The sequence below is a fragment of the Echiichthys vipera genome (genome assembly GCF_963691815.1).
Source record: "Echiichthys vipera genome assembly, chromosome: 1".
Classification (NCBI taxonomy): domain Eukaryota; kingdom Metazoa; phylum Chordata; class Actinopteri; order Perciformes; family Trachinidae; genus Echiichthys; species Echiichthys vipera.
Window position 1 is genome coordinate 6,805,481 of NC_139826.1, and position 71,445 is coordinate 6,876,925.

At 42.1% G+C, this 71,445-nt stretch overlaps 4 protein-coding genes across 8 annotated transcripts; 2 read left to right on the forward strand and 2 right to left on the reverse strand.

The window, feature by feature from the left end:
* The first annotated feature begins 10,193 nt into the window (after positions 1–10,193).
* LOC310945050 (AP-2 complex subunit alpha-2) lies at positions 10,194–43,389 on the forward strand. Of its 2 annotated transcripts, XM_083910991.1 has the most exons (23): positions 10,194–10,368; positions 12,825–12,893; positions 14,402–14,544; positions 14,693–14,886; positions 17,047–17,176; positions 18,396–18,497; positions 18,592–18,700; positions 20,611–20,761; positions 21,117–21,285; positions 21,913–22,050; positions 22,134–22,316; positions 24,882–24,979; positions 25,431–25,662; positions 26,329–26,496; positions 26,784–26,873; positions 31,749–31,882; positions 33,269–33,351; positions 33,556–33,644; positions 33,802–33,926; positions 34,015–34,131; positions 36,723–36,792; positions 38,935–39,069; positions 39,285–43,389. In XM_083910991.1, exons 1-23 carry the CDS (start codon positions 10,302–10,304, stop codon positions 39,360–39,362), a joined length of 2,874 nt encoding a protein of 957 aa, XP_083767117.1. In that variant the 5' UTR covers positions 10,194–10,301; the 3' UTR covers positions 39,363–43,389. The 2 variants fall into 2 exon arrangements, with proteins under 2 accessions (XP_083767117.1, XP_083767118.1); XM_083910992.1 differs by lacking the exon at positions 26,784–26,873.
* Positions 43,390–49,216: 5,827 nt separating this feature from the next.
* Positions 49,217–52,894, reverse strand: LOC310950890 (protein C19orf12 homolog). 4 transcript variants are annotated; one of them, XM_083918917.1, is made up of 4 exons: positions 52,740–52,894; positions 52,277–52,370; positions 51,230–51,404; positions 49,217–50,178 (listed from the first exon to the last, which is right to left on the reverse strand). In XM_083918917.1, exons 3-4 carry the CDS (start codon positions 51,387–51,389, stop codon positions 49,913–49,915), a joined length of 426 nt encoding a protein of 141 aa, XP_083775043.1. In that variant the 5' UTR covers positions 51,390–51,404; positions 52,277–52,370; positions 52,740–52,894; the 3' UTR covers positions 49,217–49,912. The 4 variants fall into 4 exon arrangements, with proteins under 4 accessions (XP_083775043.1, XP_083775042.1, XP_083775044.1 ...); XM_083918916.1 differs by having other exon boundaries at positions 52,277–52,367; positions 52,740–52,891; XM_083918918.1 differs by lacking the exon at positions 52,277–52,370.
* Positions 52,895–53,015: 121 nt separating this feature from the next.
* On the forward strand, positions 53,016–58,769 carry LOC310958805 (tumor protein p53-inducible nuclear protein 2). The gene is made up of 4 exons (XM_083929924.1): positions 53,016–53,138; positions 54,345–54,488; positions 55,624–55,774; positions 57,721–58,769. Exons 2-4 carry the CDS (start codon positions 54,365–54,367, stop codon positions 57,947–57,949), a joined length of 504 nt encoding a protein of 167 aa, XP_083786050.1. The 5' UTR covers positions 53,016–53,138; positions 54,345–54,364; the 3' UTR covers positions 57,950–58,769.
* A 41-nt stretch (positions 58,770–58,810) lies between these two features.
* Positions 58,811–70,404, reverse strand: LOC310952503 (uncharacterized protein F13E9.13, mitochondrial; the record flags this gene model as incomplete). Its single annotated transcript, XM_083921121.1, has 6 exons — positions 58,811–59,230; positions 64,680–64,807; positions 66,756–66,906; positions 67,784–67,964; positions 68,055–68,137; positions 70,332–70,404. 6 exons carry the CDS (start codon positions 70,402–70,404, stop codon positions 59,040–59,042), a joined length of 807 nt encoding a protein of 268 aa, XP_083777247.1. The 3' UTR covers positions 58,811–59,039.
* Between the last annotated feature and the right edge of the window lie 1,041 nt (positions 70,405–71,445).

A 71,445-nucleotide genomic window follows, 5' to 3' on the forward strand; every position in this document is an offset into this window, starting at 1 on the left:
AAAAAGGTGTAGTTTTGTGTTCGCTATTATCCAAGTTTGTGATTTTAACTCTTTAAAATAGTTTAAAGAGCGCTGCTTCGGGTTGACTGCCTCCGTTATTCTTTTCCTGACTGACAAAGAGCACATCCTTATTTTGCTCCATCTCGGATGTCAGGATCTGTGTGTCGGAAAAGTTTCTTTTTGTACCAGTGTTTCTTCTCTCCGTGTTTGACCTCAGTGGGCGAGGCCTCCGAACCAGGAATATTTAGGGGCGTAACATGTTAATGACAATTGAATTCAGCCGCCGCATTTATCAAGGCCCGCTCATTTGTACGCGGAGATTGGTCAGATACGAATGTTTCATAAATCACACATGGGTCCTTTCCTACGACCAATTCTGCGCTCAGATCTGCGCCCCTTTTCACGCAAGATTGATAAATAAGGCCTGGAATTTTTGCGGGGAACGGTGTTTGGAAGCGTATTTTCTTTTCCTTCCAAACTTTCTTTCCTGCTATTTGCCGCTCTAATGTCTTCCTTCATTTCTTAGAGTGTCTGAATTTACATGACGGAAACCTCGCAGTTCACACAGTGGCCCTCATTTATCAATCATGCGTGAAAAAGGGCGCAGATCGAGCGCAGATCTGAGCGCAGATCTGAGCGCAGAATTAAGCATGTAACGCTTACATTTGAAAATGATTACAAAACTGAGCATTACGTTCTAACATTATGTTCTAACATGCACCAGCTTCACTAATTGAACACTAGTTTGTGTGTGTCTTACACTAACATTAACATTAACATGCTAGGTCTGATAAAACATTGACCACAAGACTCTGCTATTACAATAAAATATTCACAAACACAGCTTGGGTTTTAGTTATTAATTCACTACGAAAATATAAATGATATTCTTTGTGTATATATATATATATATATATTTAGTTACAGTGCATATAGAAAGTGATGATACCCTTTTGAGAAGGTCACTTTTTACAGCCTGAAATGATAATACATAAAAATATATATTCGTATTTTCCAGTGTGATTTACACATTTTGCCTTACAAGTTTCAAGTGAATTTTTTTTTTTTTTCAAAATTTCTGAAAATCTGAAAAATGAAAAACTAGAATAGCAGGGTTTTAAAAGTGACGAGTCCCCAGATGTAATACTTTGTGGAGGCACCTTTTTCTTTAATTACAGCCATCAGTCTGTTTGGATCTGTCTCTACCAGCTTTGTGCACCTAGAGTGGGAAATATTTCCTGCAGAACTGTTGGAGTTCAGTCAGATTCTGTGGTGAGCGCTGATGGACTGCACTCTTCAAGTCCATCCACAGATGTTCTGTAGGATTCAGGTCAGGGCTCTGACTGGGCCTCTCTAGGACATTCACCTTCCTGTCCTTTAGCCAGTGGGTTGTTTTTATGGAGGTGTGTTTTGGGTCGTTGTCATGCTGGAAGGTGAACCACCTGCCCATTTTCAAGTGTCTAACAGAGGGACAAGGGTTTTCCTTGGGACTTGGCAGCATCAATTTTCCCTTCAATCCTGAGCAACTGCCCAGTCCCTGCTGAAGAGAAACAAGCCCACAACATAATTCTGCTGCCACCATGCCTCACTTTAGGGGTGGGGTGTTTTGGGTGGTGTCCTGTGTTTGGTTTCTGCCATAGAGTTTGGAGTTCAGCCCAATAATTATCATATAACCTTTTGCCACATGGCATCAGAATCTTCAATATGTTTTTTTATGAGACTCATTTTTTCAGAGGAGGCTTCTTTCTGTAGAACTTGTGAAATTGTTGTCACATGCACAGATCAACCAACCTCTGCCATTAAGACTTGTAACTCCTTCAAGGTCACCATGGGCCTCTTAGTAGCTTCCCTGATCAATCTTTTCCTGGATCAGTCTCCAGTTTGGAGGGTGGCCCGATCTAGGCCAGGTCTTGGTGGATCAATATGCCTTCACCTCTGGACAATACTCTGAACGGTCCTCAGAGGGATAGTTAAAGCCTTTGAAATCTGTTTAGATCCTTCTCCTCACTTGTGCCTATCCACAACTTTATCCTGGAGCTCTTTTGAATTATTTTTGTTACCATGCACTACTAGGAGATGATTCCTCAAGGAACAGCTGATTTTATTCTGAAGTCAAATTAAAGGAACAGCTGATTTTATTCTGAAGTAATCAAAGTCACCACAGTTGATGTCCGGTGGAGGACAGTTAACTTGGTGTGTGATCTGGAAGGTGATTGGTTATACCTGAGAATATTTATAAAGGTTATTCTAAAGGGACACATCACTTTTCCAACCCTGCTATTCTAGTTTAAATTTTTTATTCAATTTCAGAAATTTTGAAAAAAGAAAATTTACTTGAAAATGTTTTTTTTCATGTGTATTATCATTTCAGGCTGCAAAACAAAAAAAAGTGACTATTTCAAAAGAGTATCATGACTTTCTATAGACACTGTATACAAAGAATATAAAAAGCTATGATACGAAATTGAACATGCAGCAGAACCGGGTCATGAAGGATGTGTCAGAGGCCAAACAGTGGACCGGCTGTCCAACAGGGCGGCACTGGGTGCTGATACAGTTACCTTGGCAACAGGATGTTCAGCTTAATTCAATTCAATTCAATTCAATTCCATTCAAAGTGCCAAATCATAACAAAAGCTATCTCAAGACACTTTAAATATCGAGTTGGTCAAGACCACATACTGACATATCTATGATATGAGACCCAACAATTCCCCATGAGCAGCAGCAAGTTTTCAATATTAGTAATAATAATAATAATAATAATAATAATAATGATATTTACAACAGTATTTATCCAGAAATCTTGAGTACACGTGGCAACGAAATCCTTCCTTTTAACAGGCAGGAACGTCAAACACAACCAGCTCTATGGAGGACGGAGAGAGAGAGAAAGAGGGAGAGAGAGAGAGAGAGAGAGAGAGAGAGAGAGAGAGACACACACACACACACACACACACACAAAAGCAGCAACAACATTTACATTAACTATAATAACATCTATAGTATTGTGAATATGACTTATATGTTATGGCAGTTAATACAGCAGAATAGTAGAAACAAGCACAGCTAAGGTTATAGATTATAATAGTAGCAGGAAGCGTCATGCAGGACCACAGCAGCAGGCACCACCACGTTCAGCAGAGACCTGCGAGACGACAAAGCACAAACAACTCCGGGGAAGAAGTGAATTAGTAACATGCATTGATGAGATGCATGAATGATACAGACAGAGAGGAGAGAAGCTCAGAGTATCTGGTAAAGTATTATCCCCCGGCAGACTAGGCCTATAGCAGCATAATTAAGCAGATCAAAATCAGCTTAAACAACATTGCTAAGGGCTCGTAAGCCCTAGCTGTAAGTTTTAAGTTTACTTTTAAATAAGGGGACAGTGTCTGCCTTCTGAACAACACATGGGAGTTGGTTCCACAGGAGAGGAGCTTGGTAGCTGAAGCTCTGCCTCCCATTCTACTTTTGGAGACTCTAGGAACGACAAGTAGCCCTGCATTCTCAGAGCCCAGCGATCGGTGAGGCCTCTGTGTACTTACCTTACCTGTATTTTTGTCTGGACGGGTGTAAATCTATCAATCACGTGCTGTCCTTCCCCGATTCATCACGCCCCTAACATGACCCTTTACCAGAATAGAGCACGTCTTGGATATCTGTGCTTTTTTCAACCAGGGATTTATCAACAACCAATTATAGACGTTTCTGACCTTGTTGTCTATGCTAACAGTTGTGTAGTTAAATTCTGCATTTAATAATACTACTACTGCATAGATGCACTGGGGACAAACTAGTATTCAAGTGATATGCTTTGATTCCCTTATCCTGCCGTGTTACCATTCTTACCCTGGGATGCACATATCCGGTCCACCTGAATGGTCGGTGATATGCATTTTCATTTTTATCTTCCTTTAAAGTCATAATCTGAAAGAATTGAGATACGTTTTTTCCAGCAGCCTCTCTGGCAGTAAGATGTAACTGCAGGCGAGCCTGTCATTTCAGAGCCTCCATCTTGTCAGGTTCATGGTCACTATGTGTGCTGACTTTTTTTTTTTGGTCTTTTGTAAACTTCATTGAAACACATTCACCTCTCTACTTCTGGTCCGTCCCCTATATGTTACCCCCTTAAATCCATACACACACACACATGTTTCTATTATACTTCTACCCTTACTACAAGCCTGACTCAGAAGTTGGAAGTTCCTGATTTACAATTACAAGTGAAGGCAGCATGTCACCACAGACACAGACCATTGTTTTAACTCACACTGTCATAGATAGGAACTTAAAGGACAATTAAATAGATGAAAAGCATGTATAACTTTAAAAACAAAATGTACAATAAAGTCAGTATAGTTGCAGTAACGGCACTTTTAGAATGCAGAAATTTAGTGGAGCTCAAGGATTAAACTTTGAAATAAAAAGGACGTGTTTGCACTCCTGCCATATGTGTCAACACCGTTCGTGAGTGTTTGTGCCATTCTTTCACCACACCAACGGACATTGGTAAAGCTTTGCAAAACAGAGTGGTGTTGTTCAAATTTCAACCAACTCAAACTGAGTATGAATAAAGGAACCGACTGGCAAATTAAAAAATGTGGTCATTTTATTATAACAACGATAACAGTTGGAATGATAATGTTGTCCTAGCTTAGGAAAAAAGAGGGGATATGGGACATCCCAGCTATGGGACACATTTATGTTCCGGTGGAGGATGTGTTTGACTGCAGTTCCTTTGCTGCTCCAACCAGCTAAACCTCCTTTGGCCGAAGCATATTCAATGGAAGGGACGGGTCCAATACCAGGATGAGATCTGGGTCCAGATCATACGAGTCCTGAAGGGAAATCTTCACCACCTCAAAATGTTCTCCCAATGACACCACATTGACACATATATCTACTCAGCAAATCGTTTTAACAGGATAGTTACGCCACACCTACCAAATTTGTATCACACTTTTATGTAGCCCTACTCCCATATAAACTGAGTCATAAACACACACACCTTTCTACCCACTTAAAAGAAACCTTAACCCTCCTGTTCCCCTCAAATTTTACTAACATTGTTTATCCTTGGGATCACTTTGAACACCAGCAATTTAAACATGCAGAAAATGATCATAATCAAAGTTGTTACACAAGTTATTATGCCAGGTATTCTATGTGTAGTTGTTGACTACCTAAACAGCATTGTAAAATACACACAGCACCCCAATCACCTTCTTATACACCTAGCATACCTATACCGTGACTTTGGAAATATACAGAATAAAATAAAACATCTTACGGACTGATCTAAAATTGGATCGATTGATATTTGTTTGTGTGTTTTAAAGTAATTATATTATTTGCAAGTACTTTTTTGTGTTATTTACAATATTTGGAATGAAAGCAATTTCCATGATCAAAAACAGTAGCATGTATGCAATTTGACCTCATTAAAATGATCAAATTGACAAAAACTATGTGTACAGGTCAATGGAAAAATATAATCATGTCAATTTTAGGTTTTCCCAGTTGTCTCCATAAAATTAGGAAAAGTCATTAAATACAAAGCAAAAAACTATAGTATTTAGAGAGGTTAAACATTGAATGGGGTCAAATTGACCCCAAGGATAACAGCAGGGTTAAGGCCAAGGGCCTGCCTTTACTCCAGGGCCCTGGACACATGCTCACTTATACCATGCAGCTATCCATCTATGATGAGTAAGTGCAATTACAGCAAGAGACAGGAAGTCTCCATCTGGTTCTTTAATTCTGTCTGAAACAGTCTCTAGGATGCTCCATATGAGACCTGGCATATTTAAACACATTTGCAGCCGGATCTGACCTGAAATCACTGATGCAGGTTTGTTCACGAGTAACAAGTTATCTGCAGTCAGGAGGCAAACCTGACCTTGGTGCAGCTCTGCTCCTTTGAGAAGCTTAATGACGACCAATCTTAGAGTGTTATCCATCTGCTCTCTGTTTATACAATTAGAGAGCCAGGGCCTTTGTGCAGCATTGATTGTAGCAGGTCCAATGCGCTCTTCTGCCGTATGGTCTCAGTACGGGGTCATTCTGCACACATGTTCACTGTTGTTGCTTTATTTCATTATGCTGCGCTGAAACATTTTGAAGTAATTCACATGCATGATAGATGTAGCAGTAAATAATTTTTTTCTGAATAAGGCTGATAGGGAGATACCAGGAGACAGCAGTGAAGAATAAAATCATCCATCAATAAAATACAAGTATTTGCTGCTAGAAAGGGTTTGTGTTGAATGGTCTGAAAACAGTCTGCATACAGTGTGTGTGTGTGTGTGTGTGTGTGTGTGTGTGTGTGTGTGTGTGTGTGTGTGTGTGTGCGCGCCAAGCCCCCACCACAGAGACTTCCTGGTTGATCCAATAAGGAAGTGCCAAAAACTGCAGTTCTCTGAGTGTTCTCAAGTTTCATAACAGAGCAGTTTCTCATTGACCCCCATGTTAAACAGGCCGTTTTCACAGCATCATTAAACCTGTTTAAGGCCTGGTACAAAAAAACATTCTAGTCTGTATGTTTAGGTCATATCTCCATGACAACACTGAGGGGGATGGATTTTTTTGTACCAGGCTAGTTTTTATTTTATTGGAGTTTAAAGTTTATGAATAATTAGTGGCGTGGCCTCTTACGTGACAGCTAGCCTCTGGCCCTCACTTCTTCACAGAGGCTAGATGTCAGGATTAGCATTAGCACGCTAACTCCATCATCTCGTCCTGGACTGCGGTCATTCATGTGGTGGTGGTTCCATAAGTGACAAGACAGTTTGCTCCTCCATCGACTGAACCAACAGATGTTAGAGACGCATGTTATTGCCAAAGTTTTTCATTGACATGATTTTCTACCCAGCGAAAATGGATTGCATGGGTGATGGAGAGGACCAGAGAAGTATTGACCATCATATTGAAGTGATGAATTGGAAGTGCCAGAAGATGAGGCCCATTGTGAATGTAGTTTGTCAACACCTGCATAAAATAGAGAGAACTACACAAGTCAAGTCCTCAGAGAATTCTCATGTCTTGCTAATTCAGTTGGGGTGAGTTGTTTTTTAATATAAGTAGTCATTTCTTTTGAAAAAAAGCAACTCGGAGTATAGTAATATACACTTTGTAATCCTTATATATTATATTAAATACGCTATGAAAGGACTCTTGTTCTGATTGATTAAGTGCTGTGTAAAATGACATTGTACCAGATTTATGAGCTGTGTTTGATTTCTTTTTCTTTCTTTTTTTTCCCAGTCTGTATCTGCAGTTTGCTTTTATTTGTTGATGTTCATTTGTCCCTTTTTTTAAGCCTCACTTCTGTGACAGGCTTTAAATAAAGCAACCATAGATGCAGTGCCTTTTCCTGGCAAAAAGATGAATACCATCATAAAGCAATCAGAATATGATAAAGAAAAGAACACAAGGCAGCTCCGCGTAAGAGCACGCATGCAAAAGAAATCCATAATATATATATATACATTTTTTAAAAAGGAGCACTAAAGACAAAATGTTGATGATATCAGGTGTTTATGTTCGCGTCGTATGGCAACTGATGGCTAATATTCTGAACTAATTGTTATGTTCTATTTATATTTGTCTATTTCAGCTACTCAAAGAAGCATCAGCCCTGTTGAAGACACATGGATACGTGGATAACACGTTGTTACATGGATAACATTGTTGTTATATATATATATATATATATATATATATTCTGATTCTGATGCCTGATTCTCCCTCTGGGGGATCTAAATGAAGGATGCTTAGAAAATGATGTGTAAACATTAACCCTTGTAGTGTGCAGCTGTAAACCTTGAATGTGTTGTTTCAGGATCCAGTGAGCCCAACAGCCACTATCACCCTGAGCTGCAGGTACAGGAAGCCACTGACTGACGGCACTTCAGTGACTGTCCAGATGGACGGACACAAAATGCTAATGGCCAATGGAGAGGTGGACGTTTCATTTCATTGGGAGTGTCACACTTGAAGATAAATGCCTCCCAAAAGTGGGAATGTTTAATTCAGCTGACTTGGGTTGGCAACAGAATATCTGATAAACTCAATACCACATCCACAGCCAGAGTACCAACAGCCAGCAGAGGGTGGCAAATGCACTTCATGTCCCTTCTGTCACTTTAGATTTGGACGTTTTGTATTCCCTGAGTGATACTAAAAGATTCTTAGTAGAGCACTTTCAGGGCCAGCATTCATTGTTTAATGTCCGACATTTGTCACGTTACTTGTTCGTCTCTTTTCTTGATGGTTTGTTCACTTTGCATGTATGGATTTGTATGCACTTGTTCAGGTAGTAGGTAAGTCCCCTAAAGCACGGGGCACGGTACAGGCAGACAGTGGCAGTGCACCCTAAGAGACCTGCACAGAACCACCACTGTCTCTACAAGCAGCTTCCTTTGACCTCACACACCCTTTAGTGTGTTTCTCTGTTTATAACAAACTAACAAGCACGTTGTTTGAGTTACCTCCAGTGACATCTAACCATAATAATAATAATTATGATAAACTTTATTTATGTAGCACAAGGTCACAAGGCACTTGCTGGCTGGTCTGCACGCTTTTAAATAAGTCTGCAACTAATAATTATTATATTTGATATTTGATATTTTTTTCAATTAGTTGTTTGGTCTATAAAATGTCAGAAAATGTCGAAAAATCTCAATCGATGTTTCCGCAAAGCCCGTGACGACATTCTCAAATGTCTTCAACTCAACAACTCAAGTAAATTCAGTTTCCTGTCATAGAGGAGGAAAGAAAGCAGGAAATATTCACATTGAAGAATCTGGAACCAGAGACGATTTTCTTTAAAATGACTCAAATGAAGTCACAGCCTACTCATCAAAAATCTCCTGCCTCCCGTTAAGTAAATTCAAAGCAAAAGACAATAATGAAATACAATAAAATATATGAATAAAATACAAACATAAAACCAGGGATATCTCAGATTTAACATGTACCCTACATGGGTTATGGCCACACAGGAAAAATGTATTACAGTCCTGACTTTAATCTCAGAACTCTGACTTTATTCTCACAGTTATAATATTAGTATTAATTATATTAACACATCATTTTTCATGTGTGGCCCTAATCTTCTTCGGTACCTCAGGTTTCAACTCTATCTATGGGGAAAAAGAAACTGCACGACTCACAGTATTTGAAAAATCTACTGTAAATGTCTAAATCAAATAAATGTTCTGAATCATACTGAACAACATGGCATTCTCTTCTATTGCCATTAACATTAAAGATTAAATATGGAGAATGAGCAGAACACCACCATCTAGTGTCTCAAGATCGTAGTCGCAACAACAAAAAATAACTCCAGGAGACGGGTTGCCAGGTTGGTCAGACCCGGCCCAGTATCCTACAGGTGACCGGAGTCTGTTTGAGCCGGTTTGAACCCATCCCCTCCAGCAAATCACACCATAAAAACAAGTATTAGAGGAGTTTGAATGACAGTTACTGTTAGCCGTTAGCTTTAGCCGTTCCAGCTAAGTAAAGATGAAAGTGATGTTAGTGATCAAGGAGCAGCGTAGCCATGTGGGCGTGCGTTTGAATGGCGTTTCTCTCCTTTCTCTCAGTCCATGGAGTGAATGCTCGGCCTATATTGACTCTGGTTGTTGCCCGTCTCCGCTCACTCAGCTGCTGGGACAAATAACGCCCCCTTCACTGAGGCTCCGAAGCAGCTGCAGGATTGGCAAACTCCATTTCACCCAGTGCCAGCCTACAGTAGCTGCACCCAACAACAGACAACCCTGGCAACCAGCAACACCCAATGCTATTGTCTGCTACAATGAAAACAGAACGGGACAGAAAGGCATTATCAAACCTGTCAGTTTTTTTTAATCTTTTAAATTCAGAATATATTTTTTTATGGAAAAGCAATACTTTCATTCTGTACCCCTCAAAACGCCCCTTGGGTTTTTTTTTTCAAATATAGCTTTTAATAAATATTCTACATATTCAACCTTTAACTATGTAGCTAGTAATAGTATATATTAATAAACAATATATTATATAATATAAGAATATGTAGTATTCTTCTCATCCAGGGTGTTGTTAAACTCCATATGTATGGGACGCAGCCCTAAGAGTAAGTGAACGCAGCCGCAGCTCGTCTGGTTCCTGCCGCCGTCACATCTCGGGGATCCCTGTATGGTACGGGCAGCAGCTGCTAGCTGGTTAGCAAACTTTGAAACAAAGTTACTCTTTATAGTCAGGCTTTTTGAAATACAGAAGAAACGTTGTCGCGTAAACAGGAAGTGAGGAGAATGCCTGCGGTCTCTAAAGGGGACGGGATGCGTGGCCTGGCCGTGTTCATCTCAGACATCAGGAACTGTGAGTTTGTTTATCACGTTCACACACTCTTACGGCTCGGGCTAGGGACACGCTAGCTGCTGTAACGTTCGTTAGCTGTCTGGCGGGTGTTGCCAGAACATGTCAGGCTTCCCCCTTGCCCTTCACACACACTTGTAGTAACTTAAAAGTATCAAAGTCGCTTTAGACCATTCAGCTGGCTAGTTTACACGAGCTCATTAACGTTAGCCGCTAGCTTCCAGCTGCTAACGTGACGTCTAAGGGCGTGGACCCAACGGCTCACTGGGGACAAACTGACACCTTTATTCATCTGTAGCTAAGTCAAACTTTCTAGTTTTCGCGTTTCCTGACAGAAACCTAGTGAATTATCCCTTAGCAACATTTAAACATTTTACGTTCATGTACGTTTGTGCGAGGAATATCCCAGGTCACGAATATAAACCATGAACAGCTGTGTTGTTGCCATGGTTTCTGGGCTAAAGTGTTCCGCCCAGCCAGATGATGAGGAGCTGGCTGTCAGTTTCACAGGCTGACCCCGCATCCACTGCCGTTCAAGTGTTTTTCTAGAGGGCGGAACCGTTGAAAAGAAGTTGCTAACATTTCCAAAGTATTTCCAAGCACTGTTAACCCACAGACTTGGTGTAGGAACCGTATGGAAGCTCAATGCACCCAAAGGAGGGAGTTTTGAGTTGACTGTCGCATCCAGTACTTGTGATTAATAATGCTGTAATTAAGAAAAAGCATTATTATTTTATTATCATTATAACATCATTACCTGACAGTTGTGGAAAAATGATTAAAGGTGTATCTATGAACGTCATCACCACCTGAGAGAATAGGATGATGGATAGAAGTTACGAGATAGAGGTTACATTGGCTTTGATTTCTTCCTTGGTTTGAGGATTCAGAAGATGTTGATGCCACTGACCAATATGAATGACATGTTTACCGTATGTCAACCTTGCTTAGGCCATAGCTTCGTTTTCATTAGGCTGGAATTCTCCGAATGAGGCCGGTCTATCTCTCGGAAACGCCCATAATTTGCATATGAGTCGCTCAAGCAGCCGTTTTTTTTACCCTGTGGGAGAGCAGGGCCACCCGGGTTCAGAAGGTCAGTTTTGTTGTCAAACATACAATACGTCACTGTTACCAGACAGTACAGAGGCAAAATGTCAGAAAGGAAATGTGATAGTGGAGCAGGAAAAAGAAAAGCACAGCGGCTGAAAGAACAACGGGACCAAGATCTATTGAAGAAAATTCCTAAAATGACAGTATTTTTCAAAGTTGCAAACTCTTCCTCTGTTAGTAGGTTTTTTTCTTCTGATAAAGCAGGATTAATAATGTGGGGGGCCCAAACAAACAGTAGCCTAGGGGCCCCTGACCACCTTTATCCCCCACTGCCGATCACGCCGCTGCCGATCACGCCGCTGCCGATCACGCCGCTGCCGATCACGCCGCTGCCGATCACGCCGCTGCCGATCACGCCACTGCCGATCACGCCACTGCCGATCACGCCACTGCCGATCACGCCACTGCCGATCACGCCACTGCCGATGGTCTCGTCAGGCCCCAGTCCCAGCTCATTTCACAGTCGTTTCAGTTTCCAGCAGAAGTTTTGCTCTTCGGTGTGTTCTGTCAGCACCTGTCAGCAAGTTCACCCGGGGCCCAAACTCTTTCAATAGCTGTTTTATTCCAGTGCAGTGGCTACAGTGTAGCGTCACCAGAGGTGTTCATGAATACTCAATGCTGACTCAGCATCTGTGTGGAAGAGGTCGGTGCATGAAGAACATTCTTTGGATCTGCTCACCACAGTCTGTTTCCTCAACACCGAGTTGTTAAGTTCTTCTTTTTTTTAAAATCCTTTTCCTGAAAGGGCCCCACTGAAGCTACAGCCCACAACCTCAGTTCTTACGCCGACATACATAATCGGAGATCCTTTACTTGTTATTATGAGATGTTATTTTCATACTTACTCCATAGTTCTGAACTTTTTATGAGATAAAAATCTTCAATCTACTGATCATATAATTGCAAGATGCAGATGTCGTAATCACAGGAAAAGCAGTGTTTTTTTTCTTTCTAACTGAGATGTGCGTTGGGGCAAACTGCGTGATGCTTTCATGTCAACATGGACCAGAGTCTGTAATGAATGTTTTTGACACGTTTTTGAATCCATGAGACGGAGAATTCAGGCTGTTCTGGGGGAAAGAGGGGGTCCTACCCAGTACAATTAGGGTGTACCCAATGAAGTGGCAGAGTGAAGCTAATATGTTTCTGTATCATGGAGCTCCACAGTCCATCGTACATACCACTTACACATTCTTTCATTATGGTGAACACAGCAAGTGGAGTTCCTTCCACTCAGCAGGTTAAAAAGGAGCAAAGCAGTGTGTAAACATGGAGAAACGAGTATGTATTATTCATTCAAAGTTACCACAGCACTATGTAACATGCAACATATCTTGATCTGTTTGCAGGTAAAAGCAAAGAGGCAGAGATTAAGAGGATAAATAAAGAGCTGGCCAATATTCGTTCCAAATTTAAAGGTAGGTGAACAATCCTGAAAAATCGTACTAAACATCAGTGTGTGAGACATGGAGTGCCACAGGGCGACAGGTTCTTATTCCCCCCAGACTGATTCGTAGCACCTGGTTTGTATTTTGATGGGAATCAAATCCTTTACCCTGTATGACACAAGTGTGCCTGCTGCTGTTGAATCCGCTTTGCTAACTCATCTGGAGACTGTCTCAGCGCTGCCACTTTTCTGTTTTCTTTATAGTTTTTTTGTATTCCCGTCGCTGTGTCTTCACAGTTAAATGTTCACACACCTCACTGTGAATATGTTTGTGTGGTGTTGTCTCTCCTGCCACCTGTTCAGCGCAGCCTATAATTAGTTTGCTCCGGAATGAAGCTGCCTCCTCTGCCCAGCATTCTGGTCCATGTTCATTCTAACGTATTCTCTATGTCCGCTCCCTCCCCAGCCTAATGCCAAGGTTTGACCAAATATCGTTAATCCCATGTGCCTTTTGAAAATATTATGAAAGTTCTAAAAATGGTCAGCCCCAGCCATACCAAATCCAACACCAGAAAGGTTTGGGGGGGGGGCGGAGGTTTCAGATATTATTCTACAATCCATCAAGCACATAGTTTCAAGCACACTGAGCCTTTTACTGTTTGTTTGTGCGTTGTGCCGCAGGGCAAGAGTTAAGTAGAGCTTCTGTTATGCTTTTGTTATGCTTCTGCATAACTGAAGTTTGGAGTGTAGTACAGGGGTCCGATATTATTACAAAGTGTGACTGCCTCCACAGCTAATGTAGTCTCTGACGAGATGCATCCTGGGCATATTTCAAAACAACAGAACTAAGAATAACAGGCTGACAAAACACAACCATAGTCCGGTCCTTCCAGGAATTCACAAACGTGATCACAAGAATAAAAACGCATGTCAATTTAATAACAATTTAATCATTTAAAATTTTTATATTTGTTTTGTCTATTTGCCTGGAAGAATGATAACCCAATTTACCAATCCCTAATCATTTTCCACATATGAAGCAATCCTATTTTAAACCTTCTTTTATTAGCCAAAGTAAAATACGGAGTACGGAGCTTTTTGAAACACTAGAATCACATCAGTAACTTTACAAACCTTATTAGGGGGAAGAAAAGAGGCACGTTCAACTTTCCGGCTCGCTACCTGGCTAACAGCTAAAGACATAGACGCCGCCTTTAAACAGTGGCTGGTACAACATTCTGTACTGCTGTGATGCACTACAATTTTATAACTGAACTATGATCAAGACGCACACTGTTTATCTTTGACTACTTCATGTGTGCAAATCACAGGTGCCTAAAGTAGGCGTTCAAATTTGAGTCTTACTGCCTTTTCCTCCATTACCCTCTGATTTGTAAAAATGGTAGGGTATAAAGGACTGAATATCCAGTGTGCCCAGACCATTGAAATTCCTGTGTTTGTGACTTCATGTAGACATTCAAACCCATATATGCGTGTGTGGGTGTGGATGTGTGTGTGTCTTTGCACGTGTGTGGATAGGAGACAAGGCTCTAGACGGCTACAGTAAAAAAAAGTATGTCTGCAAGCTGCTCTTTATCTTTCTTCTGGGCCATGATATCGACTTTGGACACATGGAGGCTGTCAACCTGCTCAGCTCCAACAAGTACACGGAGAAACAAATTGTAAGTCTGTCCTCATGTTCATCCAGTGTCTAAAGTTGTCATGTATGAAGGGGTGGGGACTAAGGGGTAGACAAATCACTTCCATATATTTATTCTCCATTATATGGTGGAATTGCACTAAAAACATCTTTCTCATGTCCCCTTTCAGGGTTACTTGTTCATCTCAGTGCTGGTGAACTCTAACAGTGATCTGATCCGTCTAATAAACAACGGTATTAAGAATGACCTCGCCAGCCGCAACCCGACCTTCATGAACTTGGCCCTGCACTGCATTGCGAATGTGGGCAGCAGAGAAATGGCTGAAGCTTTTGCTTCTCAAATTCCCAGCATCTTGGTGGCAGGGTTTGTACATAAACACCAATGCATATTTAAACTGCTAATTACACACCGGACCATTCAAATATTAAGCTTTTACTGAAGTTATAGTTGTTAAGATTCCATTATTTCAGACCTGATTTCTGCGGTCAGCATTTTTCCTGCAATAGCTATGGACTGTATTTAGATTATGTCATTTTTTTCCCTGCAATAGCTATAGACTGTATTTAGATTCTGTATTTTTTTTTCTTGCAATAGCTATAGACTGTATTTAGATTATGTCATTTTTTTCCTGCAATAACTAAAGACTGTATTTAGATTATGTATTTTTTTCCCTGCAATAGCTATAGACTGTATTTAGATTGTAATTTTTTTTCCTGCAATAGCTATAGACTGTATTAAGATTATGTATTTTTTTCCCTGCAATAGCTATAGACTGTATTTAGATTCTGTATTTTTTTTTCCTGCAATAGCTATAGACTGTATTTAGATTGTATTTTTTTTCCTGCAATAACTAAAGACTGTATTTAGATTATGTATTTTTTTTTCTTGCAATAGCTATAGACTGTATTTAGATTATGTCATTTTTTTTCTTGCAATAACTATAGACTGTATTTAGATTATGTCATTTTTTTTCCTGCAATAGCTAAAGACTGTATTTAGATTATGTATTTTTTTTCTTGCAATAACTATAGACTGTATTTAGATTATGTCATTTTTTTCCTGCAATAGCTATAGACTGTATTTAGATTATGTCATTTTTTTCTTGCAATAGCTATAGACTGTATTAAGATTCTGTATTTTTTTTTCCTGCAATAGCTATAGACTGTATTTAGATTCTGTATTTTTTTTCCTGCAATAGCTAAAGACTGTATTTAGATTATGTCATTTTTTTTCTTGCAATAACTATAGACTGTATTTAGATTATGTCATTTTTTTTTCCTGCAATAGCTATAGACTGTATTTAGATTATGTCATTTTTTTTTCCTGCAATAGCTATAGACTGTATTTAGATTATGTCATTTTTTTCCTGCAATAGCTATAGACTGTATTTAGATTATGTCATTTTTTTCTTGCAATAGCTATAGACTGTATTAAGATTCTGTATTTTTTTTTCCTGCAATAGCTATAGACTGTATTTAGATTCTGTATTTTTTTTTCCTGCAATAGCTAAAGACTGTATTTAGATTATGTCATTTTTTTTCTTGCAATAGCTATAGACTGTATTTAGATTATGTCATTTTTTTTCTTGCAATAACTATAGACTGTATTAAGATTATGTATTTTTTTCCCTGCAATAGCTATAGACTGTATTTAGATTATGTCATTTTTTTCCCTGCAATAGCTATAGACTGTATTTAGATTATGTATTTTTTTTCCTGCAATAGCTATAGACTGTATTTAGATTCTGTAATTGCATCTTATATACTGATGGGATTTTCATTGTAAGTGGTGCAATCTCCCATTCCTGCACAGAATTTAAGGGCGCACTCACACTGTCCATCTGTACCGCGCCCAAGCACGCTTCACGGCTAAAGTCTAGTTGGTTTGACCAGTGTGAGTACAACTGTACCGCGCCCAGGCACGGCTGCTGCACGGTTGAGATAGGTGAACTTCAGTAAAGCACGGATGCACATGTACGGGCACGAGCGCACACACGTGTAGGACCACGAGTGCGATCATTGACGGCGGACCTGATGTCTGTGTAATCAGGACAGATAATGACTGGGACTAGAAAATAACTGTTCCATTTCAATAGACACCAATGTAAATTTGTCGGGGTCTGAGGTCCCATGGGGTCTATTGGAAGCCGTTTTACAGGGGAGGGACTTACCAGCCCTATTGTCATATCAGAGCAGGGTATTCATGAATCCTTAAAAAGTCTTGAAGTAGATTTTTTAAATGTAAGGCCATAAAATGTCTTACAAAGTCATATTTATGAAAGGTCACAGGATATAACGTACATATTTAAATCTAAATCAGTTGTCTGGTCCTAGTCTGTTTTTTTTTCTCCCTCACTATCGTATCTTACTGTATATTTGGCCCAGTAGTTGATACGATTAACATTACAGAACCTTTTAAGGATTCTAACTTTTAAGTGGAATTGTGCCAGTGAACATTTGGACTGTATATTATGTATGTATTGGCTTATGATGACTGAAGTTGTTTTGTCTTTGCCTCCATCAGGGACACAATGGACAGCGTGAAACAGAGTGCAGCACTATGTCTGCTGCGGCTCAACAGGACGTCTCCTGACCTGGTGCCCATGGGGGAATGGACAGCACGAGTGGTCCATCTGCTTAATGATCAGCACCTGGTAAGACTGTATTCCGTGTAATCCCTGTTCCATACTGTATTACATGCTGAGTCTAAGCAAGTTATGTATGTGTAGTGTGTTCACTCCGGGTGTAACAATACACAGACCGTTCGGTTAATACCCAGGTTTAGGAGTCATGGTTCGGTGTGAGGTCGGTACGGCAAAAAAAAAAGAAATGCATTAGGATACCTTTCTAAGCACTTATTTTGAACAGACAGCCACAATCCTCTTGCTGGGAACTGAGGTAACATTTTGCCCACTGGTCATTTTGGTAAACTATTTAAATGATAAAATAACTAACTATTCAAACTCTTCTGTAATGCACTGTACAAATACTGAACTATTTCCCAAAAGGAAACAGGTCTCAGGCTATAAAACTGAAATGCATCCCGTAGACTATGAAATTACAAATACAAAATGTATGTTGCTTTTTCGTCGTTCGGGTGATGGTCGCATCTAGGCCTATTTTAATCTCTCAATACGCGCTTCTTACAGCGTAAAGGTAAACGTGCACTGGACCCAGACCTTGCACTGTGATGCTTTGGCACGAATACACAAACAGTTACAGTCCTAGTGTTCACACAAGGGAACTGACAAAGTAAAGTATACTCAAAGCAGGCCGTATGCACACTAAATATGGCCACATTTTGAGCCTGCTGTTGATGCACACTATTGTCCCACAATGTAATGCACAAAGGAGATGGGAGTTGCTCACAGCTGGAAAAATGTTGCATCTCTTGTATCATTTTTTGTTAGTTTTGATAATGGTAAAGTGTGGATTTTTTGGTATACTGAGTGCTAAACCAGTATGCTATGATGATTAGTATGTAGTACATCAGAATTAGTATGGAATATGGATTTGAGATGCATCGTCTGTTTTGTTATGCCAGCTCACTGGCATAACCTAATCTAAAAAAAAGCACTTATTGTTGCACTCTGTAGATCGGCTTATTTGAAGCTACCACACTAGCTCTTCTGGTTTGTACCATAATTGTTGAATGCACTTGGAAATCGCTTTGGCCAAAACCGTCAGCTCAATGATATTCCCATGAACCTGAAACATATTTCCCCAGGATGATGAAACAGGATGACATAATCTAAATACAGTCTATAGCTATTGCAAGAAAAAAAAATACATAATCTAAATACAGTCTATAGCTATTGCAAGAAAAAAAATGGTGTGTAATTTTTGTATAAAGATGTGTCTGCCTGTTGTCAGGGAGTGGTCACAGCAGCCGCCAGCCTTATTACCACTCTAGCCCAGAAGAGTCCCGAGGACTTCAAAACATCCATCTCACTGGCTGTGGCCAGGCTCAGTAGGGTGGGTGTCTTTCAGTAACTTCATCTCACTGAGGTCAAAGGTCAAATCTGATATCCCCCTGTACTGATGTGTTCTCTTGTTCTTGCTTGTCCAGATTGTGACTTCGGCCTCCATCGACCTACAGGACTACACATACTACTTTGTTGCTGCACCATGGTTGTCTGTCAAATTGCTGCGCCTGCTACAGTGCTACCCTCCACCCGGTACGGTACAGTACAGTCTGGTGTTTTCTGATCCCGAGAAGCATAATTCCAGATGCTACTATTACTAAATCATTTCCCCCTCGTTCTCACCACTACCTGGTGCGTTACTACCAGGTGCTGGTAAAATGTGTGAGGCACGATCAGTTCGGCTCTTTTTCTAGGATGATCTTCAAAGAATGGTTGAATAGTTCCCAGTGAATATTGAATAGTATTTCTCCTTAAAATGCCCATCCCTACTGATAACATTTCTCCTGAACCTACAATTAAAGGTATTATTCAACATTTTGGGAATTGTATTTTATTTTTTATTTCTGAGAGTGAGATGAAAAGATCAATATCAATCGAGGAATCTAGGAATTGATGACCCCTGATTATCCCTAGTTAGAGTCACTATTTAACCACTTCCTCCAGTCTTTATGTTAAGCTAGGCTTAACACATTTTGACTTCTCCTTTGTATTTAACACAGACATTAGTTTGATAATGATCTTCTCTTCTTAAGCCCAGTTCAAACCAAAGATTTATGACAAGACGGGTTGAAGCTACGTGCAATGGGCAGGTCTGCGACGTTCTGAAACCTGCCAGTTCACACCAGTAAGGCAAGGCGAGACAGTGTATCATCTCCATAGCAACACCTCTCCGTACTTCCATTCTAACCTCCGACTTTTCAGGCTTTTTTTCGTAGCTGAATATAATTTGTAGCATTCTAAAACATAAATGAGGACAGAGACACTGAGATACTCGCTACAGCTGCATTTCTAGTTGTGATGAAACCGAGAGATTACAGTTTTATTTCCCTGATTCACTGCTTTGTTCTGGATCATGGCGCTCCCTCTCCTTATTTATTGTATTGCTGGCTTTGACCCTCTCTCTCTCTCCTGTCTCTCTCTCTCTCTCTCTCTCACATACGCTCATTGAGCCTCTGTCCAAAACTGCCTTTTCAACCAGCTGACAGTCTCTGAGGGCGTGATCACACTGTCCTTTTGGCCGCGGCCAAAACCGTTTTTTCAGCTAAAGCCTAGTACCTTTAAGCTATGTGAGTGCACCCGCTCCGCGCTCAACTGCGGCCAGCGGACCGTCCACAGCCCGCTTGAAAGAGGTGGGCTTTAGCGGAGCCGTTTGCACATGTACGAGCACGAGCGTGCGCACGTGTACGAGCACGAGCCCTACGGCAGTAGCGTTATGTCCGCCTGTTCGGACATGTAAATAGAAGGACGGACCATGCGCGGACATTTAACAACAACAACAACAATGGTGGTGAAAGGTTCACGTTGGTGTGGTGCGGAGGTGGAGTGTTTACTGCAGATTTGGTCGGATGAAAATATTCAAAAACAGTCGGACAAGACGCACAAAAACTCCGAGGTCTATGGAAAGATTTGTAAACAAAGCCACACACACGCGATCAATGCGTGTGACGTGTTACGGCTTGATGGCGTATGGACAGCAAGAAGCATTGGCCGAGGCCCAGGCAGTGTGAGTACAAACGGGGCTGGGGCGCGGGGGGAGAGGGAGGGGGGACAAGTACCCTAAAGTCCGGGTCGTGGTCCGGGAGGACAGTTTGAGCAGACCCTAAGTGACTTGTCCAGCAGACTTTGCTAAGACTTAGCAAATTCTGCTGACCTCCTTAGTCACAATGTCGCTTCTACATGCTGTGTCCTAATACATGATATATGGAACTATACCATTTATCGCGGTTTGATCAGCGTTTTGTGACATGTATATTCCACATGTTAGTATCGCGCTGAAGGTATATTTTTGATATATTATGCAGCCCTAGTCGGCTCAATTACTCTGGGACTTCCACTATGGACCCAAGCCAAACACCGTTCATCTGAACACAGTGCCCACAATGACACAGGTGTGGATTAAAATCTACAAAATATCTCTTTAAACATGTCTTTTTTTTTTGCAGAGGATGCAGCGCTGCGAAGTCGTCTCACAGAGTGTCTGGAGACCATCCTCAACAAAGCCCAGGAGCCACCCAAGTCCAAGAAGGTCCAGCACTCCAATGCAAAGAATGCCGTTCTCTTTGAAGCCATTTCCCTCATCATCCACCATGACAGGTTGGTCATATTCACTGTGCCGAGCTTTCTGCTGGTCAGTGAATTCCTGGAATATCATGGAATCGCAAAGGTGTGTTCTAGATGAGAATAAACAGTTTGGTCACTGCAAAAGGATTTGTTTCCAGCATGTTGTATTATATGATTGTTGTCAGTCTATCTATTGGCACTGGACTGTAACACTGCTTTAAACACCAAGAACAGAATATTTAGCTCATCGTTAAACTTCACATCAATGTCAATAAACCCAGCTGTCAATAGTTCACATTCCTGGGCTGTAGCATCTGTGAGTTTTTGAATGTTTAAATGTGTGTTGGCATTTGGACACTGAAGCTCGTTGTTGTATCTCGTCCCTCAGTGAGCCCACCCTGTTGGTACGAGCCTGCAACCAGCTAGGCCAGTTTCTGCAGCACAGGGAAACTAATCTCCGTTATTTGGCTCTGGAGAGCATGTGCACACTGGCCAGCTCCGAGTTTTCTCACGAGGCAGTAAAGACGCATATAGATACTGTGATCAACGCTCTAAAGGTTAGTCCTTCATCATGTGTCCCTATCCCTATATTTCTTGTTAGTGTGGATACATCAGATTTTTTTGCAGTTTTTACTGCCAGAATGTTTCATCTGTGGCTGCAGCCACATAAAAGTCTACTATACTGGGCTTCATCATCGTTTTTTTTATTTGACAGCACAGAGATCTGGGGCTATAGCCCCGAAAGCCCAGGTCTAATGATACACCTGTTCCATTGTATTAATTATTTTCCCAGATTGCTCTGCCGTAACAGTTTCACATTAAATCAATTGTTCCATATAAAGTTGTGATACATTTATCGATTTTTGTGATAATTCACAATCAACAATGTGGTTGTATGTGACACTAATGATCCAAAAGGTTTTTCAAGCTATTTTTGTGAACATGCTCTTCTGACCTTACGGCAAAATTGATCTCCACACCTACTCCATACAGATGTATTATTGGTACCATAAATCTATATCTCAATGGAAATGTTTGTGTGTCCATGGCACCATCAGCTCACCCTTATTCCATACAAGATTCTATTAATTTCCGTTAACGGCATAATACACCCCAATTTGCTATAGCTGATAAAACCTGCCAGAAACATTTGTCATATAATCTGTTGATTGTTTTCTAAACAGACGGAACGCGATGTGAGTGTTCGCCAGCGGGCTGTGGATCTGCTCTATGCAATGTGTGACCGCAGCAACGCCAAGCAGATTGTGGCAGAGATGCTAAGCTACCTGGAGAACGCCGACTACTCGATCAGAGAGGAGATAGTGGGTCATCAGTACATGTCTGTTCGCTGTTTAGTTCCTCTGTGTGCATCTCTCACCCTCAGCCAGTGGCTTTTCTTCCTCAGGTGCTCAAGGTGGCCATCCTGGCAGAAAAATATGCTGTGGACTATACCTGGTACGTGGATACTATTCTCAACCTCATCCGCATGGCCGGGGACTATGTCAGTGAGGAGGTGTGGTATCGTGTCATCCAGATCGTCATAAACCGAGATGAAGTCCAAGGCTATGCAGCCAAGACCGTCTTTGAGGTGGGCATGATTATTTACACCATCACAAACCAGCATGACTGCCAGTGTGCACCCACAGCATCTGCCTCTTTAATGTTACAAGGCCACTTTTCTCACCAAACTTGTTCATGTGGGCACCAAGAGGGTTAAATGTGGGTTAATTGGGAATTGGCTTCAATAGGTTACATTCAGGGTTCACCTGCCAACCTACCAAATGCAGGTAAAAATTCATTTTGGCGGGTGTTAATAATAACTCACTAGCCAGTTTGGCCGGTGATGTAGAATTATACAAGGCTCTGTTCTCGGTCATTTATCCCTGTTGCGGTACTTCAATAAATTTACCATGAGCGCTGTGCCGTAATGCTATGATGGCGTTTCATACGTCCATTGGCTGTGCGCAGTTTACAGTGAAACCAGCGTGAGAAACCATGACAACGAATAGCGCGTCCAACAGAAAACACAAGTAACAAGAAAAACAAACGGAGCCGAAGCAGAAAAATAGACTGAAAGAGGAGGGAGTTGGCTAACGTTAGTGAAGTAAAGTCAAATGTTCAGATTAAACTAAATGACTAAAGAGGAGGGAGTTAGCTAACGTTAGTAAAGTCAAAAGTTCAGATTAAACTAAATGACTAAAGAGGAGGGAGTTAGCTAACGTTAGTAAAGTAAAGTAAAGTCAAAAGTTCAGATTAAACTAAATGACTTAAGAGGAGGGAGTTAGCTAACGTTAGTAAAGTCAAAAGTTCAGATTAAACTAAATGACTAAAGAGGAGGGAGTTAGCTAATGTTAGTAAAGTAAAGTCAAAAGTTCAGATTAAACTAAATGACTAAAGAGGAGGGAGTTAGCTAATGTTAGTAAAGTAAAGTCAAAAGTTCAGATTAAACTAAATGACTAAAGAGGAGGGAGTTAGCTAACGTTAGTAAAGTCAAAAGTTCAGATTAAACTAAATGACTAAAGAGGAGGGAGTTAGCTAATGTTAGTAAAGTAAAGTCAAAAGTTCAGATTAAACTAAATGACTTAAGAGGAGGGAGTTAGCTAACGTTAGTAAAGTAAAGTAAAGTCAAAAGTTCAGATTAAACTAAATGACTAAAGAGGAGGGAGTTAGCTAACGTTAGTAAAGTAAAGTAAAGTCAAAAGTTCAGATTAAACTAAATGACTAAAGAGGAGGGAGTTAGCTAACGTTAGTAAAGTCAAAAGTTCAGATTAAACTAAATGACTAAAGAGGAGGGAGTTAGCTAATGTTAGTAAAGTAAAGTCAAAAGTTCAGATTAAACTAAATGACTAAAGAGGAGGGAGTTAGCTAATGTTAGTAAAGTAAAGTCAAAAGTTCAGATTAAACTAAATGACTAAAGAGGAGGGAGTTAGCTAACGTTAGTAAAGTCAAAAGTTCAGATTAAACTAAATGACTAAAGAGGAGGGAGTTAGCTAATGTTAGTAAAGTAAAGTCAAAAGTTCAGATTAAACTAAATGACTTAAGAGGAGGGAGTTAGCTAACGTTAGTAAAGTAAAGTAAAGTCAAAAGTTCAGATTAAACTAAATGACTAAAGAGGAGGGAGTTAGCTAACGTTAGTAAAGTAAAGTCAAAAGTTCAGATTAAACTAAATGACTAAAGAGGAGGGAGTTAGCTAACGTTAGTAAAGTCAAAAGTTCAGATTAAACTAAATGACTAAAGAGGAGGGAGTTAGCTAACGTTTGTAAAGTCAAAAGTTCAGATTAAACTAAATGACTAAAGAGGAGGGAGTTAGCTAACGTTAGTAAAGTAAAGTTAAAGTTCAGATTAAACTAAATGACTAAAGAGGAGGGAGTTAGCTAACGTTAGTAAAGTAAAGTTAAAGTTCATATTAAACTAAATGACTAAAGAGGAGGGAGTAAGCTAATATTAGTCAAGTAAAGTAAAAAGTTCAGATTAACTAAATAACTAAAGAGGAGGTAGTTAGCTAACGTTAGTAAAGTAAAGTTAAAGTTCAGATTAAACTAAATGACTAAAGAGGAGGGAGTAAGCTAATGTAAGTCAAGTAAAGTCAAAAGTTCAGATTAACTAAATGACTAAAGAGGAGGGAGTTAGCTAATGTTAGTCAAGTAAAGTCAAAAGTTCAGATTAAACAAAATGACTAAAGAGGAGGGAGTTAGCTAACGTTAGTAAAGTAAAGTCAAAAGTTCAGATTAAACTAAATGACTAAAGAGGAGGGAGTTAGCTAATGTTAGTCAAGTAAAGTCAAAAGTTCAGATTAAACTAAATGCGGCGGTGGTTGGGACAGACTTCTGGGGGACGAGAAGAGGAAAGAGGCAGGGAAAGAGGATAGAGGGAAGAGGACAAAGAAACTGAGAAAAGAAAATCTAATGCCAAATGACTGTTAAATTATCAAATGCATTCAGTGGCACTCATAATTTTCACCGGAAAAAAATTGTCTAGTAGCAATTCTGATTGGCTGGTAACTTTAGAAAGTTACCAGTTTGAATGTGTGTTTGAATGGGTTAATGTGACAAGACTTGGCGGGCTTGTGACCTCCGATTCCATTCCATATCAGTATATTTATAGCAGTGTTTATACCTAACCCAATGTTGTCTTGCTATGTGAACACTTATAGGCACTGCAGGCACCCGCCTGCCACGAGAACCTGGTTAAGGTGGGGGGTTACATCCTGGGAGAGTTCGGCAACCTAATTGCTGGTGACTCACGCTCCAGGTATGAACAGCATCCACATACTGTAGTGCAATCCACTGTTTTGGATGTTTTTTTTATCATTATTCAGTCATGCAGTTGGTTTTGGTTTTATTTTGACAGGTTTCTGTTGCTCACAGCATTGAAAATTACATTTTAAAATTAATTTAAAAGTGTCCCTGTTACTCTCAGATCTAAATGTCAAAGTTTTCACCAGGACTATTTCTTCTGTAGAGGTAGTTTTAATGAAGCCAACACTATCTGCATGGTTAGACAAAAGCAGGCTTAAGTGAGAAAATATGTCTTTTTGTAATTTGTGTGTACCAAACGTTTAAACAAACGCTGCTGACACCAATGTGTTGTCTTAAAACTGAACACGGTGCAGTGTTTACTATAATAACAAAAACAAGAAGATAAGTCTAGAGCCGGCGTGATGTTTGGAGAGTTAACTGTTTTGCTTTGTCTTCTCCTTCAGCCCTCTGGTCCAGTTCAACCTTCTCCACTCCAAGTTCCACCTGTGCTCTGTGCCAACTCGGGCACTGTTGCTATCGGCCTACATCAAGTTCATTAACTTGTTTCCAGAAGTCAAAGCCACCATCCAAGACGTCCTGCGCTCAGACAGCCAGCTCCGCAATGCTGACGTGGAGCTTCAGCAGAGAGCCATCGAGTACCTGAGGCTCAGCTGCATCGCCAGCACTGACATATTGGTTAGTGACAAAAATACTGATGGCACCTTACAGTCTATCACTCAGGCTTTCAAAGCTCTGCAGGTGTGTGTATTACCACAAACTTTTTGGTGATCTTGTCACCGGACAGTTTTGGGATTATTTCAAAATGTTTTTTGTTAATATAATGGTGTAGAACTAAAGTCTAACTTCTAACGTGCTACCTGAATATCTTTTTATCCATTTACTTTAACTTTGTCTCTAGTTTAGCTAAACCATCACTGATACCTTTGAATACCCTTGGCCCTACTCGGATACTCTCATCTCCTTTCTGTGACACCTGCCGCTGCTGGTCATCCAAATTAACACCAATGCTGTCAACACATCAGGGACTGCACTTCCCTCCTTCACAAGAACATGACATGCTTCAACCTTAATTTCCACCTGATATAGACTACCGGCCGAGTATCGCCCTAGCGTTCTTACTGCTTTCAACCAAGTCACTTTCTTATACGAATAAGACATGTAAATGTCCACGTAAATATATGAAATTTCACACATAGATTCTTGGATGTGTATAAATGAACTCTACATGCCCTTCCGTACTAATTGCACAGAAAAGCACAGCGAACAGAAGCATGTCACACTGAATGGTGTCAGAGTTGGGACACAGAGAAAGCATGTCTCACTCTCTCTGTCCCTTCACAGGCCACAGTCTTAGAAGAGATGCCTCCTTTCCCAGAGAGAGAGTCGTCAATCCTGGCGAAGCTGAAGAGGAAGAAGGGCCCAGGCAACCTGCCAGACATCGACGATGCCCGGTGGAACGTCAACGGCAGCACCGAGCATGCTGTCGAGAATGCTGAAGGCACAAACAAGGTAACTCCACATACAATTCTGGCCAGTACAGCTTGGATTTCTTGATTAGTAAAGAAATGTCCCCATTTTCTGCAATGTGTTCGACCATAGCAGTCATCTCTATTCCCTAAAACAAGCCACAGGTCATTTTGTGCATGTTGTTTGCATATTGTCCTTTACTGCTTTACCTTTATTTCCTTCTGTTTTGAGCTTTTCCTTGATCTTCTACTTGTCTTCTCTCCTTCCTTCCCCGTCTTCACCCCTCTATCCTTCTTCTCCTCTCTCGTTTCCTTTTCTTTCTCCATCAGTCTTCTCCTTCACTGATTGCAGACCTCCTCCCTACCAACAGACCTCGCCCTGCCTCCTATAGTCCCACCATACTCTCTGCTGGGATCATGGTATACTGATAGCTAGAAACAACGCGTATGGTTAATTACATAGCTAATAATTATTACCATCTATAGAAGGCTGTGAATGTTCTCATTCGTCCAGGTCATCGTTATCCTCAAAGCAATTTCAGTCAAAAACAACTGGACTGGTTGTTTGTCTAGGAAGACGTTTCACCTCTCATCCAAGAGGCTTCATCAGTTCATGTACGCATTTGACCAGGCTGGGACTGGTCCAACTAACTGGTGTGGAGATCCAGGTATTTAACCTCTCACAAGGCCGATGATGTCACTGACACCCTTTGTGCTCCAAGTGCCCACGCCCGTCGTTAGAGTGACAGTCGTTGGTGGGCAGTTGGTTTCGACTTCGTTAGTGCTCTATTGAGTCTGAACGACAGTCGTTGGGGTCACCCGGGCCATGTGTGAACAGTTGTCCTTTGAGGTTAGATTGTTGAATCTCCTGGGAAGGGATGAAAGGGCGGCATTGTAAATTGGAGATAAGTGGTGTCTCAGACCCCCTCCTCTGTTTAGCGATGGTTTCTCCACTTTTACATAGATGGCTTCTTTTACTCCTCTTTCAAACCATCTGTCCTCTCTGTCCAAGATTTGGACATTGCTGTCATCAAAGGAGTGGGCTTTCTCCTTGAGGTGTAAGTGGACAGCCGAGTCCAGGCCTGAGGAGTTAGCTCTCCTGTGTTGGGCCATGCGTTTATGCAGTGGTTGTTTTGTTTCTCCAATGTAAAGATCTTTGCATTCCTCGTTGCATTGGACAGCATAAACCAGGTTGCTTTTGTGGTGGTGTGGTGTTCTGTCCTTCGGATGTACTAGTCTCTGTCTGAGTGTGTTACCGGGTTTGAAATACACAGGGATGCAGTGTTTGTTGAAAATCCTCCTGAGTTTCTCCGATACCCCAGCCACATATGGGATGACTATGTTGTTTCTCCTGTTATCTTTTTCTTTCTCAACCACTTTGGTTTTCTTTCTGGAGGCAGCTGCCGTTTTAACAAAGGTCCAGCTGGGGTAGCCACAAGTTGTGAGGGCGCCTCTCAGGTGCTTGCGTTCTTCCCCTTGAGCCTGTGAGCTAGTGGGTACGTTATCAGCTCTATGTTGCAGTGTTCTGATAACGCCAAGCTTGTGTTCCAAAGGGTGGTGAGAGTCGAAAAGTAGATATTGATCCGTGTGAGTGGGTTTTCTGTATACCCCTATGTGGAGGCTCCTGTCATTCTCCATATGGACGTCACAGTCCAAGAAGGGCAAGCTGTTGTCCTTAACTTCCTCTCTGGTGAACTTGATGTTTCTGTCCACTGAGTTGATATGTTCAGTAAAAGTTTGCACCTCTTTGGATTTGATCTTAACCCATGTGTCGTCCACATATCTGAACCAATGGCTTGGGGTTACTCCTTTAAAGGAGTTCAACGCCTTGCCCTCTACCTCCTCCATGTACAGATTTGCCACAATAGGGGATACTGGTGAACCCATGGCACAGCCGTGTTTCTGTCTGTAAAAAATGCCATTAAACTGGAAATATGTGGTATTCAGGCACAAATCCAGAAGTTGGCAAATGTGGTCTGGTTTGAGATTTGTTCGGTTTTGTAAGGAAATGTCCTGTGTGAGCCGCTCTCTTACCGTGGCCAAGGCCTCCATGGTTGGAATACAGGTGAACAAGGAAGTCACATCGTAGGACACCATGGTTTCATCTGGATCCATTTTTAGGTCTCGGACTTTGTTCACAAAGTCCATGGAGTTTTGGATGTGGCGTGGGGTGTTTCCCACCAGTGGTGCCAGAATATTGGCAACATGCTTGGCAATGTTATAAGTGACCGAGTTTATGCTGCTGCCAATGGGCCTGAGCGGGGCCCCTTCTTTATGGATTTTTGGGAGTCCATATAAGCAGGGGGTTGAGTCCTGGGGGTAAAGCCTGTAATACTGTGGTTTGCTAATGACTCCTTCTTTTTGTAGTTGCTGTAGACATTCTATCACCTTCTTTTTGTAACCGCTGGTAGGGTCTCGTTTCAGAGTTTCATAAGTGTTAGAGTCGCTGAGTAATGCAGAGATCTTTGCCTGATAATCAGTTGTATTGATAACAACTGTGCATCTACCCTTGTCTGCTGGAAGGATAGTGATGCTGTGGTCTTTGCTCAGTGCCGTTACTGCTTTTCTCTCCTCAATGGTGAGGTTGGATGGGGGGACCTTAGCCTGGGACAACGCTGCTGACACTTTCAACCTTAGCTGTTTAGCCTCGGTTCCATTAAGGTTGTTTTTCTTTATAGCTGATTCCGTAGCCGTAATCAACTCCACAACGGGTACCTCTTTTGGTGTCATGGCAAAGTTCAAGCCCTTGGCTAAGACCTCCTTCTCTGGGTGGGAAAGATCTCTGTCCGACAAATTCTTAACCCATCTGTTTCGTGTTTCTTCCTTTGCTGGAAAGTCATTTTTTTGCCTCCAAGTGAGTATTTCTGTGTTTTTGCCAGTGTCCCGGGATTGCAAATTGTGAAATTTCTTGGTTTGTCTCTCTTTGCTCTTGTTGTGCTGAGATAGTTGGGCTTTCTGGGTGAAATCGTCCATATGGAGAATGACAGGAGCCTCCACATAGGGGTATACAGAAAACCCACTCACACGGATCAATATCTACTTTTCGACTCTCACCACCCTTTGGAACACAAGCTTGGCGTTATCAGAACACTGCAACATAGAGCTGATAACGTACCCACTAGCTCACAGGCTCAAGGGGAAGAACGCAAGCACCTGAGAGGCGCCCTCACAACTTGTGGCTACCCCAGCTGGACCTTTGTTAAAACGGCAGCTGCCTCCAGAAAGAAAACCAAAGTGGTTGAGAAAGAAAAAGATAACAGGAGAAACAACATAGTCATCCCATATGTGGCTGGGGTATCGGAGAAACTCAGGAGGATTTTCAACAAACACTGCATCCCTGTGTATTTCAAACCCGGTAACACACTCAGACAGAGACTAGTACATCCGAAGGACAGAACACCACACCACCACAAAAGCAACCTGGTTTATGCTGTCCAATGCAACGAGGAATGCAAAGATCTTTACATTGGAGAAACAAAACAACCACTGCATAAACGCATGGCCCAACACAGGAGAGCTAACTCCTCAGGCCTGGACTCGGCTGTCCACTTACACCTCAAGGAGAAAGCCCACTCCTTTGATGACAGCAATGTCCAAATCTTGGACAGAGAGGACAGATGGTTTGAAAGAGGAGTAAAAGAAGCCATCTATGTAAAAGTGGAGAAACCATCGCTAAACAGAGGAGGGGGTCTGAGACACCACTTATCTCCAATTTACAATGCCGCCCTTTCATCCCTTCCCAGGAGATTCAACAATCTAACCTCAAAGGACAACTGTTCACACATGGCCCGGGTGACCCCAACGACTGTCGTTCAGACTCAATAGAGCACCAACGAAGTCGAAACCAACTGCCCACCAACGACTGTCACTCTAACGACGGGCGTGGGCACTTGAAGCACAAAGGGTGTCAGTGACATCATCGGCCTTGTGAGAGGTTAAATACCTGGATCTCCACACCAGTTAGTTGGACCAGTCCCAGCCTGGTCAAATGCGTACATGAACTGATGAAGCCTCTTGGATGAGAGGTGAAACGTCTTCCTAGACAAACAACCAGTCCAGTTGTTTTTGACTGAAATTGCTTTGAGGACATCTATAGAAGCTACTTTAGTCTCTTAGAAATCCTTTACTATATTAAATGGTCTTGTGTTCGCTCCACCTGAACTGTGCTTTCTACATTAACCAGCACTGAAGAGGTTTGGCTTCTGTGATCAAGACGTTGAAGGGCAGCTTTGATCACTGTAATGTTATGAATTCAGCAGATCTCATGCTGATGATAGTCATCAATTAGTTTTTACAAAAAGGTAATGATCAAATTAAATTGAAGCACTACTGTAATTGATATGCAGTATATGCTAGTGAGCACCAGGCCTGTCACAGTCATGAATTTTAGCTCTTGATTAATTGTCAATAGTTGCGATTAACAATCTAATTGTCTATTTCTGTTCATTGCAATGGCTGCCAGTCGATGCACTTGTTGGCAAAGCAGTGTCAGTTGATCTTTAAATAATTTGCTGAAACAATAGCCCCTTTCAGACTGCCTGTGCAATGCTGGGCTGTTGCGCTTTTATTACACACTGTGTGTCTGTGTGAAAGGCACAGAGATGGAATGAGGATGAACACACAATAGCTCTAGTGACATTATACTTCATATTTCTTCATACCAAGGGTGAATTTAAAGGAGACCTATCTTTTTTTCAGGTTCATACATGTATTTCGTGTTTCTATTATAACATCATTTTTTTTTCATACTGCTCATGGCTGCTGCACCTGTATTCACTCTCTGTCTGAGACCCTCTGTTGCAGCGCCTATCTCTTTATGACCCCTCCCGAAAAGCCCAGTTAGCTCTGATTGGTCAGAACTTCCTGGTCTCCGTTTTGCTATTCTGTTCTGTCTCCAGACTACTGCAGAGGACTGATGGCAACTGAGTATATAGTGGGATTTTCTACCATCAAAACTCACAAATAACGCTTTATAAAGCAAACGCAACACAACCAGACATGTTGCAGCAGGACTGTGATATTAAAACAGGGAGAAATAAACAACACAAGCTGAAATATGTTAGCTTGGTCTGTCATTAGCATGTAGCTACATGTAGTAAAGAGCTGCACGTTCTACCAGAGCTGTCGGTCGCTGTACTTTAGGAAGGATTATATCTTTTGAGATTGTATTTAACCTGGCATTGTGACTTCATGTTCAATTCGTATTTGTGTATAAATGAAAAACGATACACTTCTGTTCCAATCTTGATGTTCTTCGTATGTTACAGTAGATGTTTGCTGATGTTTCTCTCCCAGAGTTCCACCCACCCCTTCACAGACCTGCTGAATCTAAACTCCAGCCCTTCAGCAGGAGCCAGTCTGCTTGTTGACGTCTTGTCAGACAACTCCAACCTTGCACCCATAGATGTGTCTGAGGAAAACTTTTCCAGGTGGGACCATACTGTGAGCTTGGCTGATTAACATAACAGAAGTGCACCGCAGGGCAGGGGTGTCAAACTCATTTTAGTTCATGGACCACATATAGCCCAATTTGATCTCAAGTGGGCCAGAACCATAAAACCAGTGCAAAATAATCATTGGCAGCACCTCCAAGTTTGTCTCTTTCTTTTGGTGTAAAGAAGTTCAAGTAGCCTACATTCTGAAAGTATCCACAATGAATGAACAATCTATTTACAATACATGATGAACAAATAAATGAGTTGTTAATCCGATAATTGTTTTTTAAGTAATTATTTAAGGAAAAGGAGTCCAAATTCTCTGCTTTTAGCTTCTTCAATGTGAATATTTTCTGGTTTCTTTCCTCCTCTGTGACAGGAAACGAGACATTTGTCGACGTTATCTTGGGATTTGGGAAACACTGATCCAATTTCTCACCATTTTATAGATCAAATGACTTATTGATTAATCAAGAAGTAAAAAAAAGTGCAGTGAAAATATCGTTAGTTGCAGCTGTACCCTTTGTCCACATTTCCCTTTTACAATGACATTTTACATCAGTCTGACAGTGCTGTCACAAAGCCAGTTAGTAAGCGTGGGGGATCTATAATGGTGCGTCCAGGGACATGCTACTTTTATTAGGACAGTGTGACCCCAGGTGAAAAAAAAGGAATATTCAAACATTTTAATTAATGACAATTTTCGGCTGGGGAACCAAATGCTCGCCGGTTCAAGTCCACCGTACACCTAGGCACTGCCTTGAGCAAGGGACAGAACCCCCAACTGTTCTGGGCACATCATCATGGGGCAGCCCCCTTGCTCTGTAAGTCCTGTATGTTACAGGATAACAGGGTGAAAAAAATATTAAGTCCCCTCGCAGGACTAATAAAGGAATACTTCCTTTCTTCCATATTGGACCCTTTTGTGGACTGGTTCTGACCCTAGGGCTGGTTGATGGACACCCCACATACCATTACACATTAAAGGGGCAATTTAGTATTTCACTTTCAGAAAGTTTGGTGACACAGGAGATGGATGAAAATAAAAAGCTCAGAATGGATGCTGACTCTGTTCTCCATTATGGGTCAAACTCCCAAACACTGGATCTTGCATTTCCCACAATGGAACCGGAATCTTGTCTTTTTTTGAGACCCAACCTGCCTGGTAAACACTTCTCTGCCCCGGTTTGTAATCTAGGCTGTATATAATCTACATGTAGTCTGAACTTTCTGAGTATGAACTCCCTTTTTAACCTTTTCCACATCTCGCTCAAATGTTGAGAAAATATTCTTCTAGCGTTACACTTCTACTGGCACAAACCGAACAGATATCTGATTATGTTCATTGTGAATGTGTAATCGTGTGCTTTTAAATTCCAGGTTTGTTTGTAAGAACAACGGTGTTATCTATGAGAACCAGCTGTTGCAGATTGGACTGAAGTCTGAGTACAGGCAGAACCTGGGTGAGCAGCTTTACCACACTGTTTGTCTCCAGTGTGCCTGAGGTCTGCATCTCTTACTTTTGGGAAATCTCAGCAGATTTTAAGGATACTTCTGACAGCTAGTGTTGCAGATAAAAAGAATAAGATGCAGGATGGGATTCGTATCATTTTAAATATAGAGGACACCGGTCAGATGTGATTAGTTTATTTGATTAACTCCCACAGGTCGCATTTATGTGTTCTACGGCAACAAGACATCCACCCAGTTCCTCAGCTTCTCCTCATCAGTGACCAGTAGTGACACACTCAAGACTCATATCCTTTCATCTGCTTGGTAGCTTCATGCAACAGACGTGATTGTCCCACTCCAGCCCACAGAAAGCACTGTGCTTTCTGAACACACGTAACTCAATCAACAAGTCCTACCGCGGTTCCAGCTGGCATCCGTAGAATCCTTGACTCCTGTCGTCACAGCTGGATGTCCACGCTAAGGCAGTAGATCCCACAGTAGACGGTGGAGCTCAGCTGCAGCAAATCATCAACATCGAGTGTGTGTCAGATTTCACAGATGCACCGGCACTCAACATCCAGTTTAGGTTGGTGTCTGAATGCATTGTTTTAATTTTGTATGTATTCAGTTACTTCTGTGTGCTCATTTCTGACTGTGTGTGTGTGTGTGAACAGATACGGTGGAACTCTCCAGAACATTGCAGTGAAACTCCCTGTGATGCTCAACAAGTTTTTCCAGCCCACAGAGATGATGTCCCAAGACTTCTTCCAACGCTGGAAACAGCTCGGAGTGTAAGGCGCGCTTTACATACTCACTGCACCACTGCCCCATGGATCCTATCAGCACTTTCTCTTTCAGAAAAGGCAGATTTATTTAACTGCTTATTCAAATTTCAAACTACGAAGATCTGAAGGTCACTATTACGGTTAGGCGATGTGTTAAAATTCTCCGCGTTCCACAAGCTCCCATACCTTTTTTTACTCTAATAAATGAATGAAGTCACCTCACAAAATGTCAAGAAATTAAATATTCTGACACACATTATCCTTATTAAACAGAAAAATACAACCTTCTGAATTCATACAGGGCTAAAAGAGATTTGGCTTGTGGTTGTATGAGGTTCTATCCATACTTGGTGTTTTACCTACAGTAGAAGACGGTCAGCACGTCCCCAGTTTGAAGAAATAGCCAGGAGTACCAACATAGGAGCTAAGCAGTGTCCTGCTGTGGACAGGGGCAGCAGGTGAATGTATGTTAGCCACCTAAAATAATTCATTTCAGTTTAAATATACACGATATGTAAAATATTTTCACTGTGTTACCTTGCTGTCAGACAGCTCTCTCCTCCAGTTTCAACAGAAGTTCCCTCTCTCTCTTAGCTGAAAAGTTCCTCTTCTGTATACTCCGGCTCACAAAGGGATCCTATCATCTCCACAGAACTTCATCGTCGCTGTTATGATCACTCAGTTAAATGTTCTTGTATTTGTATATAAACGGAAGAAAGTGACTCAAACAGCTGATCTGCGGTGTAATACAGTGCGCGGCACAAGTTTGTGTTACAGCGTTTTATGTGAAGGAATATGTTTAGAAAATGTCGTCCCAAAGAAAAGCACTGAAAATATTGTAAATCTAGCATGTTCTGCAGCTGATATATATATATTTTTTTTAGTTGGGCCTTTTTTTAGTATATAAGTATGTTTTACTGCCGGTGTAGTGGACTGTGCTGACGGGGGCGTCCACAGCCGCTCCTGTGTCAGTGCTCCTGTCTACTTGTCCAAACTGGGGATGCGTTAGTCTTTCCACTCTTCCAACAATCACCAACTCTGTTTTAGTCCAAATAAAATTTTAATTTACAGAGTAAGATGTGAAAACATGCAGGCTCAATATGCCCTTGCCTCTCCCTGTTGTGCCACCTCTCACACGTTTTTCAGAGGCAAGACGATTAAAGAGCTATTTAAAATGACAAAAACCGCCCTTAAACATCAACCGGCTGATAGCCAATATATTGGTTCAGTTGCCCAACCCTAGTCACTATATATGTTTTATGACTAAAAGGTCTTTAGTTTGTTTATATATATTATTTTATTTATATACTGGACATCAAAACTAAATATTAATACTTGATTTATTACTGTTCTCTAGTTTTAATCACTGTTTTTGTTAAAGTGCCTTTGTTATTTAAAACACATGCTAGGACAGCAGTGGTATAGCCGCAGCGGATATTCTATCAAATTATGAGCAATAAAAAAAACCAATATTTCTGAATAAATCAAGTATTAATAACTTGTTCTCTAATTTTGATCTCCAGCGTACATATAAAGACAATGACCAAATTATTAATTGATTAATCAAAGAAATCCTCCACAGATTTATCCGTAATGAAAATAATTCTAGTTGCTCCTCTTGTTGGGTTCTGTTCTATTTTGAATCTGGTTCCAATTTGATAAAATTCTTGGATTATCTGCGCTCCAAATCTCTTATATAATCTCTTATCTCTCCTCACACTTTTTGTTGACACGACATCACACTGTAGCTGTAGTCTTCTTATTTGTAGGGCCAAATCTGGCCCGCGGTGTAATTATATTTGGCCGCCAAGATCATATCAAGGTTCTATGTGTTTAAAGCACATACACGTCTACTTTTCTGTTGACAAACATGAGCATCCATGCTACCAGTCTCTTTGGACAACTTAATCCACCCCTCCCCAAAAACGACCAAAGAAAAATTGAAAACAGGAGCTTTCAGCAGCGGTGGGAGGCAGATTATCTGTTTATGAAGGTAAAGAGCTGTTTGTCTCGTCTGCAGAGCCACCGTGGCTGTAACCAAAGAATAACACATAAGAAACACCACGACAAGAACAAGGACCGGCACTGAAAAGGTTCAACGTTACACATCTGGAGAGAAGGAAAACATGCACATTTACAGTCATTTTTTTTTCTTTAGTAAATATTGAGTTTTTAAATTTGGCCCACTGTGAATTGGAGTTTGACACCGCTGTTCTAGAAGCTGGTGACAGGGCCAAAGATCATATGTGAGGTGATAGAAGCACCACTCTTTCTGTGAGTGGACTGTGTGCACTGTGGCACTTGTTCACTTGTGAAATAATCCAGTTGAAAGCACATAGATTCCATAATCTTGGTTCTGATTCAGTAAAATGCTTTAAACCCCAGCCTTCATGGGAGCCTGATTGGAAACACAGGGCATTGTAAAGTGTTCTGGACTGTTCTTGGCATTAAGGTCATGTTTAAATAATGATAAAACTTTAACAAAATATCAACAGAATGAGGTTCAGATAGATGATGCATGTTGCATTATTTTGTCCTGTCCTGTTCCTGTCCTCCTGGAGATAAGTCATTATTTTGTCTCTTCTTTGTGTCCTCAGTCCTCAGCAAGAGGTTCAGAAAATTTTCAAAGCCAAACACTCAATGGACACAGACGTTGCCAATGCCAAGGTAAAAAACCAAACAGTCACAGCTTTAAGGGAAACAGGTGAACTGTCTATTAAACAACTTGTTTTCTAGGGCTGAAACTGCTTTTCTGAAAAATTCAAATGGCGTTTTTGATTGTTTTTTGTTGTTTTGAGTCATTTCTAAACTCAGTGGGTAGGAAAACGCAGATTGTCTGATGTATCTGTTTAGTTCCCATAGGAGAACAAGTATGCAGATAGTTTTATTTACTATACTGCGTCTTGTCGACTGTTTTTGAATATTTTCATCGACCAAATCTGCAGTAAACACTCCACCTCCGCATCACACCAACGTGAACCTTTCGCCGCCATTGTTTCAAATGTCCGCGCATGGTCCCTCCTTTTTTCTATGTCCCAACAGGCGCATAGGAAATGACCTCAGACCCGCCGTAGGCCTCGTGCTCGTACCGTGCTCACGCTCGTGCTCGTACATGTGCAAACGTGCTTTACAAAAGCCCACCTCTCCCAAACGGGCCGTGGACGGCAACAGCACTCACACTGGTCAAACTAACTAGACTTTAGCCGTGAAACGTGCTGGGGCACGGTACGGATGGTGTGAGTGCGCCCTAAGAGTTAGTAGGCAATGGTCTTCGTCTGCCAGGATAAAGACTAGGACTGGACCATGTGGCCAATACCTTCTATCCAAACGTATATCTTTTCATCTCTCGATAACCGTTAAGATCATGATAGAGGTTGTTCCCTGGTAACTTAATAAATAAGGAGTCTATAGGAAATAACCCTATGGTAAAGCCTCAAATGAAAAATATTGAGTATTTTCTCGTTTTGGTTGAACTTCACTTCTTAAGTTTAAAATACTAACTCAAAATATTGTGCATCTGATTTTCTGAAAACGTTATGGCTTATTATCAGTCTAGATGACGTAATTGTGTGTCACTTCATCTCGATATATGATTTCATCACAATATGATTCCATTGAGAGAAAATCCCCCATCATATCGAATCATCGGCAGCTCTAATAAAGAATTTGATAAAAAAAAGAAAGAAATTATGTAGAGGCTTGGCTCAGACTGACTTCAATCAACTGATCCGCTGCGTTGACAAATCACATGCAAGCCACCACTCCTGGTAAAGTGCTTTGTGACATGAAGGCAGTATTTCTTTAAACATTCATCCATTTCTCCCTTTTCAGTCTGAATCCTCACTAACTCACTTGTTCTGTAGCTTCCAACCTCATCTGCAGCCGTACAGGCGGATAGGGTTTGCTCAGTGATAGAAACTTGTTCACATCTTTTTCTCTTTCATTTTGGTTTAAAAATAAAAGGAGCAAGTTGGTTAAAGCTACTTTACGCTCACATTACATATGGATACAGACGGAACCTTCTTCCCGTACTCTGCGTTCATTTCAGCCGCATTGTATCACGTTTTCTGAAAATTGGCGAACATAAACGATGGCAGCGCCGGTTACATTGTATCTATTTACATACATTAAGGGAGCATAAATACAGGTTAAATAGTGTTGTAAAGAAGCTTGTCAAGTTCCACTCACCGGCCACTTTATTAGGCACCCCTGGTCCTTAATAAAGTGTGGTCTTCTGCTGCTGTTCCCTCTCTGTAGAAAGTAGGTGGTGTTGTGTGTTCACAGATGCTCTCCTGCATTCCTCTGTTTGAACCAGTGGATATTTGAGTTCCTGTTGCCTTTCTATCAGCTCCAACCAGTCTGGCAATTCTCCTCTGACCTCTGGCTAAAACAAAGCGTTTGCGCCCACAGAACTGCCGCTCACTGGATCTTTTCTCTGTTTGGGACCATTCTCTGTAAACCCTAGAGATGGTTGTGTGTGAAAATCCCAGTAGATCAGCAGTTTGTGTAACACTCAGAGCAGCCCATCTGGCACCAACAACCATGCCACGTTCAAAGTCACTTCAATCACCTTTCTTCCCCGTTCTGATGCTGCTTTGAACTGCAGCACATCCTCTTCACCATGTCTACGTGCCTGAATGCATTGAGCCGCTGCCATGTGATTGGCTGATTAGAAATTTGCGTTAACGAGAAGGTGGACCGGTGCACCTAATAAAGTGGCCGGTGAGTGTATTATGGTGCACGGACACCTGGTCTATGATCTCCGTAAACCTGATTTTCCCCACGTCTCTTGTCTAAACCCTTTGGTAGATCTTAGGTTTTGGCGTTGCTCTGCTGGAGGGGGTCGATCCCAATCCTGCAAACTTTGTTGGAGCTGGAGTCATTCACACTAAAAACACTCAGGTGGGCTGCCTCCTCAGACTGGAGCCCAACTCACAAGCACAGGTAAGGGCGCACACACACACACACACACACACACACACACACACACACACACACACACACACACACACACACACACACACACACACACACACACACACACACACACACACACACACACACACACACACACACACACACACACACACACACACACACACACCCACCCTTGTATTGAACTGCCGTATAGCCTGTGTAACTGTGTGTGTTCTGTTCAGATGTACCGCCTCACCCTCCGGACCAGCAGGGAGTCTGTATCTCAGCGACTGTGTGACCTCCTCTCTGAACAGTTTTAACTACAACAACACAGCACCAGTATTTCTACACCTTTACTCTCCTAGGCTCACTTTAGATAGGAATGGATATTTTGTACAGTGTAAATTCTTTTTTTATTATTTTCCTTACTCCACATGTAAATGAAGTGAAATGTATTTTTGGCACACAGCTTTACTAATATATCCCTGCTTTGAATCTGTCTGGTGTCTCACACTGAGCACCCGGGCCGACATGTTGCACACTGTGTGCTTCTGCGGCTCCAGAGTTCTGAACTCTTTTCAAATAGTGTGTTATTGTCGCTTGGGTACTGCCTTTATCATTCAAACTTGTTGCATAGACCTTTTTCATGGCTGCCGTGTTTTTGTACAGCTCTTGGTCTTTTCTAATGATGAAATGTGTATCTCAGTCCTGCGATGCTGTTTACCAAATTTGGTGTCAATTGAGTCAAAACCCCCAAAAAAGTCTATTGATCTTACCAACAAAGAGTTGGTTCAGAAGCATCAATGAGATTGAGTTAGTTAAATCTCACGTTTACCAATGATCCATTCACTTTTTTGTATGAGACATATTCTTGTTGTGTCACACAGGACTGGAAAGATCTCCTCAACTTCTCACCCAGTTTGCACTTGTTGGGTAAAAAAACTCGACCACATAATAGATCAGATGGATTTAGACACGATCATTTTTACTTCAATGCCAGAATTCTCACTCATTCATTTCATTTCATTCATAGTCATTACCAATTTTGCACGTTTGTCAACTCAGGAGGAAAGGCGAAGCTTTGAATGGCGGTGTTTTTGTTCCGTAGCAGGGAATTTTGAGCTTCATTGTGCAAAATGTTTACACAGAACTCAGGCACTACAATAAAATGACAAACAAAAATCAATATAGAACACTAGGAAGAAAATGGATATCAATTACTGATAGTTATGAAAGGCTTTTTTTTTAAACTCCACACAGCTGTGTCTATGAAATCTTGTTACTTTAAATAGATGACAGTAATATTCTATAAAGCACTGCCACACTGTGACACTATTTTCACCCTAATGCATTTATTCACAGAGCACTGCCACACTGTTAATATTTCTATATTTCAGTACGTTGTTTTTTCTGCTATTATTATCAAATGTACTTTCCTCATAATCCTTGATGGCGTATTTGATGCTTGACATAAAGTCCGGCTCTGTCCAACGGTCAAACTAAATCTTCCTACCACATCTAAAGCAGTGTACTAATGAAGATGGGGTTTTACAGGGGGCTATGCGTGACAGCAAGACTCCAGGAAGTTATTGTGCCCGGCAATAGAAATATTCATAACCCATATAACCCTAAAAACGCCAACATGTCATTTTTACACTGTTGTTTTTCTATGTATTAGATAAACGAGACATAATGTGCTGGTAGGTTTTTTTTTTACTTTTGGACTTAGTTAGGCTAGCTTAATGCTAAGCTAACTAGCTAAGCTAACACATCCGGCTGTAGCTTCATATTTAGAGGACGTTATATTGGTCCTTTTATCTAACTTTCAGCAAGAAAGCAAACAAGGGTATGTACCAAAATGTCCTACTGTTCTTTAAAGAACTTTGGTTCTGAAAGGTCGATGAAAAAATGTAAGAAAAAACATAAAGAATGTAAGAATAGATGTAAATCTTTGGATTGTGCTGAAGGGTTTGGCCGATTCCTGAAAAAGGTACTTTAAGTTGGACCTGGGAAGCTTTAACCATTTATATATTGTGGGGTTTTTGACATTTTCACATCATACTAAGACCAGATCTCAAAGTCATGCAGTGATCCACCCACTCAGGTCCAGGAGCGTTCAAGAACCACTGGGACCGACTATCCCTGTGTCACGCTGTGCCTTATGTCCTCCAGCAGCTTATTTACAAGAAAACAAATGGGATGAAGGTGCAACAGAAGGGTTTTTATTAATGTCAAGGGGTGGAATTCCATATATTTGAACAATAAACAGAACAACATATCGCTGTTAGCTGAGCATTAGCACTGACATTCTGTCAAGCTTTGGTACAGTGCGGTGGACAGGTCACGTGACTGTTGGTGCTCGGAGGAACAAACTGAAGTGGTTGATGGAAAAATGACCCCAAGTAACTGCTTATGTTGCTAAGAATGTGCTGGATGTGTAATCAAGCTACTGTTTGCTAACACATTTGCCTTTGTCGGGGGACTTGGCTTAGAAGGGTCCGGACGAATGGATCCTTTCTAGCCCTAACCTTTGTTGGTTTCTTTGTAAGGTCTTATGTTAATGGTGTTCACAAAAACAGGTATAAAGCAATGCTGTTGTTTTTAACCCTGGTCTTGTTTTCATATTTTTGTCACATTATGGTTTGGTGCACTCTGATGTCACAGCGAACAGACGAATCCAGCGAAGTACCTGAAGTGAACAAGCCGCCGTTGCTGTGGTGGCATCTCCCTCCAGTGAGCACACGATTAGAGCTGTCATTAGAAGTGAACCTTTTCTACAACCTTCACAAACCTTTACCTTGTGAAGAGTACTTGTGATTATTTACCTCCATCACTGGTTAACTCAGCTACTTGACGTTTACATTGTGGTCATTAGGCTGCCCTAGCTAGAGCAACTTACGTTATAAGCTTAGCAGTGTTAGCTTAGCTGACATTTCTTTTTCACTGATTTTTGCTAGGCAGCCGCATGCTGTTTACTGTGAGATTGACGAGAGTGAACCAAAACTGAGCGTGCTGTTGCTGTTGGGAACAAAGTCCCCTCTGTTAATATTCTGGATCCACTTCTGGAGAACATCTGCACGCCCAGGGAATCCATGTATCGACTCCCTAGACATTGTTGTCAAAAGTAATGCTGCATAAAAAGTACAGAAAATTTACACTTAAAATGACAGCTCCCATTCAAGCGTGTGCATACTGGAGGGAGACGCCACCGCAGTAATGGCGGCGCCGCTAGATTGCGAAACACACACGGCTCGCCGGAATCATCTTTACTCAGCTAGACCACAGCTTTACACTAGAGTCCACACAGGGCCACCAAAAAGTCCAATCTCCACCAGTTACCAGCCTCACGGTGTCCGTCGTGAACCTAATTGGAATAATAACTTTTATCATTCAACTTCACTTAAATCTCCAAATAGCTGGACTCACTGGACTCCAACGTAAAGCGTAAAGCGCCGTTCAAGCAGAATATTGCTAACCCACACCAGGTATTTGGGCCTAAACCCGGACATTAAGACCTAGTTTGGGTCCTTGGTACTTTATCCAGTGCTCACTTTCAGTCACTGTGTCTTAACTTTAAAAACTGTCACAATGCTATTGTTTTTCTGTGCCATCGAACACGTACCTGTATGTTGTTGCTATTTAAATGTTATGTCATTTCAACATCGAAAAGTTTTTACAAATAAAAAGAACCTTGTTGCTAGCTCTTCAATGGAAACAAAGAAAGATTACACAATCAGTTTAATAGAACTGTGACCCTTGCGTCCAGCTGACTGCAGGGATCTCCGGTCTAAGCCTTGATGCTCACTGCTTTACCTCGACCTTTCCGTTCAGTGGGTGAATACGGACGTGCGCTTGCAGCGGCAGCAGCAATTTATACAGCAGCAAAGTTAAGTGCCGGACAATTCTCACTCAGCTCACTTTGAGGGACAGTTGCAGGGTTGGATGAGGTCCGTAGTTAGAGTATTACCTACAGTAGATGGTGGGCTCTACTGATGGGATGTTTGCGAACAAAGCGGTTCTTTTGAATGGCTTTTTAGTATGAGCGAAGGGAACCGAGTTACAGTATACTCGAGAGCCGTTCTCCCAATCATTGCGCACAAATGTCACTGCTCTAGATCCGCAGTGCCGAGTTCACGCTTGCTCAAGATCTGCGGCATTCCTCCTGTGGCTGTCACGGCACCAGGCTGCCAGATGCACAGCTGTTACACTGAAAACACACCAAACACACTTTTGATACGTTTTTTTTTCCAACAGGCTTGACGGACATGCCTGATCGATATTTGCAAATAACCCCCGCTTTTAAAAAATGTATTTAAAAAGAGAACCATGAGCCTCTTTTAAATTATTTTGACTGCATGATTTGCTTCTGTTTACGTTTATGTACGTTTAACGTAACTTCTAACTTGTAGGTGCTGGTCCACCACTGCCTCAGTCCGGTTGTTAGATTGTTAGTTTGAATTCCTAACCCCTCAAAACACCACAATAACATTCTACTTTTGAACTGATTTGGATTTTTGAGATTAGGATGCACACTTGCTGCCCTTTTGTTTTGTTTTTTTGAAAAGTAATCAAAAACGCTGACATAGAATTTTAACTTTGTGTCATAATATCCACATTGTCTCATAACATTGGCTCACCATGAGTATTTTTACAATGCAAAACATTGACTTAGGTTTCCTGGCAGTAATGGACCTCCATACGGTAGACCACTGAGTACTTGAATAAAGTCCGTTTAACGGTTTTGCTATAAGGATTCAATCACAGACGTTTTTTAACTAAACAGGCCAAGTGGAAAGTTAAAGGCTCAAGACCTGTCCTGCTTTGCTACAGTGCGGACGCTTTTCTGCTTGCTCTCGCCTTTGCTTGCATTTTTTGCTACTATCTGCTACTATTTGCTTCTCCTCAATAAGAAACAAAGAGCAACAGCTCCTGGATACTTACAAAACCAGTGGGATTATATTTCTTTTAGATAACAGAGGCATTTTTCAATATTTTTACGACTTCCTCAACGCTAGGCAGGGAGGCCTACCATTCAAGATAAGCCTGAGCCTGTGCTACAGTGCTAAAGGTAATCACCAGAAGATGCCTCCCTTCTCTATGGAAGATTACCACAAACTACTGCAGAAGATTTTGCTGCTGGAAACAAAAATTAATTGGTTAGAAGTATTTATAGAAGTGAATGGATATTGTGACAACAATACCACCCTAGCACTGACTGAAAACAGTGGACAGGGGCATGCCAGAACCCAGCAAACTAGCAACGATGAAGCTACGAGGAAACGGGAGGTCCCTGTACAGGGTAATAAATCTACCAGCGATAATCCTCCCTGGAACACACTTGGGGCAAAGCCAAAGAGAAGACCACCTCCCTGCGACAAGGGAGAACGGATAACCGGGAGGACCCAGCGCCCCGATATCTCTGATCTGACCGGTTGGCCTGCGCTACCATCTCTATCCAGGCATAGCGCTTCATCAACTCCCCTGCCACGGAGGACACAGCAGCGGACAGCTGAGAAGAGGAAAAGTACCAAGAAACTTCCCCAGCAAGCAATTGTTCAACTAAAGAACAGGTTTGCTCCACTGTTGTCGGACAATGGATCCCCCTCTGATTGCCTGAATAACCCACCATCACCATGCAGAAGGGTAAGACCTGCTAACTTAAAACCACCGAGAAAGCTAACAAGTGGGCCTGAAAATCTGATTGTGGGTGACTTTTCTGTAAAAGATATGAAAAGCAATAATAACACCAAAGTACTCTGCTTTCCGAAGGATACGGTGTCTGACTTGAAAAAAAGAATCCTGGATATTGTGGCTGCACACCCAAATGTGAAAAATATCATTCTGCACATTGGTTTTAATGACATTGAAAAACAACAATCAAGTGAGCTGAGAGAGCACTTCAATAAACTCTTTGAAACAGTCAGCGCTGTGAATGCTGAGGTGTTTATCAGTGGTCCTCTACCCCCGATCAGGAGAGGAGCTGAGAGATTCAGTCGCCTTGACTCGCTGAATGAGTGGCTCTCCAGCATTTTTCTTGCTCGTTCGATGCATTTTATTGACAATTTTAGCTTTTTCTGGGACCGCAGGCATCTTTTTAAGGCAGACGGACTTTGTCTAAATAAGCTGGGAGTAAAGCTTTTCATGACCAACATGTCTTACTTCCTGCGTCATCTATCTATCAACACTGCCAAGGACAAGAGACAAGAGGAACCAACGGAAAAGACAGACACAACACAGCTTATCATGAACGTCGAAGGAGGACCGCCATTGCAAAAGGAGAGCGCTGACCATGAGAGACACCGGAGCAAAGAGGAGACGTGTCCATCCCCCTCTACCTCCCCTTTCATTTCAAATGGGCGTGAAGATCCCTCCCCCACACCCCCCAAGCCTAAATCCAGGTCTCCATCCTTCTCCCTTCCTCAAGTAAGCCTTTCTCCCCCCTTATCCCCTTTGGAGTTCCGGGAGCTACCCCCACCCACTCCCCGCCCTACTCCTATTTTTACTCCCCTTGACCGACCTCAGCGATCCCCCCCTCAGCGTCATCTCAGTGGCACCTCCCTCCCACCCCCCCCCCCCCCCCCTCCACGAAAGTGTGCTTCACAAACCCTCAGCCCTACTCCGCCCCTCTTACGTAAACCCCCTCTACTCCCTCAACGTCCACCTCCAGTAGTTCATTCCAGCTCTGACGCTGCCCACTCCTCCTCCCCCTCATGGCCACCCCCGCCCCGCCCTGACAGCAGTCCTGAATATTATTGATACAAAAAAGGGTTCAGCAGTAGACCACATTATCAGCTGGGCCCAAGGCTGCCTACGTCAAAGCTTGGCACCTTCTACATTCCTGTTGTGACTACCAAGAGAGAGAACATTGGGAAACGTAGACACCCTGCTAACCTAAACAATCTCATTCCTATCCTCTCCAAATCAAAGTCAACATCGAAGCCTGTCAATAACACCATCAGGATGGGTCTGCTCAATGTTAGGTCTCTGAATAACAAATCATTTTTAGTCAACGATTTTATTACTACTTCCAAACTTGATTTTATGTTTTTAACTGAAACATGGCTGGAGCAATATAACAGTGCAAGCATTCTGATCGAGACAGCGGCCCCCAACTATAACTTTAGTGATGTATGTAGATCTGGGAAAAGGGGGGGAGGGGTTGCTGCTATATTTAAAAACATATTTCAGGGGAAACAGATGTCATTTGGGGATTTTACATCATTCGAATACCTGTGTGCTGTGTTGAAATGCTCTCCCAAAATTCTTCTGTTAATTATTTACAGGCCACCTAAATACTCAGCAAATTTTTTCGATGATTTTACCGAATTATTGTCTAGTATCTCCACTGACTTTGACTGCCTAGTTATAACTGGTGACTTTAATTTTCATATTGACGATTTGAATGACAAGGGTGAAAAGGACCTTTTTTACTATTTTAGATACATTTGAACTGTCTCAACATGTGAAAGAGGCTACTCATTGTAAAGGACACACCCTGGACCTGATTATCACAAAAGGTCTCAATGTTTCTGATGTTCTTGTGACTGATCTTTCATTGTCTGATCACTTCTGTGTTTTCTTTAATATTTCTTTAATTCCAGAGACACAAACAGAATCAAAGAATGCCAAAAAGCGCTACATCAATGAACATGCTTATGTACTCTTCAAAAATGCCATCTCCTCGCTACCACCTCTAAACCCATGCCATGCTGATGATCTTGTAAACAACTTTAATTCCAAAATTGTGAATATCTTAGATGTCATTGCACCGGTTACAGATAAAACGATTTCTGGTAAGTAAAAGGCACCCTGGAGAAAAGCTGCTGTTTTAACAGCCCAGAGAAGAGAGTGCAGGAAGGCTGAACGAATCTGGCGAAATACAAAACTTCATATTCACCATGACATCTATAAAGAGAGGCTCCAGGCCTACAATTTAGTCTTAAAAAGTGCGAGAGAAACATTCTTCTCCAATATCATAAACAGCAACACTAATAAGGCCAAAACCCTATTTGCAACTGTCGACAGACTGACCAACCTCCCAACACAAATACCAGCCGAACTCCATTCCACACAGAAATGCAATGAGTTTGCATTCTTTTATACTGATAAAATTGAAAGCATCAGACGTGCCATCAATATCTCAAACAAAAAAGTTGGATCACCACCCCGTTTAGGCCAAAATAACACAGCAATGATGGCAAACTTTAATGCCATAGACTCTAAAACTCTAGTGGAAACAGTGACGGATCTAAAGCCATCCACCTGCTGTCTTGATGCTTTACCTACCAACTTCTTTAAGAATGTTTTTGACTGCCTATCAACAGACGTATTGCAAATAGTTAATAACTCTATTCAATCGGGCAATTTCCCAAAGGCCTTCAAAACTGCAGTCATTAAACCTCTTCTAAAAAAGCGAAGCCTAGATGGCTCTATTATCAACAACTACAGACCAATTTAAAATCTACCATTCATAAGTAAAATAATTGAGAAAGTTGTACTCCAACAACTAACTCACTTCTTGGCTTCTACTGGCTGCCACAACAACCTCCAGTCAGGATTTAGACCTTTTCATAGCACCAAGACGGCCCTTATTAAAGTTATAAATGACATCCGTCTTAACACAGACTCTGGCAAAACTTCAGTACTAATGCTATTGGACCTCAGTGCTGCATTTGACACTGTAGACCACTCAATACTTTTGGACAGGTTGGAAAACTGGGTGGGGCTCTCAGGCACAGTCCTAAACTGGTTCAAGTCATATCTACAAGATAGGAACTATTTTGTTTCCATTGGCGACTTTGTATCAGAACAAACCAACGTAACGTGTGGAGTCCCCCAAGGTTCGATCTTGGGGCCGACTTTATTTAATATCTATATGCTCCCAATAGGACAAATCATGCAAAATAATAACATTGACCACCATTGCTATGCCGATGACACCCAAATCTATGTAGCGCTATCGCCAAATGACTATCGCCCCATAGATCTTCTGTGCCAGTGCATTGAGCAGGTCAAACACTGGATGTGCCAAAATTTCCTTCAACTAAATGAGGATAAAACTGAGATAATTGTTTTTGGTGCTAAGAAAGAAAGGTTTAAAGTCATCCAACACCTTCAATCACTGTCCCTGAAAACTTCAAATAAAGCCAGAAATCTTGGGGTTATTATGGATTCTGATTTACATTTCGACAGTCAAATCAGATCAGTAACAAAATAGGTCTACTATCACCTCAAAAATGTAACAAGACTTAGAGGGCTCATGTCAGCTCAAGACTTAGAAAAACTTGTCCATGCCTTTATAACCAGTAGGCTAGACTACTGTAATGGTCTCCTTGCAGGTCTTCCCAAAAAAACTGTCAGGCAGCTACAGCTTGTTCAGAACGCTGCTGCTAGAGTTCTAACAAAGACCAAAAAATGTGAGCACATTACACCAATTCTTAAATCATTACACTGGCTTCCTGTACGTCAGAGAATTGATTTCAAAATCCTCCTGCTCACATATAAATCACTTCATGGTCTAGGGCCGAGGTATATCACTGATATGCTCCTACTACATAAGCCTTCTAGATCACTAAGATCCTCTGAGACCAATCTGTTAGTGGTTCGCAGAGTAAACTCAAATCAAGGGAAAGCATCTTTCAGTCATTATGCAACAAACAGCTGGAATAAACTTCCTGAAGATTTGAGACTTTCACCCACTCTGACCACTTTTAAAACTAGACTGAAAACTTTTATGTTCACCTTAGCTTTCTGCTAAATCTTCGCACTTTTAACGTCCGCACTGTTTTGATTATTGTCTATGTTTTTATTCTCTTTGTCTTCCTGTAATGCATTTGAATTCATGACATGTTGTGCTGTGAAGCACTTTGAGTCTGCCTTGTGTATGAAAAGTGCTATACAAATAAAGCTGCCTTGCCTTGCCAAGAACAACATGTTGTGGAAGTGATAAAAGTAATGTGTAACATGATAACCTACATACTATTTTTTTGAGCTTTGATTCAGTTGAATGCTCAAAAAAAACAACTATTAGTTGAAGTTTTGAGCGAGATTATTTTGTTATGTAAAAAACTGTTAAAGAAGTGACACTGTTGCTGTAATTCTTACCTATAGATGTGCATATTTTTATACAGGTCTTTGAACTTTAAACAAGCAAATAATCAGTCAAATTTGCACAAAAGCTCCCAAAGTTTATTTCATTTGAAATTCCTAAGCAGAACCACCCCGATGCAGAGATTGCATGTTTTTTCCAGAAAAAAAAGACTCCAGGCACATTATCTTAACTTTAATCAGAGGAAAATTGACATTGACAGCGTCGTAAAAAACATGATAAGTGCTGACATTACCGTCCTTTCATTATTTAGTAGCACAGATGGCTTTCTATAGTGATTTCTTTGGCAGTGGTGGATGAACTACTCAGATCTTTTACTCAAGTAAAAGCACTGAATGATTGACATCAAAATGTACTTAATGAACCAAAAGTAAAAGTATTAATCATACAGAAGAACCCTTTTCAGAATCATATCACTGCAAACTTTGTTTTCATAATCTGCCAAATAAATGTACTGGAGTAAGACCTGGAATATGTGTATCTGAATTGCTGTAGAGTAGAAGTATAGCATAGCATTAAATTGAAAAACTCAAGTAAAGTACGTCAAAGGTATGTCAAGTATGTCAAAAGTGGACTTTAGTAGAGTCCTTGAGTAAATGTATTCCACCTCTGTTGTTGGGATGGACCCTCTGAAAAAAGGAAGAATGAAAGTGAAACATCCATGATTCAGTTTTTCCAATTAGGTACAAAAATACGTGGTGAGGGTCTCTGAGTGGGCTCGGCAGGCCTGACCGTCCCGAGAAGTCCGTGTGTAGCCACAACTCAGTTTCCATAGCGCACGTCTGCTTTGAGTTCCTTTGTGATGTAGTTAAGCAGCGCAGCAGTGACCTGCTGCTGGAGGGTGGCGTTGCCCATCACAAGGGCGACGAGCTGGGCCGCGTCCATCCAGTCCAGGTTGTCCAGGACGGCCACAACATCATTATAGAGTTTCTGTCGCTGGGCAGGAGGCAACTCCAGCAGGATCTGAGGCAGAGGCCTGAACTGACCGCTGGTCAGCCAGCTGCCCAAGAGGCCGCCCACTGCTCCACCTGGTGGAGACACAGAGGGGCTGGATAAGCAGGATCTAGGAGCTGCACTGGTGTCACATGATCCCTCATTACTACACACACCATCACCCTGCTTCCCAAAATACTTACTACAGCACCAAATGAGGATTAATCCACCGCTGAAAAGAGTCCTTAAAATATGCACTAATTACTTCTGGTTTAGTAATGTTTGCTAAAAACTAGTGTCAAGCTTCAGTTCCTACCTTTCAACAATCAGCTATTCAAAAATAACAGACTGTAAAATGCCATAATAGACCAATCAGAATCGAGAGAAATTTAGGTTGAATTTGTCTTTTAAGAGGTGAGGCTATCCGCCTGTTTAAGCCTGACGCAACACCCTTTCAAAATACGATTTCCGGGTCCAAACACTACGTTGAAACAAAACAGACAATGGCCGAACATGTGAACAATTAGGATCACCTCTTGTCAGTTAGACACCTTTTATATTGATAAGAAACAGGTAAAATGACAATTACGTTACTTAAAAACTCAGATCTGTTCAAACAACGGGGAACACGGCACTGCAGCGATGGCTTGGACCGACTTGGAAAAAATATTTTGAAAGGGTGTTAGGACAGGACTTAACAGCCTGTAGCTGCTATTCTCAGTCATTTAGTAGTGAAAAAAATTCTCCTCCAAAAAACGAATTAGCTTTCGAGGACATTCAAGTTTTCTACCTACCTACCTCCTCGAAAGTTCACGGCCGTGGTGACACCTCTAAACGGACTGTTTTGTCCCGCCGAGACTCAAAAACCAAGAGTTTCAATTTAGATTATTAGGCAAATCCCTTTTTAATCATTTCCCTCCAATCAATAGCCTGGAAGTGAAGGAAATCTTTACTAAAGTAACGAATGAAGGGGTAACGGAAAGCATCAGTCGTGCATTAAATCTGTCCTCTTGAATTAGTCAGGGGTCCCGTCGGGGGCCCAACAAATCTCACCATCCCAAAGCCCCCTGGCAGGGTGGGCTACACCCGGACCCTTCCATCAGTCTACTTCATAAATACAGGGGGTCAGTAGTGTTTCACTCTCACCCACAGCAATCCCCGGAGGTCCGCCGAGCAGCCCCCCAACAAAGGCGGTTCCCCCTGCCACCATCGCTCCTTTGGTGGCGTTCTTCATGGCCACCTTGATCTGATCGTGGGCCGATAGTTCACAGCACAGGCGCATGACGTCGTCTATCCGTGGAGCCATCCCTGCGTGGAGACACTGGCATGGTGGGAAAGAGGACAGTCAACTCAAAATAATGTCTGGAATCCATTTCTTTTTTTAATACTTTATATTGGATCTTCACACATATACTTTATTGCTTTGCTTCAGTACACCTGCCTACGTGCTGTACAGTGTGCACTTGTTTACATTCTGAAAGAGTGTGTTACTGTGGTGCACAGGTGCAAGTTTCTCTTTTGGTGACCCAGCTGCCTTAAAACTGGAATGGTGACAAAGTAGAAAACAAACACATCACAAAGAAAATGGTTTCACTTTTACTTATAAAATGAGCATAAACTTAACGGCCTGAAATAACAAATACATTATTAAATAGCCTCATTTACATCATTGAATATATGAGCCTGCATTTAAAAACTATTTCACCAAAATCCTGTTTGGTAGTGAGTAATTGAATAATTTGACACTGTGGGCTCGCCGAATGACACCGTGGCTACTGCCAACCCGTGAAATACCTGAAGCCTCATTGTTCGCGTTTTTACTGTTTAAATCCTGCATTGTTTCTTTCAAAGGAGCGGTTTTCTGAGTGGAGTTTGGCGTGAGAGGCGCACTGCTGCAGTACTATGGTCTCAACTGTGTAGCATGCCAATAAACTGACTTCATATGAACTAAATAAGTCTATAATGTGTTTTTTCAGAGATAACTTTACAACGATGACACGTTAAATCAACAACGACGTGACTCCGCATTACGTTACCCACGGTTTCTATTTTAATACCGGCCAAAATGAGTGTATGAACTTAAAGCTCTTGGGTTTCACTTCTTCGTCTCTGCTTAAGATGAGACACCAGATAAAAGACAGCTGTCACCAGCCTTCCCTAATATAATATATGTATATAATATAATATAATTACCTCCGGTCCTGTCCTGCACGTGCCTAGTGGTAGTTCTCGCTCTTCGCGTGCATTCGTGTTTTCTCAAACTCTTTCGCTGTAGTCGCACTTCCTGCTTTCCAAAAATGTATCAAAGAGTAAACATACAATCGAGACAAGATGATCCTTTTCAACAAAACAACACTTCTAATACTATCAATCGATGAAACGCGCCATTATATAGCGTAAACAAAACCCTGGCCGCTGACACTGTGTCACATAACATCGCTTTCCACCGTCTCTCCGCTGAAGACTCTACTTTTACACAGTTTGTTTGACAACTCTCTAAATGCTCGTCTTAAAATAGTAACGGCGTGCGCATGCGTACTACAGCTGGGGTGAACTATCTTAAACTGGAGGATGGGTCTCAGATAAAAATATCCAAAGTGAAAAAAGTCCCTTCGCTTATTCATACTCTTACGTATAAAATAAATATTTCATTCACCAGTTTTCAATGGAGAAGGTTTCCCTGTACTTTCTTCTGCCCTTCCGACGCTGCTGCCTCACATTGCTGCCCAATAACTTCTTGTACATAACGTTGTTTGTTCGCTCGGTTACTCTTCCACTCCGCGTTCACGCAAATCTAAATAAAAACGACTGAACAGGACGTATTTTTCCCTCGTCACGTCGACGTAAAGGAGAAGTTTGTGGACATACATGACGCGGTGGCCGCTCCGCCTCGTTGGGCGGGCTCTGATGACGTAGCAGGACACGGGGAGGACTCCTGTCGCCGATAAACAACTCCGAGCTCAAAACAATCTCTGAACAACAACAACATAGCGGGATCCTTTCGGCGCAGCGGACACACCCGAAGACAAGTAGACTTTATCTTGGTCAAATTAAGGTGAGTCGGAATGGTATCTTTATAATATAAGTGACATAAGTGAGCGACAAAAGACTGCTGTGAGCCTTGGGTTCAACTTGCCTTTTGTTCTCCGAGTACAATCCTCTGGACTGTGTGGTGCCTTTTGTTTGTGGTGTATGCGATGGCAGGACTACCTTGGAAAACACGAGCAGCTGTGATTAGAAAAGCAACACTAAATGTTTTTGTGGATATCAGGTCATAATAGGCCTGTTGGGGGTCTATCCGTGTTTACAGGGAGGGGTCCTGTGGCATAAGATCCACTGGCTAACACTAGGGGGAACACACAGGTCGATTTATGGATTTATGGATCTTAAACAACAACAGCATACACTTATACTTGAAATACACGTGTAGTTAATCATGGAATATTATCCAAAATATGTGTTGGGATATACCTTACTTTCAAGATAAGGAGACAGAGGGCTGTTGTTGTCTGGACGGAAAATACTTTGTGATCAACTGACAGAAGGGTTTGCTGAGTAAACACTGTACTTACTTTAGTCCTTTACACACTGGGCTGGATAAACAGGGTGAGGTCATTGTCTTAGGACCACTTTCACTTATCGATTTCTCAGTTTTTAGTGAAAACAATAGTAAAAATAATCTAATGTGTTTGCCCAAGAATAGCATGGGACAACTTCCAGTGGGACCAGTGACACACACACACACACACACACACACACACACACACACACACACACACACACACACACACACACAGTGTTTATATACATTTCACATAATGGTAGAATTAGAGTGACAGGGTTTGGGATAAAAGGTCAGCCAGCTGAAGTCTGAGGTGGTGGAAGAAATCTAATCCAGTCTCACAGATTATATAATCTTGCTGCAGTTATCAGTTTAATTTCAGCCTCTTGTATCACCATGTTCCCTCAGCTGTTTCAGCCCCCCCCCCCCCCCCCCCCCCCCGTCCACGTCACAGCAACAGAACACCCCGGGCTGCTGGGGTTTCTGAGCTGGCGCAATAGAAGCAGTTGTTGATCCAGAGCAGGCGAGATACTGTAGGTGTCAAAAGGAAGACAGGTCCGTGGGGGGTGTTTACTGGGACAGCCTCAAGGGGGAGCCATACGCTTTGGTTACTCTACACACCAAACTTTCCAAACTACTTCACTGTGTCTTTGGTGCATTCTTGCGCTTCACCCACGTGTTGTTGTTCGTTTTTTTCAGATTGAAATAGAGGCATAAAGATGATCGGAAAGATACTTTCTCATCTGCTCGGGAACGCCGGTGAGGACTTCGAGGCAGTAGATGACACTTACGAGACGCTGATGGAGTTTGAGGAGGGAGAATGGGTCATTGTTAATCTCCCAGGTGAGAAATAGGCCAGCAACTAAAGATTATTTTTTATCGTAGTTTATTTTCTTGATTTATCCATTCATTTTTTTGATCCAGAAAATGGTGAAACTGTGGATCAGTGTTTCCCACAACCCAAGCTTATGTCTTAAAATGTCTTATTATGTCCACAACTCAAAGATATTCAATTTACTCTCATAGAGGAAGACCGAAACCAGAAGAAAATCACATTTCAGAAGGGGAAATAAGAGATTTTGGACATTTCTTTCTTAAAAAAATACTCTAAATCACTGGTTCTCCACTGTGGTACTTCTACCACTGGTTGTACTCAAGCTCTCTATAGGCAAAGGAATCTCCAAAAAAATAAGGAAATATTAATCATGAAATCACACTTTTAAGATCTGTGAAATGTAATTTAACACATTAGCATTTCCTGTCATATCTTGTTTCAGTAACAGCCTGCTGCATAGTCACACCCATGAGTTAGGAGCTAAACTGTGATGGAAGAGAGTGAGCAGAGGTGAAATGATCGGTTTAAAACACTGACATGTCAGTTCTGATGCTAACCTTCCTACAGCGTGGCTGTGGCTGCAGACAGTCAACACTAAATCATCTTCTGATGAGGAAGAGACCTTCCTGTCTGTAGCTGAACAGTGTCGACCTACACTGCTGTGTTTGAACACTGGTCTTAGTCAGTGCTGCCCAGCCCTGCTCCTGGAGGGCCACTGTCCTGCATGTTTTAGGTTTCTCTCTGCTCCAACACACCTGAATCTAATGATGTGCTCGTTATCAAGCAGCTGAAGCTCGTCACAGGTTTGAAAATCTTTAGACTCATGTGTGTTAGAGCAGGAGAAACCTAAAACATGCAGGGCAGTGGCCCTCCAGGAGCAGGATTGGGCAGCCCTGGTCTAAGTGGTGGGACTTGAGAGAGCCTGATATTTACTGAGGTGGTAAATCATGTACACAGTTTCAGAACCCCTGGTCTAGATGATTAATTCTAACTATTTGCCATAAATCGTTGCAGCTCTAGTGAGAAATAAACCCTGTTAGAGTACCCTGCTGTATATTATTCAGGTATGGAATTTTAAATGTTATTGGCTCAGCAGCTTGTGTTGGGATGAAATACAGATGAGTTTGAACTGTTTCTGTACAGAGAACGGGCCGCTATCAGCCCCTGAGGCGGATCCCTTGGAGAACCTGCTGATTGAGCACCCCAGCATGTCTGTCTACCAGATGAGATGCAGGACGAGCGGGGAGGAGGAGGAGGAGCTAGGCTCTGATGAAGATGAAGAGGACATCTCCAGGTTAGTTTCCATCTACACGCTTCAGCTGACACACATCATCATAGAAGTTAAGAGCTACAGTTAAGCAATAGCTCAGTTCAGGCCCTGTGGTGTTACATCACAGCTAAGGGGCATTGTTCAGCCCAACGTGACAGACCAAACAACATCCCTTAGCCGAGATATGATCAAATACAAACGACCGGGCTTGACGCGAGCTACTGCTTTGATAAAACGGTCATCAAATATGGACGTTATAGACATATTCAAATTCAAAGGATTTGTATTAATAAATAATAACGTTCCAGGAGACACTTAGGAGATAGGATCCAAAGTGTAGGCTCATTTATACTTTCTCAAGTAACTGCACAGTTAAAGAGCTTTATGTGGATAATGTTCACAATAAATGGGTCCTCCTGGGCTTGATGCCTGCACATAACATTACTATTATTAGGCGGTTGCTATGGAACAAAGTCTACACTAGCAGTTAGCATAGGCTATGTCTTTTGCTTAAAGGGTTAGTTCAGATTCACTAAAGTCCCCCAATAACACAAACTAACTAACAACAGCAGACCGGCAACTCTTCTGCAAGCTGAAATTATTTTTTGGGGTTAATTGAGTCTGGTGGCCATGAAGAGAGCAATTGAGAGGGCTTTCCTGTCAGTTTCCTGGAGATGTCTGAAGTTAAGGTGAAGAGCTGAAATCTGATATTGACTTTCTTTAGGACATGGACCACCCAGGAGGTCAAAGTTCATCTTAAATGTTTCCAGTTGTATCAGGTTTTAGCTAGCTAATGTTCTCAGGCTATCAGTTAGTTTTTTTCTCAGAGTGATACAATTCGGCTGAGGTTTTAGATTTAATTTCCGTTGTAAGGTGATTATCATACAAGACTTCCCAAGACCGGACTGGAGTACTACAGCCTTGTTAGCGAACCAAACAGTTTTAGGAATGAATGTAAATAAACAGAGTGTAAATAAAGATGAACAGCGCGTGGTACGTCCTCCCACTGTCGGAAAATAAAGCCAAAATTTCACAGGTATGGGAGCGGCCATCTTGCAATTTTTGAGCCCGAATCATGTGCAGTAGGGATTTGGTGGTGGAGCTGTGCTATCGAAGTCCTACCCATACACACGCCCAAGTGGATCACAGCTGTCGATCATTGCGTTTCACACTTGAACAAACACCAGCGTGATAAAAACTACCAAAAATAGCAAAAATCATCCTTGGGAAATATGATTTGGCACGAACTTTGAGTTTTCAGTTTGGCCAATGTACCATCTGCTAACATGGAGAGAATGAGGTCTATGACCTACCCTCGCCAGCAGATGGCGATCAGGATGTTTTAGGTTCACTTTCAGGGAGCTACCAATCCATCAATCTTTTATATACGGCCTATGGTGATTGTGCAAAGTCATGGTCATTATGTGGACACACAAATATCAAGACTTTTTAGTCCTAATGCTGATATTAAAGTTACAATCTCGAAAATCTTTATTTTGTTCTTCTTGGCAGACGTATGGCGATAAGCAGTAACTTCATATGTGTTCTTGGATCTCACTTTCACTTTTTATCAAAGGTTTCATTGAGCAGTCATCACTTTTGGTTTGTTCGGCCATAGTAACCGTTTACTCGCATCGCAAGCAGAGACGGGAAAAGACAGCCCATTGTAGAGCGAGTTTCTGGTGGACTAACCACTGCTGGATGATGGACAGTGTCACTAATCAATAATAATAATACTGCAAATGCAAGGGCTTTCATCAGTGGGCTGAAGGCTCAAGAGTTAATCCGGAACCAACCTCTTGAGCAATGAGGACAATCCAAAAGTGTCCTCACATCTGCTGTTTTAAATTGGTTTTCACTCGGGTGTAAGAGCCAGACCATTCACAGCTGTACAATAATACTGTCTCATATTGTATTTGACCTGATATTTCACTAACGCATACTATAACACCTCTCCTGTGTCTGTCCAGGCCAGTGGCAGTGAGGCGGCACATATCCTGGCGTCTGGCTGCCTGGGGGATCCCTCTGCCCTGCAACATCCAGCTGCTGGCTGTTCAGAGGGCCGGGGCCCAGCCGGAGCGGAAGAAGCTGAGCCGCAGCGCCCTCCACAGGCAGAACCTGGCCAAGATGCGATTCTCCCCCGCAGAGAAACGCTATGGCCACTTCAAGCAGCCATGCCAGCGCCTCTGCAACTACTGAACACGTGTGATGAAGCTGCTTGTGAGAGGGTGTGTTTCGTGTTGCCTCCGCCATAGCCCTGTTGTGCAGTACAGTGCCTTGACTCTGAATTACTCAGGCTCTACACCGTGGTTTCACCTCACACAGTTAATTGTGCACATCCACCAAATGAACCACAGCGGGTTTTTGTTTTGATTTGAATCTAGGCGACCTGGCCTACACCCCTCACGTCTGAAACCACTGAGAACAATGAATCTCCTGACATCACAAATGACACAGTCCATCCCTCAGGTTGGCATTAGTAACAACACAGTTACTTTGAAAGGAAAGCCTTTTGTACATTATGAAATCAGAACATCTGACTGGTTAGGGTTGATTAGTATGTATGTAGCGGTAGGGCTTATAGGCAGTTGGTGTGTAAACGTTATTATAAATGTGTTGTTACTGTGGGATAATGATCCAAATATGTAGAATATTTTGCTCTAAATGAGATGAATTATGACGCAGTTTGATTATGGCACGTTTTGACTTGGTTGTATTCGATATGCGTTATGTTATGTGCCTCAGCTTCAGAACGTGCTTTTAAAGCTAATTTCATACTACCGTCACCTGTACAGTATTCATGTCGTGTGAAAGCGTCAGTGAATTTCCATTTGTTTGAGTTTGCTTAAGGAATAATGACAAAACCACAGTTCATGTTATGTATCGAGTCTCACTTTTTTCATGCCTCACAAATTGTCCATTGTAGACCAGTGTAAATACAGTTGAATATTATGTTTTTTTCTATTTGCTTGTATTTATAAAATGTACAAAAAAAGAATAAAACTCTTGTTTTCTTAAAGGTGGTGGCTGTATGTGTTTAATGTAGCAATACAGGCGGTAATTAAACATGTTTAAGGCAGTGGGATGATGACAGGACACTAGTGATGGCCTAATGGGGCCTCGTGAAGCATTCTCTTTCTTTTCTGAGTGCTCTGAGAAAAGGCTCAAGGAACGGCAATTCGGTGTGTGCTTTTAACCCTTTGTTAAACACGCAGCATTATCTAGTGGACTCAGAAAATAAAGGGAATACTTCATGAAGCTTCGGTTGGACATAACCACAGGGAACCTCTCATTTTCTGAGGTCACGCATCTTTCCCATGAACCTCTTCACTTGCTCCGGGCCGACTTTGTTGGCCCAGTGGCCACCCTCCTTGAAATGAGAACCGATGATCATTCCATTTGCATCGAGGTAGCTTTGCATGTTGTCATAGGTCACTCCAGAACCAATCAGCACTGGGATTCTCACAGACTGGGAAACCTCTGCAGAAGCAAAGACACAGTTCAGCAGTGGCAGCTTTTAAAAAAATCCACACTGTTAATGATTGCACAACTCCATGAGCCAAGTAAAAAAAAAAAAAAATTCTTATAACTAATGTACATCGCAGAAACATCTAACCTTTTAAGGCATACAAAGCATCCTTGCTTCACTCTGCGTCCTTGAGTAAAAATATTCTGTTCTTTGGTTATTCATTTCAAAGAACAAAGCACACTGGTTGTGATTGTACATATATTTAATAAGATAATACAACTAACCACAGAGTCCACTTTGAAGGATTTTAAAGAAAAGTCCTGGGTGGCAAATGGAATCAAAGGCCCTCTCTCTCTCAAGACGGGGGCTTAAGGTAGGGACTCACCAAGGAGGGTGAAAATTGCGTCATATCATTGGGGTTCAAGACACGTACAGAATCGTAGAACATGGGGACGATTGGTTCGTTTCACTAAGGTGCTCTTTGTTTGCCTTGAGTGGGAGTATGTATGAAAAATAAACACATATATATAGCCACCATCCACTTGAGTGTTCCCGAAAAAGCGAAACCATCCCTTTATTAGCATTTATTATACTAGCGCCCTCTGCTGTAACCCTCCAACAGCACAGCTCGAGTTCCACTGCGCTTGTGACATACATATCCCAAACTATTTTTTTGGTGTCTCAGCCACTTTTCAATAGCCTTGGGACGCACCAAGCCAACAGTCAACTGTCGGCCGAGGGTGAGTGTCCGCACACTAGTTTTTGCGGTGTTTGCAGGGCCAGGCTTTTCCGTCAATTCGGGTCAGCCGATGTTCAAAGGGTTGGCAGTTCGATCCCCGCCCTGCCACTTGTGTCATGGTCGTTGTGTCCTTGGGTGAGACACTTCACCCACCTTGCCTCTTGTGAATGTGCATGACTGCTGTATGTTTGAGGAGGTGGTCGGAGGGGGCATAGGCGCTGAATGGCAGCCACACTTCCATCAGTGGCTACTATCATAGTGCACCACCACCGATGTGACTGTGTGAATGAATGGTGCCTTGAAAAGGGCTATATAAATACAGCCATGCTTTGTCGTCACTAGTTCTTTGATGTGTGTCTGGGCCTTTAAAGAGACAGGTGCTAAAACAGAGCATTTCAGGCAGAGGTTGAATACAGGTATATTCAAATAATATGAAAAAAAGCATGTAAACATGCTTGTAGAAGCCGTTTGTCATACAAATAAAAGTTTCAAATCAAACTTTTAATCATAAGAATCTTAAGCCCATTGATGCACCATGGGTTGTGGTAATGTCCAAACAAATGTTTCAACAAAAGAGTGGTTTATTTAATCCAAAAAGCGTGCAAATAAAGAGCAAAGAAAAGTCCTGTGCCTCTACCGCTCCGCTAAAAAAACCATTTGCCAACCCAGGTGCATGCTGGTCCCTTACCGACAGCCTACCTTTATAGATTCAGGTGCCCCCCTAACGTGCCTGAATGAACAAAACACAAATAATAAACAAGAAACACCTAAAGTAAAGAAATAATAAACTAGAGAAACTTCTTTACTTCTAATAAACTTTCTTTACATTATTTCTATTTATGTTGTTATTCCATTCACATGTTCAAAGAAAAAAAAAATACTAAACAGCACTAAATACTTACAATAAATAAATAGCTCCAACATGCTCTAGTAGAAATCCAAAATCCGAGTATGAGCCTGAAAAAGGGCACCCTTAATATGAGACCTTTAAATCTCTTCTAACAAATGTACTAACATCGGATATTCACGGTAACGTGGATGCAGCATGTTCTGGGCCTGTCCAGACTCAACCAAGAGAGGCTGTGTTACACCCCGTGAACTTTGGACGCTAACCTCCACATCGGCATGTGAGCTCCAGTGTCATTCTGTCTGACCAGTGTCTGCATGTTTGTGTGACCCAGATAGAGAGTGCATGTGTGTGTGTGCCTGTGCGTGTGTGTGTGTGTGTGTGTGTGTGTGTGTGTGTGTGTGTGTGTGTGTGTGTGTGTGTGTGTGTGTGTGTGTGTGTGTGTGTGTGTGTGTGTGTGTGTGTGTGTGTGTGTGTGTGTGTGTGTATGTGTGTGAGGGAAAGAGAGAGATGGGGGGAAAGTGTTCTTGTGTGTTAGCATGTGTATGAAATCGAGGCTGTGTGCCTGTTTAGCTCACAGTATTCACCGTCTTGTATGTTGTGTTGGAAACGCTGCTTAAAATAGGTGTTGCTATGAGACAGACATGGTCCAGATTTCAGACCCCTGACTCTGAGCAGATACATCCTGGATGCCTTTCGTCACTCCCTGACCACGGATTAAATGTGAACTTGTCACATTCACACTGATGGCAGTGGACATCTACATACCATCTAATCTAATCATTCACACAACATTTACACACCACACGGGGAGCACTGTGGGTCAGTGATGAAGTGGGTCATCCTCCATCCGAGAGATCGTAGGTTCGATCCCCAGCTTTCACCGATCCGCATGTCGACATGTCCTTGGGCAAGACACCGAATAGCTACCCTTGCTGCGCATGGGTGAGTGAATGTCAGTGTGAATGGGTAAATGTGACAAGTAGTGTGAAAGCGCCTTGAGTAGTCAGAAGACTAGAAAGGCGCTATATCAGTACAAGTCCATTTACCATTTACCAATCCGGGGTTCAGTGTCCTGCCCAAGGACACTTTGACATGCGAACCGGGGGAGCTTGGGTCCAACCGCCAATCTCTCAAATGGAGGACGACCCGCTCTGTCACTGAGCCAAAGCCGCCCCAAGATTAAGCCACTGATGGAAGAAGTATACAAATTCTGGTACACCACAATGTAAAAGTACTCAGGAAAAGTGCAGTTAAAGCAGTAGCAGCTACATGCAGTTAAAAATGCAGGTACTCACAGTAGGGCTGGTTTGTATAAGATTAATGGTTCATTATTACCAATACATACGACAACTCACAGCTTAAAGAACATACAAGCAGATTTTGAATGTTGTAGCAGGTTGAGGTGGAGATTATTTGAACTACTTTATATACTGCATCATTATGCTGACCATGTGTTTTCCAGGTACAATTTGATGATGCATTGTAAGTAGAGTTGGACCTATTTATTTATTTATTTATTGTTCGTATTTAGTGCTGTTTAGTTCAGTATTCTGTTTAGTGAGTAGTTAGTTTTGATTATTCTGATTTAATTTATTTGAATTCATTATGATTAGATTTCTATTAGGGCGCCTCACAGAAAGAGGGTTCCTGGTTCGAATTTCGGCTGGGGTCTTTCTGTGTGGAGTTTGCATGTGCTCCTCGTGTCTGCGTGGGTTTTCTCCGGGTTCTCCGGTTTCCTCCCACAGTCCAAAGACGTGCAGGTGTTAGGTTCATTGATGACTCTAATTTGCCCGTAGGTGTGAATGGTTGTCTGTCTCTGTTTGTCTCTATGTGTCCTGTGATAGACTGGCGTCCTGTCCAAGGTGGACCTCGCCTCACACCCGATGTCAGCTGGGATCGATGAACGAATGAATGATAGATCCATAGTCCATCCATTTTCAACCGCTTGTCCCCGTCGCGGGGGGGCTGGAGCCGATCCCAGGCTGCGTGAGGCGGGGTACAGCCTGGGCAGGACACCAGTCTATCACAGGACAGTTTTCTAGTTTATTATTTCTTTACTTTAGCTGTTTCTTGTTTATTATTTGTGTTTTGTTTCATTCAGGCACGTTAGGGGGGCACCTGAAATTATATAGGTAGGCTGTCGGTAAGGGACCAGCATGCACCTGGGCTAGCAAATGTTTTTTTTTACTGGAGCGGGAGAGGCACAGGAATTTCCTTTGTTTTTTGTTTGCACGCTTTTTGGTTAAATAAACCACTTTTTTGTTGAAACTGGACATTTGTTTGGACATTTTGTTTCTCCCATACACCACAACCCATGGTGCCACAGTGGCCCTTTGGTTTGTATGATTTGGAGTTTGATTTGAAACTACAAGTAGTAATAATAACTGTCGCATAAGTGGAAATACGTTAAGTGGAAGTAGAAACACAACCATTTAAAAAATACTCCATTACTAAAAGTCCCACATTGAAAATCTTCCTTGTGTAAAGTAGTAAAAACGTCTTAAAGTATCAAAAGTAAAAGTGGTTTTACCATGAGTTAACCGAGGTGAATTTCAATTATCGGGATCATTTAGTTCCTATCCTCACCACTGACTTGACCGGTGAATTTATGTCCGTTTTCCCTCTAATGTAACATTCATTTGGCCACAGCCCCAAAAGCAACACTTCCAATCAAGTAGAATTGAGTTTATTTTACAGAAAATCCAACTGCTCATTATACAGTATGGGGCCTAATGGACAATGCAGGTGTGTAACTGCCACACCAGCTGTCATACTCTCCACAACGGATCTGCGTGTTCCTGGAATATGTGTTCCCTCCTCAGGGCACGCTCTGCGCCATGGCAACAGCTGTAATGTCCCTGTGCCAGACGGAGCTGGGGTGCACAAATACCCCGATCAATCACCAATTATTGGATAGCATGGTTCCCAAATAACATGAATGATGTCAATCAAAGTGTGAATGGTTATTTATTTTTAAAAGCCCATAAGGCTGATGATTGCTAGGAAAATGGTGACAATAAAATGGCTGAATCCACAGCCACGTACAGTGACACAGTGGAAACAGAAGCTGAGGGAGGGGTATGGAATGGAGGCTGTAACTGCTCAATTACAATTCAGGTCTGATGTTTTTGTCATGATACCTCTCTAACTGAGGGGAACCCCGCAGTATGCTGGAATGTCTTCATTGTCTGCTTATTTACTTATTTATTTATTAATTATTTTTCACTCATTAGTATTATTCAGCTTTCTGGGCCCCAGCGGGTTTTTTCTTCTTCTTTTTTCTTGTCTTCAGCAATGTCATACATAATCTGTGGTGTTGTTAAGGAATGTTCGTATTTCTCTTTAATAAGAATAAAGTTCAAAAAACAAAAAAAGACCACAATGCTTTGTGAAAACTGCGCAAGTGGGCTTTAAGGAGACATCCGATGATCCTAAGAACAAATCACTGCAGGTGAGGTGACCTCTGCTGGACAGATGAGGCAGTGAATTTAAATTACATGACTGCACATGTGCAAAGTACACTATATAAGGCTTTAGTACTTCTCAAATCCGGGGACTTTCTTGCTTTTCTTGGTATACTGTCTTTGTTAAAGGAACTGTACTCAACATTCAGAAAAGTAATACAGCAGTAACAGATTATTTCCTATGTAAAGATATAGCGGAGTAGCAGTTTTTAAATATAAAGACTACAGCTCCTTTAATTGAATACTTTTGGGTTTAAAATGTAATATACTGGATTCCTTAAAGATCAATGTCAATTCAATCAAATCAGTGTTGCTAGTAGCTTGTGTTGTAGCCCTATATTGATATCCAAAAGGATACCAAAGTATTAAGCAGTGCATGCTCTCCTGGTTGTATGAAGTGGCAGTACCTCTGAGCTCCTGCGGGTCAGCCTGTACTCCAGTGGCCACTCCTGTGATGATGAGTCCATCCGAGAGGAAGAACTCGGCCGCTCGTGCCGTCTCTTCAATGCTCACGTCTGATGTCAGGGCATGGGAGCTGGGACAAATACACATGCAGTATACAGTAAGTACACAAGCATTTAAAGTCAGGGTCACATGAATCACGTTGTAAAACTGACTTAAAACTGGGACCAATACCAAGGTTCCGTGTGAGGGTGAGTCCTTTGGGAGCACGCAGATCACTCACTCATCTCTAACCGCTTATCTGGGTCGCGGGGCAGCAGCTCCAGCAGGGGACCCCAAACTTCCCTTTCCCGGCCACATTAACCAGCTCTAACTGGGGGATCCTGAGGCGTTCCCGGGCCAGTGTGGATATATAATCTCTCCACCTGGTCCTGGGTCTTCCCTGAGGCGTCCTCCCAGCTGGACGTGCCTGGAACACCTCCCTAGGGAGGCGCCCGGGGGGCATCCTTACTAGATGATCCTGAACCACCTCAACTGGCTCCTTTCAACGCAAAGGAGCAGCGGCTCTACTCTGAGTTCCTCACGGATTGGCTGAACTTTTCACCCTCTCTCTAAGGGAGACTCCAGCCCCCTTCCTGAGAAAACCCATTTCGGCCGCTTGTACCCGCGTCCTCGTTCTTTCGGTCATGACCCAGCTTTCATGACCATAGGTGAGGGTAGGAACAAAGACTGACCTGTAGATTGAGAGCTTTGCCTTCCGGCTCAGCTCTCTTTTCCTCACAACGGTGTGGTAGAGCGACTACAACACGGCCCCCGCTGCTCCGATTCTCCGGCCAAACTCACGCTCCATCGTACCCCACACAGATGATTTGGGTTATTAGACACAGGTTACTAAGGCATGAGTATTGGGGCAGTTCTGGTCATGGCATCTATCTGTCAGACTTAAAAACACTCCAAATGGTAAACAGACTTGTACTTATATAGCGCCTTTCTAGTCTTCTGACTACTCAAGGTGCTTCCACAGTACTTGTCCCATTCACCCATTCACACAGACATTCACACTAATGGCAGTGGACATCTACATACCATCTAATCTAACCATTCACACCACATTCACACACCCATGCGCATCGAACCGCCGATCTCTCGAATGGAGGATGACCCACTCTTCCACTGAGCCACAGTCGCCCCTAAAGAGCCAACTCTTTTACTAAGAGTGGAGATTAAGAGATTTATCAAGCATACAGCGAAGTTTAAGAGTCACCATTAACCTACACGAGCAGAGTTGTCCATTCTTTTACAAAACAATCCAGACATGTCAATGGGTCATATGTTATCCTGCACATGCCTATTTGATTTTCATAGTTTATTTTATTTGTGTAAAATCATTGATAACTTCCTATTAGCATATTTCCACATATGCATTTAACCCATTGGCTGTAATGTAAACTAACTTCAGAGGAAAAAAAGACCATGATCCATTGAATGTTAGCTTTATTCTAATAATATGCACCCCTTGAGAACTCAAACAGGAGACTAAAACTACCAGACTCTGAATCATACATGCTGCTTCAGATAACGTATGCATTATATGTATATATGCCTTTGTTGGACAGTTCTCAGTGTAGAGGGGATTAAAAGAAATGTGAAATATAGGTGTTATTCTTAAGTTTGGAAGTAAAGTGAAGAAGGATTTTTATTCTACATCTTCAACAGTTGGATAAATAATAAAAACAAGTTTTGAACTACACATTTAAATTTACCAAAGCCTTGCCAGGCTCATTTGGTAGCCAGCAAATACATTTTGAGGCTCGAACACGAAAATCCATCTTGTTGGCAGTTAAAGGGGGAGCAGGAAGCAGGGGATGGCGACTACACAGGGAGGTTAGATTCTGCAATAGCGTCAGTTTTATGAGAACTGGAGAGTTTTTCTCCATTGACAGAAGAGAACGACACTGAGGGCTTTTCTTGGTGGAAAAGATGTTTTCTCTCTTCTCTTGATTGACTTCGGTGAAGTAATCCCCCCTGGGGATTATTATTAAGTATTTCTTATTCTGATTCTGTACGGGTGGTGATCTCACCTGTGCTTCTTTTTGATGTCGGTGAAGATCTGCACATGCTCAGCCCCGATCTCCTTACGATATCTCAGTAAGTCCCCGGCACAGGCGTTCAGGAGACCCTCATCAGCCACGTGAGAGAAGACGAAGCCCTCAGCCCTGATGAAATCCAGATCTGTGAGCATATACAGTGATATTGTGATGCTATGGTTGACTAACAGGCAGGCAGTGTGTCAAATGCAGGTACGTTTGGCTAACACGCGGGTAGTTGACCTCAGCAAGTAAGCAGCTTTTCACTGAAGCCCAAACACAGCAAGTTATTTCACTGATAAACACATCTTAGGGTGCACTCACACTGTCCATCCGTACCGTGCCTAAGGACGTTTCACGGCTAAAGTCTAGTTCGTTTGACCAGTTTGAGTGCCACGGCCCATTTGGGAGAGGTGGGCTTTTGTAAAGCACATTTGCACATGTACGCGCACGAGCGTGCGCACGTGTACGAGCACGAGCATGAGCATAAGCACGAGCACGAGGCCTACGCCAGTTCTGACGTCATTTTATGACAGACCATGCGCGGACATTTAAAACAACGGCGGTGAAAGGTTCACGTTGGTGTGATGCGGAGGTGGAGTGTTTACTGCAGATTTGGTCGGATGAAAATATTCAAAAACAGTCGACAAGACGCACAAAAACTCAGAGGTCTATGGAAAGATTAGTAAACAAAGCGACGATGATGTCATCAATGCGTGTGACGTATTACGGCGTGATGACGTATAGGCAGCAAGAAGCATTCGCCGAGGCCCAGGCAGTGTGAGTACAAACGGGCCTGGGCCGCGGGGGAAGAGGGAGGGGGGGACAAGTACCCTAAAGCACGGGGCACGGTACGGACGGACAGTGTGAGTGCGTCCTAAAAGGTGACCGACAGTATTCAGCTGATGTAGTGTTCATATCTGCTGTGATGCCACATGATTGGAGAGCTCTGTTCTGTTCAAAAAGATGCTTACAGCCTCAAACAGAACACACCAACAACTGAACTGATGTAAAGACTGAACCTGAAGCCAGAGCTACAGCCAGAGCCTGCTGGTTAGCGGAAGACAGTATTTGCACTCCGAGCGGCATGGATGGACAGGTGCTTCTCACAGCAGTGCATACTGCAGTCATACAGGCAGACACCTCAGGGCCCACAGAGAACAAGTACGGGATATCATGCATGTTCTCGATGATCACACCATCCTGAAAGAGGGGTTTACAGGCACCGGTTACTGGCTCGGTCTGGAAGACCTCTAAATGTGTAAAGAATTGACACAATGTGGAATAACTTACAATCCCTGCATCCCGGTAGATTGCTGCCTCCCTGCATGCTTCTTCGGTGATTTGGGACATTTTCATACAACCGAGAGGGGTGCCTGAGACAGATGAGAGTCTTGGTTACAGACAGAATAAGATACATCATAGCTCCCAAATTTGCAGCAATGCAATGGAACAAAGCACACTTCCTCCAGTAGGCTACTGTAGGCTACTTAAGCACACATTTGAAGTACTTGTACTGTACTTTACTTGAGTTATTCGATTTCATTTGACTTCACACTTCAACTCTGGGCCATCCCTTTGCTCCTATATCTAAGGGCGCACTCACACTGTCCATCCGTACCGTGCCCCGTGCTTTAGGGTACTTGTCCCCCCCTCCATCTCCCCCGCGGCCCAGGCCCGTTTGTACTCACACTACCTGGGCCTCGGCGAACGCTTCTTGCTGCCTATACGCATGGTCCGTCCTTCTTTTTTTCTAGGAGCGGTATGCTTGCCGGCCTCGGACCGGTACAGATGGACAGTGTGAGTGCGCCCTAAGTAATGCCGTGCTGTTGCTGCGGGAGATGTATGCTGGATTAAACTGGACACTGGGGAAAACTTGAGTGATTGTGGATGTTAGCTCATTCAATCAGGAGAAATGTAACACACGGATGGATGAATGATTGACGATGATACTTGTTCACTAACAGGTCAGGCTTTAAGATGATGATGATGATGATGATGATGTAAGTGCTAGTAATAGCAGTAGTCAAGCCCATGCCTGGCTGATAACCAGGTGGTGTTGTAGAACCTTTCTTTACCCATTTAGCTTGTTTCCCCCTCACTCAAGTAACCAGCAACCCTCATTTCCTGGGGCTCGGCGATATTATAACACTTGCATCATGGTTTATTAAGGTATTTATTAATCCCTGTCTATTTAAATGAGCGTGGTATTGGGAACTGTACTGTGCTGCACGAGAATTTAACTGGGTGAGTGTGTTCTACTAATACCGAGTTGATTAACTTCAGCCAAGCTTTACAGCTGCACTGTGAACTGAACTGTGACCAGTCTGAAAATATACTATAGTTTAATACATTGAACGTTTTTGGAATATTTTCTCAACAAAGGCCTTTATTTTGGTTTATTTTTTGATTTCTTATGAATTCACCTTAAAGTATTTGTGTTGAACATACTGCCAATACACCTTTATCTTTGTAGTCCATCTACAGGTTAATTCTAGTATCTTTCTAAATACATTAATCTGTTTGGTATATTAAGGGCAACAATAAACTAACATAAAATAATGGCAAGTTCAATATAAGCTGCAGATGTGTGATTTCAACAAATTGACGCAGGGAAATATATATTGAACGTGTGACCCTGGGAAAAAACATTTCTGCAAACACAAAACCCTTTGAGATGTGGAAACATAGGAACCTGGGGACATATATCCTAAAAAATACACACCGCAGTTGTAATGGAGTATTTTTACATCTTGATTGTGCTACTTTTATTTAAGTAAAGCAGGGATCTTCCACAGAGGGTCCATAATCCCAAGGAGGTCCTCAGGGTTAGTTAATGAGGGGGAGCTGCCAATTAATTGTTTGATCATTTTTGAAAGTTTTCATATATTAATATTAACATATATCTGAAACATGACCGTAACATGAATCCAAGATGTTATTAGCAAAAATAAATGGACCAATTTGTGGGAAAAAAATAGCACACTAAACATTTAAAACACAACATTGATGTTAGGCTTACCCGCATATAGGAAGGCATTCACAGAAACAATTAAGATCCAAGATTAATTGTGCCTTTGATGTGTATGTTTAACATGATATATAAACATATTAATGTCAATAATTATCCTCTTAATAGCTTAGTATTGTATGCACCATAAAAAGGTCCACATTATTGTAGGCCCAGTCTCTCTTTCAGCTGCTGGTCCTTGGGCTTTTATAATGGTTGTGACCTGGTAACCCAAGATTTGCGATAGTCTCGCGAGAAGGTTACATTTAAACATTGAACTCGATTGGTTGGGATTAGGTGGTTCAGGTTATACATTGAACTCGAATGGTTAAATTAGGATGGTTAAGGTTAAGCATCCAAATCTAATGGTTAAGGTTAGGTTCGGTGGTCGAGAAGGGAATCTCGCGAGACTTTTTACGAGTGTTCGCAAATCCAGGGTTACCAAGCAGATACGACCTTAAAAAACGTTGAAGACCCCTAAAGTAAAGTTAGTGAATACTTCCTCCACCACAGCAACACGTACAGCAGAACACCGAAGGGCACAGCTCAGTGCAGTTTACCTGGTAAGGCTTTAACATGAATCATCCCAATAACCACGGATTTGACACGTCCAAAAAGGTCCAAAAACTTCATGTTCCCGTTTCTGTGGAGTGAGAAAGGGGCAGAGGGACAACTCGCGGTTTTATCTTTCCACACATGGTGATCACGTGACTGTCCAAGGGTCACTTTTGTTGAATTCATATCTAAATAGAACAAACCGTCTTCAAAGTATACACGACTAGCGCAGAACCTACGCCTCTCTATGTCTACCCTACATTACCTGGATTAAAGGCGCGTGTAGCAGCGCACACAGTGTGTCGTGGTCAGGTAGCATGATGCACGCGACAGAAGCATCCGCGAGCTAACGTTGTCGGTTTGTTTTTTAACTAAATAACACACGCGCCCAGGGTGACAGCGCGAGACAATCACGTATGGAGTTCAAGGAACGAAACGGCGCGATAATCTCCTGATACTTTGGCCGCGTTTCGTTTACTTTGAATGTTAATCCAGAGGACTGCGGCTTTGTTTACATCTGACAGACTAGCCACGCGGTGCCCGAGCACTTCCTCCCTCTAAGTCCCGCCCCCGCAGCTGTCACTGCAGCACACACGCCTCCCTTTTTGCCGGTTAACTTATAAACTTGTTTTTCCCTTTCTATGGCCCAGTACAGATAGATCCTACACGATACACTTGCTCTGCACATGATACAGGTGCGAAGCCGTGGTGATCCGAGTTGAAAGTAGACTGTATGGAGGCGGTGAAGCGGCGGTTTAGCGCCAAGTTAAATCCACTCCTCTGTGACGTTGACGCTTCAAGTCATCTGTTCCTACAAGGCGCCAGCTCAGAGGAACTAGCCCGGCCTGGATACACACACGCACCCCGAGAGCACCCCGAGTGTGAACAGCAGGCAGTGAAGTTACACATCTTCCCTATTTCTTCTTCTTTGAACCGTGGAAAAGAGTGAACTTCAAGGCCCGACTCTTGAGGTGAGTGGATGGAACCGAGCCTTTGCGTCGAGTTAGTTCAGCTTTGGGCGCAGCTGCAACTTCTGTAGCTAAGCTAGCGTCAATGAAACCGCGACAAGTTTGAAAGGGAATAAAATTGTTCTGTGAAGGTCCGTGCTTGAATGTGGCC

Bases quoted from the DNA above. Each gene is read 5' to 3' on its own strand.
- LOC310950890 (XM_083918918.1), bottom strand. From the start codon at position 51,389: ATGGCTCCACGGATAGACGACGTCATGCGCCTGTGCTGTGAACTATCG. The intron at 50,179-51,229 runs GTGAGAGTGAAA...TGTCTCCACCAG, and splicing joins ACCTCCGGGGATTGCTGTGG to GTGGAGCAGTGGGCGGCCTC.
- LOC310945050 (XM_083910991.1), top strand. From the start codon at position 10,302: ATGCCTGCGGTCTCTAAAGGGGACGGGATGCGTGGCCTGGCCGTGTTC. The intron at 24,980-25,430 runs GTATGAACAGCA...CTTCTCCTTCAG, and splicing joins GCTGGTGACTCACGCTCCAG to CCCTCTGGTCCAGTTCAACC. The intron at 36,793-38,934 runs GTAAAAAACCAA...ACCCTTTGGTAG, and splicing joins CAGACGTTGCCAATGCCAAG to ATCTTAGGTTTTGGCGTTGC.
- LOC310958805 (XM_083929924.1), top strand. From the start codon at position 54,365: ATGATCGGAAAGATACTTTCTCATCTGCTCGGGAACGCCGGTGAGGAC. The intron at 54,489-55,623 runs GTGAGAAATAGG...GTTTCTGTACAG, and splicing joins GGTCATTGTTAATCTCCCAG to AGAACGGGCCGCTATCAGCC. The intron at 55,775-57,720 runs GTTAGTTTCCAT...GTGTCTGTCCAG, and splicing joins GATGAAGAGGACATCTCCAG to GCCAGTGGCAGTGAGGCGGC.